Source organism: Lontra canadensis, unplaced genomic scaffold (assembly GCF_010015895.1).
Source record: "Lontra canadensis isolate GAN:19392208 unplaced genomic scaffold, GSC_riverotter_1.0 scaffold23, whole genome shotgun sequence".
Lineage (NCBI taxonomy): Eukaryota > Metazoa > Chordata > Mammalia > Carnivora > Mustelidae > Lontra > Lontra canadensis.
In genome coordinates this window covers 16863048-16935136 of record NW_022631017.1, presented here as the reverse complement: position 1 = coordinate 16935136, position 72089 = coordinate 16863048, and the positions used below count along the sequence as shown (strand labels likewise).

At 35.0% G+C, this 72089-nt stretch overlaps 1 pseudogene; it reads left to right on the top strand.

Moving 5' to 3' along the window:
* Positions 1 to 30715: 30715 nt before the first annotated feature.
* Positions 30716 to 31605, top strand: LOC116870366 (annotated as a pseudogene).
* Positions 31606 to 72089: the final 40484 nt, after the last annotated feature.

Below are 72089 nucleotides of genomic sequence, written 5' to 3'. Positions count from 1 at the left end.
TAAAGGAATACTTTTCTTGATGAGCACTGAGAAATGTATGGAATTGTTAAATATTGTATACCTGAAGCTAATCTAAGACTGTCTGTTAATTATACTTGAAAAAAACCATAAATAAAAAAAATGCCAGGTAAAGTTATCAGAGCAGTGGGCTTCTACCATTTCCTTCTTCCACTGAACACCATGGAGGTCATGAACAAATGGCCAGGACTGCTAGAAAAATGAGTCCTCTTCATATGATGTTTAGCAGCAGATTTGAAGGGAAAGCTCCCTGGGAATTGTTTTACTCTGATTATGTTGTTAGGGAGAGTGGATGGTTGTACAAACCCCGTAACTTCCCTGCTCTCTTTCATGGTCTCAAATTTGTTTGTTCTGACACTAGCACAACCCTGATTAACTATCCAGTTACTCCTAGGTAAGTTAAAGTAATTGAACATTACTAGAAAAGAAATACACAACTTAGGTAACTGGTTTCACTTTAAATTCACAGTATCTTTCAGATGGGCATTCAATACTACCTTACAGATCTATGAAATTCCCTTTTCTTTTAGGGTTTGTAGAATCTGTTGTGATGAATCCTTTTCATCCTTGATTCTGGTAATTTATGTTCTTCCACCTTTTTTGTTGACCACTTGAGCTAGGGGCTTATTAATTCTGTTGACCTTTACAAAGAACTATCTTTCGGCCTTATTAATTTTCCTGCTGTTTGTTTTTATTATCTATATTATTGCCTTATGTCAACCTATTTGGGGTTTACCTTGTTCTTTTTTTTTTTTTTCCTGACTTCTTAAGGAATCTCAGAACATTGATTTTTAGAGAGTCTTAAACCTTTTGGTCTCAAGACTAATTTGCATTTTTTAAAAAAACTATGGAAAACCCCAAAGAATTTTTGTGAATTATAACAATTAATGTTATATATCATATAAAAGTTAAAGCAAATGTTTTATGTCAAATGGCAATAATAAACCTATTACATGTTAACAAGGTAATATTTATGAAAAATAACTTTCAAATCAAAAATATTAATGAGAAGTGGCATTGCTTTAAATTTCTACAAAGCTCTTACATATAGTGTCTAGCTTTATCGAAAACAACTGGATTCTCTTTCCTGTTTTTGTATTCAATCTATTGAAATATACTGTTTTTATTGGAGTTTATGAAGAAAATTCAGCCTCACACAAATGTATAGTTGGAAAAAAAAGGATTTATTTTAAAAGCTTCTTCAGATAAATGTGGTCATTCTCCTTTAATACTATCCCAAAACTCAACAAGTGAAGTTTTTTAGGAGTTAATTGTGTAGAATCTGAAACCATGTCTATTAACTTTTCATATTCTCTCATATTAAAATCTACTGACCTTCCTTGAATTTGAATGGGTATTTAGATCTTTTGTGTGTGTGTGTGTGTGTGTGTGTGTGTGTGTGTGTACATATATAGTATATATATGTATATAGTGGTAACATCATGCTTTGGTAATCAGAAGACTCAATTCATGGAGTTATACAAATCTTCCAAAGATTAATACATTTCATTATATAATGTAAAAAACCCACTTATTAATATTATCACTGATTTCAGATAAGTCTTTCAACATCTGCTAATTGGAATTCATGAAATTCACTGTGGCACACAACTGGTTTCCCAACATTCTCAATTTTGTATGAAAGTTTAAATTCTTTATTACTGGTAATACATGGTGTCAGTTGTTTTCCTTAAAATGACAAGCTCATTTCATTTATATTTGACAACATGCCTTCCAAACACCCAAGTTTGATTAACCATCCCTTGTCTGTCAGTCATTATTTCAAATATGAACAGTCCCATGAAAAATGTGGCTAGGGCTTCTTACAACTCAAACAACTGCACAGGTGCTTTTCCTCTAGACTACCATTATACTTTGGTATGTAGCTGAACTGCCTTATCTGTCACACAGAACAGTGAAAAGCTGTGTGTACCTGGGTTTAGATTTAATAAAATTAATATTTCTACTGCTTTATTAATGATATTCTTAAATGACACTGGCATTTTTTTCCCCTTGGTGTTAGTGATGGTGCAGAATATGATGGCCACTACTGGGGTTTGGTCATGCTAAGACACCAGCAATTTTCCCCACTATTTCTTTTGCACCCTTGGTGCAAATGTCAACAAATTGAAAAAGACAAATAATAGCATAGCATTATTATGGAAGTAGTTTTCTTAAAGTGTCTTGGATGATCCCAGATTTCCATGGACCATACTTTGACAATCTCTGGCCTACAGCAATAAGAATAGGTACATATGTACACATTTAATAATGCCTTTTCTACTAAAAATTAATTCTTTAATAAATAGCATATTATTTTATTTGTTAGATATTACTTTGGGGATACAATATGAGCAAGCAACAAGTATCTAGAGATAATTTAAGAAGCTTTTCTTATAAACCTTAAAGTATAATCTCTGTGTAAACTAACTTTTTGTCTATTGTTGTTTACATATGTATTTTGGACAATAGATCCCTGAAGGTAAGCTTCTTATTAGTTATTTTACACTTATTATAATGACAGTCACTGCCCTACATTACGCTATTAATGTATACCTGCACTCTGCTAAGTATTTTATATTCACTAGTTCATTTGACCCTCACAATAATGTTATGATGTAGGAATTGTTCTCTCTCTCCCATAGATGAATGCATGGTAACTCCTCAGCAAAAATATGCTGAATGCATGAACTCACTTATCTAAGTTTCCTCTCTCCTACAATCACTTCCCTACCACCACTCAATAAACAGAGCCAAGACTCAAATCTGGCTCTCTATGAAGCCTACTCTTGTTACTTATGGAATTCTCTTAGGTATCCTGATTGAACAAATGTTCTATATTTACATCAGTCAACTTAGCTAATTAGTTCTGGAATTTAATTCTTGTTTCGTTTTGGTTAGGTTTACGTGTGTGTGTGTTGTTGTGAAGTTTTGTTGTTATTGTTTCTGTTTTGTTTGTCTGTTTTTGAGGTAGAGAAGCTATCTGAGTAGTTGTCATCTGAAAAATCCTTTCTTCTGTAAGGGTCTCAAACCAATGTAAGCCAATGTATCCATGATATAACCCCAGATAGAAAGAAACTTCCTTTAGTAACTATATCAGCTCACCTTCCAGCTTACTTCTCTAATCATCCCAACTGATTATGTGGCTTAGTAAATATGTTTAATAAAAATGATTAAGGATTTTTAAATTTTTATTTTTATAACTCGAAGTTCATTGCAAAAATTTTTATTAATCTTTCCCTTTTTTTCCCCTTCTATTAGCTTATCGATACTTTGTGCTGGGCATTTTGAAACTTTCCCAGATACTGTCAACACCACTGAAGGACGTTTAGAATAGATTTAGAAAATGTTTTTGTCAGAGGCCTAAACATACTTGCTAGTGTTGGGGGGAAATGCCATTAAAAAATTTTTTTTTAAGATTTTATTTATATATTTGACAGAGAGAGAGAGAGAGAGAGAGAGAGAGAACACAAGTAGGCAGAGAGGCAGGCAGAGAGAGAGGAGGAAGCAGTCTCCCCACTGAGCAGAGTGCCTGATGTGGGGCTAGATCCCAGGACTCTGAGATCATGACCTGAGCCAAAGGCAGAGGCTTAACCCACTGAGCCACCCAGGTGCCCCTAAAATTGTTTTGACAGGACGCCTGGGTGGCTCAGCGGGTTAAAGCCTCTGCCTTTGGCTCAGGTCATGATCTCAGGGTCCTGGGATGGAGCCCACATCAGGCTCTCTGTTCAGCAGGGAGCCTGCTTGCCCTCATCCCCCACCCTGCCTGCCTCTCTGCCTACTTGTGATCTCTGTCTGTTAAATAAATAAATAAACTCTTTGAAAAAATTGAAAAAAAAATTGTTTTGACTTTTGGAGTACTTAAGGTTCATAGGCAGAAATTACTCAAAACATGCTGATAAAAATAAGGTTTTATCCTAAAAACCTGAAAACTCTATAGTAATATATATATATTTTTTCCTCTTCTCCTTTTCCATGTGAGGGGAAAAAAAAAAACACACTGTAATAAGTACTTTATCTTTTCTTCTTTCTTCTGATCAAAGTCCAAGACAGTTACAAAGAAATACTCCTCCCCAAATAAAAAAGCACAATTCTCAAAGAAGAGAGCATAAAGCTTGAAATCCTTATATCTCTCAGTAGTCTGAAATTTATTTGAAATATAATATGATAATGTGATTGAAAATTCAAACTACTAAAACTAGTGATACTCCAACATTCCTGAATACCTAACTTTGGCATTTGGCTGGTTCCTATTTCAATTAAAAAAAAAATACTAGTTCAATTTCCTTGACCGAGGCTTCACAGAGACTTAAGGTTTAAGTGTTTTTCCAGCACATCTTTACTATGATATTTAACAAGCTAAAAATGTAGTTCATTGTTGGGAAATAAACTAGGAAGAAGTCACATAAAAGTTGTTTGAAGTCTGAAAAATGTGGTACTTTTGAGCCCATCAGAGAAAAAGTGACATTTTTTTACTGCCCCATGAAAGCTTCTGGTAGCTTAAGTCTGTTTCTTGTTATTTTGACCCCATTATTTTTTAAGGTATTTTCCTTTACTCTTCTTTCCCCTTCTGAAATGGATTACTACAGACATTACCTGTCTTAAAACAGTTTTACAGTCCTCATGCGTGGGGGTATTAAAGGCTGACAAAATTCTGAAGTTTATGGCATAGCTTATCCCAAGTATTCTTCACCAAGAAGGCATTAAAATCCTTAGCACTTTGAATATAAAGAATTGTATTTCCTTCCTTGTGATTGATCACATTCCTATTTGCCATTGAAGAGTATATTGTTTTCACGTGTCAGCCAAAAAAAAAGAAAAAGTCCCTGATGTATATAAGATTTATCTTATAGTTGTCATCCTTTTGGAAAATTTAGAGCTTATAAGTAAAATCAATGTGAACATAAATCAAACCCAAGCATTTTAAACAGGTTTGCTTTTTCAGGATTATTAGTTTTTTAAAGGAAAATTGGCTTAATGATGAATTAAGACAACTCTAATTTACAGATTTTCAATCTGTTTATCAAAGTTGCTCATGCTGATCCTACACTCCCTACTGGTCACTATTTAATTTCTTCTAAGGTCATCAGTGGGCCTTTGTGGGAGAGGCTCTATTTTTATATTTTATAATATGTTTTTATTTTCTACAGGAACTGTTTTCTCAAAAGATTTCCATGTTTGACACATATACTTCCTAGAGTTTTATAATTGTGTTAAGATTTTTCCCTTTATGTGCTTCAGTATATATATTTTTTAATCAGAAGGTTAAAATACATGGCCAGAATTTAAAAGTCTATAACCATTTAATTGACCCTATCCAAGTCAACTTTTCTCTACTGTGTAAATAAAGTAAACACCCTCATTCTGCATTTCACTTTGATATTAGGCATAAGGAGTCAGTATGGCTAGTGTAGTGTGAAAGCAAGTATGTTCAAAATAAATGAAAAAAATTCTTAGTTAGCCTGGAGAATATTTGTTTATCAACATTCATCAAGATGTGTAATGCAACTCAACTTAAATATAACCCAAGTTATTTTAGTAGCATCTTTTTGTCTGAACTTAAACAGCCATCAGGGCACAGATAGTCCTCCAATCTCTAGTTAGTGAATCAGAATCATTAAGATACAGAGCTTTCACTTGCCTTAGAAAATGCATCAAAGATTCATTCCACCGTACAGGAAGACCTCTGGACTTTTACCAAAAATATAATATGCATAGCTATTCTAAACAGGAATTAAATTAATCCAAAATGGAAGAAATGTTTTAATTTTATGCTTTAAAGTTACATGAGGACTAAGGAAATAAATGGGAAAAGACAAAAGAGTTATTCTTTATTCTGACTTCTATACCTTACTTACTATTGCCAGTAAAACTACACCAAAAACATACTTACTCGGAATCTGGGACTATATAAATGAAATTAGTTTTGTATTAGTTAGAGATCAGACTAATCTGATATAACAAATATGCAAATAATATAGTGGCTCAGACACAAGGGAGATTTAGTTTATCCTCACTTAATCGTTCAAAGCTAGGTGGAAGAAACAATAGGTAGTTGGTTCTGCCCCAGTGGATCATCCAGGAACCCAGTTTTGTTTTGTTTTGTTTTTTATCTTGCTCTATCACTTTCTATCATGTTGGCCTTGCCCATGTGGTAGAAGCTGGCTCATGTCTAAGTGTGTTCTAGACAGAGTGTGTGGTCTAAGAGAACGAACACTTGGAGGTGAGAATGGGAATAGAGACTGGGACAATATGATATAGGAGTATATGGATATAAAGGGATGTATGAATAGGAAGAGAAAGGGAAGTGAGAGATTATGAACCACTTTAGAAAAAGGTTTTAGAGCAGAATTCTAAAAATAGGGTGATCTCATTAAATAATGGACAAAGAAGACACTTTGGCACTTATCTTGAAGATTGAGTCAGGATGTAATAGTATGGAAGGTGAGATGTCTAGAAAGGAAGATAGTGACAGTTTAATGGTAACTTTGTACATCGTGAATCACTAACTCAGTATTAATGATGTGCAGTGACATAAGGATGAATAGCTACTTTCTAATCACCAGGGTGCCATGTGGAATTCCACTGAGAAGAAAAGAGCAGTGTGGACATGGATATAGTTACATTGCTTATTGTGGAATTTCTGAGGGACATGTTATTTTCTAGGGATCTAGAAGAAGAAAGGGCTGGGAAAGGAAGTACTCAGGCCCTCACAATTAATAAGACTGAGTAGACAATGATCCTATAGAGCAGAGATTACCAAACTTTTTTTCTGTGAAGGGCCAGATAATGAATATTTTAGGATTTGTGTGCCACACAGTTTCTGTCACAACCACTTGGTTCTGCCAGTCAGAGCAAAAGTAGCCATGGGCAAAATAGAAAGAAATGAGCATAGTTGTGTTCCAGTAAAACTTTATTTACAAATAAAAAGTGGAGGTCTGGATTAGATCCCCAGGCAATACTTTATTGGCCTCTGTTCTAAAGCAATAAAATGGGAGTAATTAGGTAAATTAGGCAAAGTTCTTTTGAATTGTAAGTTTGTAAAAGATTATAAGTGTTATACTCTACTAGATACAAACTGAAGAGATGGAAATAATGTAGGAATAGAATGAACAATAATATTTACCAGGCAAAGAAGATATGATGCCCTTAGAAGGTGCAGATACTTTGGAGTAAAAGATGATAAATGTTATTTTCATTATATATAAATATTACTTCCTCTCTAAATATTTCAATCCTCAAACAGTGCTGATAAACCACTGTAAGTTGTATCCAAAAAACTACAAAATATTAAAAGTATATTTAAAATAATTTTAAAAAACATGAACAAATGAACAGCTATTGAATATTTCTTTCCTTTTTAAAAAGATTTTATTTATTCATTTGACACAGAGAGAGAAAATGATAGATCACAAGCAGGGTGAGAGTCAGGGGGAGAGAAGAGACTCCCCACCAAGCAGGGAGCCAGACTGGGGACTTGATCCCAGGACCCTGGGATCATGACCTGAGCCAAAGGTAGACACTTAACCATATAAGCCACCTAGGTGCCCCTGAAAACTTCATTCTAAGAGTTTCTTGTCTTCTTCCTTCCTTCCTTCCTTCCTTCTTCCCTCCTTCCCTCCCTTCCTTCCTTCCTTCTTTTCTTTCTTTCTATAATTAATCTGTCGCTCCAAAAAGAACTCATCTGGCATAGAAAAACTGAATCTAAATCTCATACCAGACTTTGAAAATACCTTCATTAATATAAAAAGTTTATCAAGAAAAGGTATAGAATTTGAAGTAGAATAACAACTGAAAATTATTATTCCTTTCAAAGGATTTTAAAAACTAAATATTATCATTGTTTAGACAAAATTATAGAGCTTGTAAAGAGTATAAAATAAATGCTATTTTAAAATATTGCATTAGGGGTGCCTGGGTGGCTCAGTCGTTAAGTGTCTGTCTTAGGCTCAGGTCATGATCCCAGGGTCCTGGATCCAGCCCTGCATCTGGCTCCCTGCTGGAGGAGGGGAGACTGCTTTTCCCTCTCCCACTCCCCCTGCTTGTGTTCTCTCTCTCGCTATGTCTCTCTCTGTCAAATAAATAAATAAAATCTTTAAAAAAATAATAAAATAAAACATTACATTATAAAAGTGTTACTTTTTTGGGCTTCAGGCCCAAATAATATTTTATAGTATAAGATGTAACACCACCTCTTTTTCTTTCAGGTAATGAAGGTCGCCAGAAATAATGCCTTCACTATTTTGGAAATTGATGGTCAAGTGAATAATAGCAGTTATCTCAATCGATCCTTCACTTTAGGCTGAAAAGGGCAAAAAGTTCCACATTTGTAAAAGAATATGCTTGCATGAAGGTCCTGCCTGGGTGTGTTAACCATTTGGATTCTGCAACTCCTGGGCAGTACAGCACTTTGGGTCAAATTTGCTTCTTCTAACCAGTGGCTTCATGGTAAGCCTCTATCTAGTGTTATTATATCTAATCAATTAAGAGCCAGTTTGGAGATCTTCAAAAAGCTGAATGGCATTCTGTGATGATGCCTTACACTTGAGGCACTTTATAGTTTACAAATGTTTTAATTGAAATGATTGATTTTCAGGTTTCTGACCACCCATTAAGGTAGACAAGGCAAAGATTGTGGTTCTTACTTTTAAAACGAGAAAATAGACTCCAAGAGGTGAAGCAAACTGCAGTCCACAACTATTAAGAAGGAGCTGAAAGAAGGACAAAATCTCCAAGCTTTTTGAGACTGCTTATTTAGTCCACTTCTGTTTTAAGCCTGTCGACATTTGCACTCTAATATTTCCAAAGCCCATGTCCTCTTTTTACTTCCCACCGAGAACATTGAGATGAACTTTATGTAGTTACCAGGGAAAGAATATCACAACTAAACACATCATAAAGCAAAACAACAACTACGCAAAGGCTACCATTACAGACACATATTAGCCAAGAAACCAGAGTTCTTGGCCTTCTAACTCTGCATATTAACTATGTGTCCTTGGACAAATCAGACAACCCATTGGCACACAGCTCCCTTATCAGGTGAAATGATTGTGTAAGATCCTTCCTACACATACAACTCTGAACTATTAATAAAGGAATCCACATTCTTAAAAAAAATCTTGCTATGTTGCTCTCTCTTAAAATTGCTGGAATGAACTTCAGACTGCAGTATTACATACAGCTGCCAATTTTTTTTAACAGTTTGGACTGCGTAGCACTAACTTAAGTTCACCTGTGGGAATAGAGTTGGAGGCAATACACCATCTCAGCTTGCTCTGTTTGCATTTTCAAAACCACTAAGGGAAGTGAGGCTGAAACTGGTTTTGGAAAAATATAGAAACTCGTTATCAATCTTGACAAGAAAGATAACTATATGCCATATTAATGACTTTTGATCATATTAGCAATTTCCTATTGCATTGTTTTGAGATTCAGTTATGTTGGCACAAAATAAAAAACAATATGGTTACAATTTAATCTATTAAGATTCTCTAACATGGGACACAGGTGCATGCTATTTGAATGTATTTAACTAATACACTTTAAAATTTACATACTTGACAAATTACAGGCTTGATTAGACTGACATCAATAGGAGTGTCTGGCTAATCTGTGTTTCTGAATCTCTCCTGAGAGCCATCTTGCCTCTCTTCTCTTCATTTATTACCAGGCCCTCATTGTAGCTTGATGAATTTCCAAAGATAAAATCATCATTCTCACAATTGACAACATCAATCCATGCCTTTTATTTCTTCTCTCCTCTTCTCCTATTTTCAGAACTTTAAAAAGATGATTATAAAGGACACATATTTCTCAAGAGTATCCAGCACTGTTGCCCACAAACATATCTTTGGACCCAGCAGACAGGCCTGTGGTCAGTGCCTTTTTTGCCTTTCCTTTATAAGGTAAGGTCATCCAGTTCAATTCAGAGGCTACATGCTGAACTGCTATTTCTCTAATTCCAGAAAGTAGCTTGCCATCCAAACACATAATTAAAGAGGGCAAAAGCATGTGTTCCAGAATGGTGATGCAATGTTTCAGGGAAGAGTCTGTTGGTAAAATCAGTAGCACACCCACCTAGCCACTACCATATTTGTCTAACAGACGCTATTTTTCTTACTTTGTGAACATTTAAGGTCAAGTCTATTAATTGTTTCTATAAATATAGTTTGAGTCCAAGATTTGTCCATATCGAAATTAATCATACATACTCTAATGAAAACAAAATGTGTCAGTTTCCATGGTGTAAAGAACTTGCCAACGACCTTTATCAGTTTATTAAATCTCTCTTTGCTTTAGAATTCTGGACTGTAACCTGTAAAATAGAATGCACAACTCCTACTTTCTTTACAGGGAATCATAATTTTAAAATTTTTTAAAAATCTTAAGCATCTTAGGAAAAGTTCTCTACAAATGTATGGTATCTTCCCACTAAATCATTATAGTTTGTCAATTCTAGCAGTTAACTTTTTTCTGTTTAAATTAGATCTTTAGAAATTTAAGTTTCTAAAGTGCTTCATTTAAAAAAATGTGTTGATAATTTCCACTACTAATCACTTTTCTTCTTAAAATATATCTGTTGAATTTATAAAAGAGCAATAGAGATCAGTAATCAGAAATGTGCAAGAAAATTTTGTCTTCTTTGTAGTTTAATAGGGTATATTTTAATTCCTTAGCATAATTTTATTTATTGTGGAAACCAAAAATAATTTTTTACCAAGGAACTTTTAAAACCAATTACTGATGCACACATGAAATACTGTCTATCTTCCCTTTGCCCCCACATACAAATGCTATGTCTCTTTCCTGGAAAGTAAAGCATAAAGAGGGAAAATAGAAATATAGAAAAAATGTAAATGGAAATATTTAATGCACTTCATAATTACAGGGTTACATTAGTTTTACTAGTAAACTCTTTTTCAGTTCTGACCCCAAAGGAAAGCAAACTCAGGACCAGATGAGTAATAATTAAGGTCCAATTGGAAACTTCTGTGTTTGTTACTTTTTAAGAAAGTTTGAAATATTTTTCTTTACTGGTAGAGGAGACCTGAGAGAAGACAGGAATGTGATGTGCTGATTTCTCACACCATCTGTAGCAATACACACCCCCACCCTTCGAGAATAACTCTGAGAAGCACAGTTTGAATCGTACCACCTCCTTCTGTGTCTGTAGTGATTCAAGAAATTAAAGTCGTTTTTAAACAAATCTTGGGAGAATTAAGACCATCTAAGCTTATTTTTCTAGACTTTTCTAACATATACCAGGATGAACTCCAAACAGACTAGTCTTTTCTGAAAAGAATAGAACTTGTCATCTGCTGACAGAAGCTGAAGGACGGGGTTTCACACCCTTTCTCTGAGTCTATATAGAGAAATTATAGTTGGGAATTAATAACATTCATGTGATTCTGTTCAAGTTTCTTTGGAAACTGTAAAAATGGATATTGGGCATGTCTGCATGAAAATCACCTTTGACATGTCACTGACATGAAAGAGATGACTATAAAGGAAAAAAGGACCCTGGGGGTAGGGTGGAGAGGGGAGGAAGGAATTGCATGGCTGCTGTACCATTTCAGAGAAACCAGTTTCTCCAGAGAGTATTTTAACTTTTTTTTTATGTTAAAAGCTTTAATTGGGGGTTATACATAATATCTCTTGGCTATATATTTTATTATTTTTTAAATCATTTTTTTAATTTATTTTCAGCATAACAGTATTCATTGTTTTTGTACCACACCCCGTGCTCCATGCAGTCCGTGCCCTCTCTAATACCCACCACCTGGTTCCCCCAACCTCCCACCCCCCCACCTCCTCAATCCCTTCAGATTGTTTTTCAGAGTCCATAGTCTCTCATTGTTCACCTCTCCTTCCAATTTCCCCCAACTGCCTTCTCCTAACTCCCCATGTCCTCCATGCTATTTGTTATGCTCCACAAGTAAGTGAAACCATATGATAATTGACTCTCTCTGCTTGACTTATTTCACTCAGCATAATCTCTTCCAGTCCCGTCCATGTTGCTACAAAAGTTGGGTATTTATCCTTTCTGATGGAGGCATAATACTCCATAGTGTATATGGAAAAGGAAGATGTGGTCCATATACACTATGGAGTATTTTAACTTTCTAATTTATTTTGCCTTTGGAAATATAGCCTCAGCAAGCTTTTCTTCTTCTCCTTTCTCCTCTTTCTCCCCTCTGGAATGAAATGGAATAGAATGAAATTTTCATTTTTCTGTAGCTGCATTTCTGAATGTAGCAATTTGAAATTTTATTTTACGTTGAATTTACTCAACTTATTACATAGGTCTTACATTTTTTAAAGATTTTATTTATTTATTTGAGAGAGAGAGAGAGCATGAGCAGGGGTGGGACAGATAGAAAGAGGGAGAAGCAGACCCCCGCTAAAGAAGGAACCTTATGCAAAGACTAATTCCAGCACCCTGGGATCATGGCCTGAGCCAAACTCAGTTGCTTGACCAACTAAGCTACCCAGGCACCCTACATAGGTCTTATTTACCTATATTTTTATTTTGGTAAGTGTGGAGTAAACCATATTAAGATTCAAGGACAGGTATAATGGAGGGGCAAGTTATCAACATTTAACCATCTTCCAAAAAGAGAACCTCCTAAAAGTGTTCCTTTCATGGCCCTTCATCTGGCATGTTTCTTTTTGTCAGGAACAAAGATATGACAGAGATGAAAGACCCCCAGCTTTACACAGAAATATATATCAACTAGGAAGACCTCTTTAAGTGGAAACATTCTTACAACAGCTTCCTTTATTTCCATTTTTTTTTTTTTTGGTCTAATAAATTCTCAGACACCTTAAAAATGGAATGGAAGAAAGGAAATATTCTTTGTAGGATGGCTACATTCAACAAACAGACTGAGAAAATCTAATCAACCCAGCTACTTTTTAAAAATCTGCAAGTTTGTGTCATGTAGACCAAAGATTCAGATGGCTAAGAAATACTCCATTATTATTAATATATTTGGCATCATATTGAAATAAAATTGGGACATAACTTATTGTTCAGACAATTGGGTAGAAAGGTAAAATGGAAAGATCCTTTAGGTTTCTTTCATATTCCCAGAGAAATTTCTATACAACTGAGGACAAGTCATGTCTATATTTCCAATTCTTATCCAAACAGAAAATACATCTTTTATTTCTTTCAGACATATGGGTGGTTTTGTGTCATATAGAGTAAAACATGCATATTATTTGTATCTTATTTGAAGGGAATACTTACAAATTCATATTTGCTTTGTCTTTCTTATAATTAATTTTATTTTTATCATAAAAATTCAGCACATAGAGAAGAAGATTGTAAAAATCACTTATAAGCCCCTTTTTTCCACTATTCAGAGATAGTCACGTGCTATTGCCCTGGAGTGGTGAGAGATTCCACTGATACGGGGATTGTATTAAATGTCCATGGGAGGATTGGAGATCAGGCTTTGAATCTTAGGAAACAAGATATTTGAATAAAAATCTACTAAAGCATAGATTATATACATCAAACTAAAAAAAATTTCTGCACAGCAAAGGAAACAATGAACAAAATGAAAAGGCAAACCATAGAATGGGAGAAAATATTTGCAAATCACATATCTAATAGGGATTAATATCCAAATATATAAAGGACTCATTCAACTCAGTAGTAAAAACCAAATGACCTGATTAAAAAGTGGGCAAAAGACTTGAATAGATTTTTTTTCCAAGGAAGACATAGTGAAAAGTTGCTCAACAACGCAAATCATGAGGGAAATGCAAATCAAAGCCACCATGAAATATTCACCTCAAGTGTGTTAGGATGGCTGTTATCAAAAAGTAAAAAAACAGCAGGTGTTGGCAAAGATATGAAGAAATGGGAATTTTTTTTATACTGTTGGTGGGAATGTAAATGAGTACAGTCATTATGGAAAATAGCATAGAGCTTCCTCAAGAAAGCAAAACTACCATATGATCCAATAAGTCCATTTCTGGGTGTATATCAAAAGGAAATAAAATGATTATCTCAGAGTTCATTGAAGCATTATTCAAATCTTAGCCAAGATTCAGAAACAACCTAAATGTTGATGGATGAGTGGTTAAAGAAAATGGTCAGAGTGTGTGTGTGTGTGTGTGTGTGTGTGTAATGAAATATCATTCAGCCTTTAAAAAAGAGGATATCATGTCATTTGCAAGAACATGGACGAACTTGGAGGAAATACGTCAAGTGAAAAAAGCTAGACAAGAAAGACATATACCATAAGATTTCACTTACATCTAGAATCTAAAAAAAGCCAAACTCAACCAGAGTAGAATTCTGGTTACAGGGGTTGGAGTGGGCCAATTAGAGAGATGTTGGTCAAAGAGTACATACTTTTAATATAAGATGAGTAAGTTCTGGAGACCCAACGTACAGCATATTAGCTATAATTAATAGTAGTGTGTTGTACGCTTGAAATTTGCTAAGAGAGTTCCCATCATGCCGGTGGGGTGGAGGGAAGCATAACTATGTGAGGAGATGGGTATATGACTATGTTAATTATATTGTTTGTGGTAATCATTTTTCAATGTATACACATATCAGAACTTTATGTTGTTCACCTTAAATGTATATAATTTATGTCAATCATGCCTCAATAAAACTGAGGAGAAAAGCCTAGTTTCTCCAAAGGTTTTATGTTAACAGATAAAATTCAAAAATAAAACAATTTCACAGGAGACTTGTATGTCTCTGTCTGGGCTCAGGAACCTTCCCTGAGGAAAATAAAAATCCTGGACTATTTTACCCATGAATTTGAGGTTTGAGATCCCCCAAAAGAGAAATCAACTTAAAAAAAAAATTTGTTTGGACCATTTGGCAGAAGCAAATATCTTACCCATTTTGGAAGGACTCTGTCATTGTAGAGCTGCTTAGCTCTACTATTTTCAGGAACTTTTGATATTAGGAAAATGAGGTGCAAGATAATATAAAAATATATTTTTAGAGTGACTAAATATCAGAATATAAGGATCAAAACATAAAGAGTGAACAACAGCAAGCATGAAGAAGAATAGACTCATTTGACAAAGAATAAAATAGAAATTCTAGAAATGTTTCCTTTGTTTCCCAGAGATGTCTTAATATTAGAGACCCTCAAGGCTTAGCCCTTAGTTCTCTTCTGTATTCCCTCATGCTCTTTTTAAGAAATTATTTTTATAGTTTACATGCAATGTTATATTAGTTTCAGGTGTATAACAGAGTGATTCAAGAATTCTATACATTAAAAAGTACTTATCACAATAAGTGTCTGTCACCATATAATGTTACTAAAGTATTATTGACTATATTCCCTATGCTGTACTTTTTATCTCCATGACTTACTTATTTTATAACTGGAATTTTATATCTTTCTAGTCCCTTTACCAATTTTGCTCATCCTCCATTCCCCCCTCCTCTGGTAACCACCAGTCTGTTCTCTCTATTTATGAGTCTTTCTGGTTTTGTTTGCTCATTTGAATTTTTTTTTAATTCTACATATGAGTGAAATCACACGGTAATTGTCTTTCTCCAACTTATCGTACTTAGTACATAACCCTCTAGGTATATCCATGTTGTCATAAATGACAAGACTTCATTCTTTTTTATGGCTGAGTAATAGCCTATTGTACATATTATATACCACATCTTTATTCATTTGTATATTGATACACACTTAGGTTGCTTCTATATCTTGACTACTGTAAATAATGTTGAAGTAAACATAGGGTGCATATATCTTTTCAAATTAGTGTTTTCATTTTCTTTAGGTAAATACCCAGTGGTGGAATTACTAGCTCATATGGTATTTCTATTTTATTATTTTTTGAGGAAACTCCATATGTTTTCCCTAGTGGCTGTGCCAGTTTACATTCTCACCAACAGTGCACAAGTGTTCCCTTTTCTCCACATCCTCTCCAATATTTGTTGTTTCATGTCTTTTTGGTACTAGCCACTCTGACAGGTGTGAGGTGATATCTCACTATCGTTTTGATTTGCATTTCCCTGATGCTGAGTGATGTTGAACACCTTTCCATGTGTCTTGTTTTTCATCTGCGTGTCTTTGTAAAAATGTCTGTTCAGGTCCTCTGCCCATCTTTAATCAGATTATTTAGTTTTTTTTTGTTTGTTTGTTTGTTTTGTGTTGTGTTGTTTGGTGTTGAGTTGTGTAAGTTCTTTATATACTTTGGATATTGACTCCTTATTATATATGTGGCTTGCAAATATCTTCTCCCATTCAGTAGTTTGACCTTTTGTTTTTTTGATGGTTTCCTTTGCTGTGGAAACCTTTTTTATTTTGATGTATTTCCAATTTGTTTTTGTTTCTCTTGCCTGAAGAGACATATCTAGGAAAATTTTGTTAAGCTCAATGTCCAAGAGTTTACTGCCTGTGTTTTCTGTTAGTTTTACTGTTTCAGATCTGACATCTCATGGTCTTAATGACCTCTCTAACCTAAACCTCAGATTCCTTCAACACCTGAATTTAAATAATTAATAGAAATCTCAAATTTAATATGTCCACATCTGAACCAGATCTTATTCCTTTCTGTTGTACTCTCAAATGTCCCCATCTCAGTTAGTGGTTCTACCCTTCCTCTTTTTGTCACATCCATGTCATCTATTAGTGTTAAATCCTGTTGGCTCTACTCTCAGGATGGATCTAAAATTTCTCCATTTCTCACCACCTTTATTGCTCTCATTATATTCTGAGCCCTTATCATCATCCCTCTCCTAGATTACTGGTCTCCTGGCTTGCATCCTTGAGCCATATTCAACATAGTGGCCAGAAGTAAACCAGAACTTGTCATTCTTTGGTGAGAATCTTCCATGCCCGTCCATCTCCCTCAGAGTAAAATCCAAAATTCTTAAAAGTTCCCACAAGGTTTGGCTAGTTCTGCACCCCCACCCCTTCCCCCTGGCCCATTACTTTCTTATCTCATCCTTAGTTTCTTACTCACTCGGCTTGTAGCCATGCTGGTCTCTTCTCTGTTGTTCAGAAGTCTGGGTCTTTGGATTAGCTATTTCTTTTACCTGGAATTTCCTCCCCCAGGTATCCTCACAGCTTCTCTCTCACCTTTTTCAGACCTTAGCTGACATATCAAACCCTCTAAGAGCCACCTTGTTTAAAATTTCTTCCCTTCCCCAACACTCAGTAGCCCTTGCTCTTTATTTTTCTTTTCAGAAGTTAGTACTTCTAATCTACTATAATTTTCTGAGGTGTTTCTTGTCTCTCCAAACAGAATACAAGCTTCATGTAGGTGTGGCTTTTGTATGTTTTGTTTACTGCTAATAGGATAAAAAAAAAAAAGAAAAAATTTAATGAGCTTGTCCATTGGTATTAATGACATGGTTCTCTAGGATTCTTGAAAAGAAAGCACAGTATTTTATTTATTTTTTTAGATTTTATTTCTTTGAGTGAGAGAGAGCATGAAGGAGCCAGATGTGGGAGCCTGATGTGGAGTGGATTCTGGGACTCCAGGATCATGACCTGAGCCAAAGGCAGTTGCCTGACCAACTCAGCTACCCAGGCTCTGGAGAACACAGTATTTTAAATAGAGTTTCATATGCAGAGTTACACTGTGAAAAAATATTTTCAAAATATATTGTTTGCTTAGATAAAGGATGATGAAAAAAGGTTGACTATTTTAATAAATATTTTAAACTAGAGCCTGGAGCAGAGGGGTTTATTGATAAAGCTGGAAATACTGGCAATAGTTGTTACTCTGAGGTAGAAGATGGCAAATTTGTTCTTTATTGTGGAAAAATTGTCTTTTTACATATTTAAAGCAAAATGTCTTGTAAGCAATTAGATTTTAGAGATGCAGTTTGGTCTTAGATTGAAAAACTTTTCTCTTTTGGTTATTCTCAGATTAGCTATAAAAAATTCTGAAGTTTAATGGTAGCATTTAATTTTTTTAAATTTTATGCATCTTATAAAAACCTTTGGACACTAGTGACTTGAGGAAAAATGAGTCTCTCCTAATTTCTTCAAAACTAAGTTTTAAATACTTTCAGTTTGGCTTTTCTCTTGTCTGTTGTGAAATGCTTTCTATCATAGGACAAAGTGATAAAAGTCTGGTAGATATTTAGTGGGAGTAATAATTATTCTTAATTATAAAAGAGGAAAAGTTAAAGAAACAATAAAATTTCTTTTGAGGGAGGTTTTAAGCTGGGAATTTAAAATGCAAAGACTTTATTCTTCTGTTGATCTTTTTTATTTCAAAATATGGTCTTTGATTTTGTGCCAAAGATTTCTATTTTTGCTTTACCAAGAAGCTGCTTGATGGATGATGATAGTGTCCATACTCTGGCTAGTGATCCATCTTGACATTGTCCTGGTGAATTTTATACAAATAATTTTACAAAGGTTTACTTTGTTTCTTACCACCTCCCATGGGAACTTGGTTTTGGCAGCCCTCTATTAGTGATTAGAATGTTTAGCTTGAGTTGAGTCAGCACACAGGCTGTGATGTATTCTATTTAAAAATTCATTTGTGAGACATTAGCAGAAAGTTTATGAGAGTATTGTAATACTGTTTAATGGAAGGTAGGAGTTCCTTTAGCTGTGTGAGTAAATAGAATTTGATTAGATTTCAAAAAGTGGTTTAAGATTTACCATTTTCTTCTGTATTTGAGAAGTCAACCAATATTTTACTATTAAAAAAAACTCAACTATTAACTTTTAAAAACAAGTTAGAGGAATATTCTTATGAGTTAAACCTATACAAGGCAGAAATTTATCCTGAAATGAGTCAAAGTTCTTCCTGCATTCTTTATTTCTTGGCTCATATCCATGCTTCTGTCTTCTAAATATCAGTGGCTCAAGACTCAGTCTCCAGTGGTCTCTTTTCTTACCTAGTCTCAAGACATAAAATAGTATTAATGTGCTGATGACACCAACATTTTTATCTCCTATCCAGATCTCTCTTCTGAACCCAGAAACATAAGTCCAGTGACCTATATACAATTGCTCCTTAAGCTATCTCATAGGTCTATTAAACTCAATATATCCAGAACTTAGTTCCTAATATTCAACACTCCTCATCCCTAATTCAGCTCCTCCTATAGTCTTCCAACTCATTATATCCAGATACCCCTGTTTTCCTTTTCTCAGAATAATTATTAATAGCATTCTCTTTAACTTTCAAAATACCTTCTTTAAGTCTCCCAAGGGATGTCTATACTGCCTTTCTTTCTTCCGAATCTTACCTGTAGTTTATCAGCAAATCCCATGGACCTCACTGTAAAAAATATACAGAATCAAACCACTCTTCACATATCTGTTGTTACCATACTGATTCAAGACAGCATCATCTGTTATCTGGGTGATTGTAATAGCCTCCTAACTGACCTTGTCAGCATCTGGAGTTCCCTCTTAAAATATGTGTCAGATGTTGTTACTACCTTGCTCTAGAACCTCAGCTAAGTGGACTAAGTTCTCATTACCATTTGTCAGACTTCCTGATGTCACTGTTTTACATCCTGCTTGGACTTAGGAGATGTAATCCTCTGTCTCAATTAAATTCCCTATTGTTATTACCTCTTACCTGTTTAGAACAACTGAACTTCTATCTTGCCCACTTGTCAAAACAAAACCTATTACTTAATTCCTGGTCACCAACACTATCACATTGGACTTTGGTTCCTTACATTGCATCTGTGGCTGTGTCTACCCTCTTTCTTTGCTCTTGCTTGCCCCAGCCATGTTAAGTAGGCCTTGTACAGCCCTGATAGTTCCCAGTATGTTCCATTTTATGTTAAGTAACTGGGCCAGATCCATTTTGTTGCTTAATTAAGAACATCAACACATTCAAGTAAAGGAAGAAGCCAAGTTCATTAGAAGGGTGAATTAGTTTGATTACCAGTAGTAGGAATGTTAATGATATTTTTCTCAAAGGTATCTATTGCCAAATTACTTGTCCTTTGAAGAACAGATTTATACTTAAATTTAGTATTTGCATTATAATTTTACTATTTCAAACACCAAGATTCCCTTTTAGGTAAATATTTCTTGAGATGGTTGAATTTCCAGACTTAAAAGAAATTTAAGAAGTTAACTTGAGAAGAAATACACAAATATTTCATCAGAATAGTCCAAGAGACATATAGTCCTTTAAAGATGATAGTAAGTATATTAACACCTGAAATTTATTCAAGCCCCTTACTCAGTAAAACTTTTATAATGGCTTTTGCAAGAGTTGGTATCACATGCCTTTCTTCTTAACTATGTCCAATTCTTGTTCTAATACTTAAAATGAAACAAGAAGTGGAAAAATTTTGATATGCCTTTGTTTCTAAACAATTACTAGAAAGCAAGTGTCTCAGTCACTGACATTTTTGTTTTATATCTTGCTGAATATCTTCAAATAAATTGCATATTAAAATCTACTTGATAGATTATTTACACGTAAGGTTTCTAAATATGAGTTCATGGAGAGATCTGACTAAACTTAGATTTCTTCAAAATCACAGTGCCAAAATACTTTTTTACTCTCCTTTGGTAAGTACTGAAGTGAATATTTTGTTCTATCATATGAATTAACATGCATGGAAATACAAAATTACACTAATTGACTTTAAATTTAGCTGAAATAATAATCACTCTCTTAACCTTTTGTTAAAGTGAGCAATTTGTAAAGGTTTAAAAGTTTATCTAAAAGATATTTGCAAATGACACTGCAAAGGGCTAATATCCAATCTCTAAAGAGCTCCTCAAACTCAACACACACAAAACAGATAATCATGTCAAAAAACGGGCAGAAGATGTAAACAGACACTTCTCCAAGGAAGACATACAAATGACTAACAGACACATGAAAAAATGTTCATCATCATTAGCCATCAGGGAGATTCAAATTAAAACCACATTGAGATACCACTTTACACCAGTTAGAATGGCCAAAATTAACAAGACAGTAGACAACATGAGTTGGAGAAGATGTGGAGAAAGGGCAACCCTCTTACATTTTTGGTGGGAATGCAAGCTGGTGCAGCCTCTTTGGAGAACAGTGTGGAGATTCCTCAAAAAGTTAAAAATAGAGCATCCCTATGACCCTGCAATTGCACTACTGGGTATTTAGCACAAAGATACAGATGTAGTGAAAAGAAGGGCCATCTGTACCCCAGTTTCATAGCAACAATGGTCACAGTCGCCAAACTGGAAAGAACCAAGATGCCCTTCAATGGATGAATGTATAAAGAAGATAAGCTCCATATATACAATGGAGTATTATGCCTCCATCAGAAATGATGAATACCCAACTTGTGTATCAACATGGACAAGACTGAAGGAGATTATGCTGAGTGAAATAAGTCAAGCAGAGAGAGTCAATTATCATATGGTTTCACTTACTAATGGAGCATGAGGACATTAGGAGAAGGAAAGGAAAAGTGAATTGGGGGAAATTGGAGGGGAGATGAGACATGAGAGACTGTGGACTCTGAGAAACAAACTGAGGGTTTTGAATGGGAGGGGGTGGGGGGTAGGTGAGCCTCATGGTGGATGCTAAGGAAGGCACGTATTTAATGGAGCACTGGGTGTGGTATATAAACAACGAATCTTGGAACACTGAAAAAATAAAAGAAAATTTAAAAATACATATATACAATAAAAAAGAGTGTATCTAGAAAATCTCACAACACAATGACAGGTCATAATCATCATTCTTGCATTATTTCAAACTGAAATTTAAACTATGCTTCTGTTTAAGTATAGAATCTGCCCTTGGAACTTATTGAGTCATTACTCAGGATCTTTTGTTTTTAACCCAAGTAGTTTAGTGCAATTCAGCTTTCTCTTTTTCATTTATTTTTCAGTTTTAAAATTCTATTTTTAGTTTACCTTTGGGTAAAAAATTGATATTTCCTACATCACTTCTTGTCACAAACACTTCTTTGTGGACCAGATTTAAAAATATATATATACACATATATATTATAGATAATAAAATAATATATATAAATATATAACATATAAAATACATATTTATAGATATGTATTATATTTTGTATTTAATATGTATTTTGTATTTAATATATATTTAATATAGTGAATGTGTATGTGCACCATTATGTGATCCCTTTCAAACTCTGAAATTAAGTCATTTTGATTTTGGTTATTACCCTATTAGATTTTAGTTTTAATTTGTTTGCATATAAACTCCTAAAGTCTTTCCCACACAAAGCCTATGGACCCTGGAGAGTCTACATATTACCCCTAAAAATGTTATGTTTGTGTTTTAATATTTGAACATTTTGTATTTTCATATGTATATTAGGCACATTCTGGATCATTAGGATCATCTGGATCTGATTAAAACCAGGCACTGCCAGATTTCAGCACTTATTTTATTGATAAAAGAGAACTATAAGTATGCAAACCTAATCCATAGTTATGTGTTTGTATACAATAAAGTAGTATTAGAGAGATATTTTAAGTCAATGTTTAAGGTCCATGAAAAATCACATAATCAATGAAGTACACAATTGTAAGTGTTTTGAAAAGGACAGTGTCTTCAAAGTTCATAGTTAATATTTGAAAATATTCAGTTGAATAAATAAATGAAGTACATTTATTTATTCTTGAACAAAACAAGAATGAATGACACTTCCTTAAATGCTTTTAATAAATTAATGAAAAAATAATTTTAAATTGTTTCTGGTCCAATTTCTTTAAGGATGAATTTATACTTTATTTTATTTAATTATTTCTCTCTGTAGTTCATTAAGTTTACTTCAATCTTCAAATATTTTTAATTTAACTGTTGGTTTTGAGATAATTATAGATGCATATACAGTTATAAGAAATTATACAAAGAGATCCCATGGGGGCGCCTAGTGGCTCAGTCAGTTAAGCTTCTGACTCTTGATTTTGGCTCAGGTCATAATTTCAGGGTCCTGGGATGGAGCCCCATGTCAGGCTCCCTGCTCAGTGGAGAGTCTGCTTCTCCTTCTGCCCTTCCCCCTGCTCTCTCTTTCTCCATTTCTCTCTCTCTCTTAAATACATCAGTAAATCTTAAAAATAAAGAGAGATCCCATGTACTCTTTACTGTTTTTTCCAGTAGTAACATACTACAAAACTATAGTACCATTTCATAACCAAGATATTGATATTAATACAGTCAAGATACAAAACATGGCATCAAAAAGATTCCTTATGTTGCCCTTTTATAGCCACACTCACTTCTCTTTTTGTTCCTTAACCCCTGTACCCACTAATCCCTCTCTAAATCTACAATTTTGTCATTTTATGACTGTCGCATTTTTGAAATTGGCTTTTCCTATTCATTAAGTTCTCTGAATATTCATCTAGGTTCTTGTGTTTATCAAAAGTTCTTTTTGTGCAAATCAAAACTGCAATGAGATATCACTTACACCTTTTGGAATGGCTAAAATCCAAAACAAAAGAAACAGTATGTGTTGGTGAGGATGTGGAGAAAAAGGAACCCTCATGCACTGTTGGTAGGAATGCAAACTGGTGTAGGCACTGTGGAAAATGGTATGAAGTTTCCTCAAAGATTTAAAAATAGAACTACCATATGATGCAGTAATTCCACTACTAGACATTTACCCAAAGAATATGAAAGCACTAATTCAAAAAATATATGCACCCTTATGGTTATTGCAGCATTATTACATTAGCCAAGTTATGGAAGCAGCTCAAGTGTTCATCAATAGATGAATGGGTAAAGAAGATGTGGTATATATGTATAATGGAATGTTACTCAGCCATTAAAAAAAAAGGGTGAAGTCTTGTCATTTGCAACAACATGGATGGATTTAGAAAGTATAATGCTATGTGAAATAAAATGTGAAATAAATCAGAGAAATACCATATTATTTCACTCATATATGAAATTTAAGAAACAAAACAGAAAAAATACATAAAACAAACAAACAAACAAAAAAAAATGGCCTCTTAACTATACAGAACAAACTGTTACCAGAGGTGATGGGTGAAATAGGTGAAGAAGGGTTTAAGGAGTACACCTATTTTGATAAGCACTGAGTAATGTATGGAATTGGTGAATCAGTATATTGTACACCTGAAACTAATATAACACTGTATGTTAACTCTTCTGGCATTTTAAAAGAAAGTTTTTTTTATAGCTGAGTAGTATTCTATGTTTCATGTACCATAACTCCTTTAACCATTAATCTTTAACCATTAACCCTTAATTTAACCAAACCATATTTGGACAATTTCTAGTTGTTGGTTATTACATATTAAGCTTCTAGGAACATTCTAGGAACATGAACCTGAGTTTTCATTTTTCTAAGATAAATAACCAGGATTACAATTGCTAAGTTGACTGGTAGTTGCATATTTAGTTCTTAAAACCTTTTCAAAAAAACCTTTCAAGCTTCTTTTCAGAATAGTTATACTGTTTTACATTTCTAACAGCAATGTACACTCATTCAGTTTCTCCACATATTTGTCAACACTTGGTGTTACCATTATTTTAAAATTTTAGCCATTTTGATAAGTATGTAGTGATATCTCTTTTTGGTTTTAATTTGCATTTCCCTAAAGGGTAATGATACTGAACATCTTTTAATGTATTTATTCATTAACTATATTTTTTAGTGAAATGTCTGTTTAATTTTTTTGGTCCAGTTTCTATTTTGATTATTTACATTTTATCTGCTGGATTTTGAAGGCTTTTTGTGTATTACAGATACTAGTCTTGTTAGATATGTGGTTTGCAAATATTTTGTCGCACTCTATAGCTAGCTTTTTATAATATTAACAGGGTATTTCACAGATCAAATATCTTTGAATTTGATGAAGGCCAATTTATCACTTTTTGCTTTTTGGAATTAGTGTGACACTTAGGTAGAGGATTTTTTTTTTTTTCTGCTTGTTTGGCACCATTTATTGAAAAGTTGTCCTTTTATTGATGGGTGAAATGGATGACGGTGATCAATCAAAAGATATAAACTTCTTTGATTTTATTTCATCATTGGTTTTAGTTTTCAGCGTATACATCCTATATTTTTTGTTAGATTTATACTTAAGCATTTAAATTTTTGAATGATTATTAGTGGTATTGCATTTAAAATTTTAGTGTCCATATGTTTATTACTACTATGTAGAAATTTCTACTATGTAGAAATACAATTGATTTTTGTGTGCTTATATTGTATCTCGAAATCTTACACAACTCATTTGTTAGTTCTAGAAGGTGTTTTGTGTGTTCTTGGAATTTTCTGTGTAAACAGTGATGTCATCAGCCTATGTGGTCTATTTTATTTCTTTCTTTCCAAGTTGTCTTATTTTTATTTCCTTTTCTGTGTTATTGAATAGCTACAACTTCCAGCACTATGTAGAATAAAAACTATGAGAGCAGATGTATTTTATTAAATTTAATCTATTTTTCTTTTTAGTTTACTGAGTTCACCTCAAACTTTGAATTGCTTTTAATCTACATGAGTTCTGAGCAGTGATCTCTATTACATTTGTGTTAACATGCATACAAGGCTGCCCACTTGTAAAGTGAACAAACATGTCTTCTGTTCCTATCTTTGAGTTCCTAAAGATAATATTAAGCATTATTAAAACAATATGACTTGAGAATCACCAATTGTAAATATCTTTGCATTGGCATAGACAATACTAAATCTTCTGTTGATACATCTGTAATTAAATAGTCAAACAAGAAAATTCCATTGGAACTACAAGCAATTGTTTGTACCTCAACTACTTTATAAGATGAGGCAGGAGAAGAGACTAGGAAGAAATGTGATAGTACAAAGCGGAGAATAACCACAGAGCAAAGGTCTCGCTAGTAATGACAGGAATTTTTTTTAGGTTCCCTGGAGTATAGAAACGTAATATAAAACAGACTGAGGCCCAGAGATTATTTGTATTTGGGTTTATCAGTAACTAGTGTATGACCTGGGCATGTATCTTTGGCCCCTGAAGTCTTTCTTGATATCTTTAATTTTAATTTAAGTATAAAAATGTCTACCTTAAGGAGTTAAGAATTAGATCAGAGAAGGTATAATATTTATATGGTATAGCAAACAGTCTGGCGTGTGGTGGATATTCAATAATGGTTTTATTTTCCTTTTTCTCCATTGTTCTGCTTACCCAAAGTGTTCCACAAAACCTATTCTCATATTAAGGAACAGAGAAGACAGCATTTTATAAAAAGTGAAATGAGGACAATAATACTACATGATGCTACTATAATTAACGATCATTTGTTCAGTAGAAAGTACAAACACTAACAGCTACTGATGTGGACATGTTTGTTTGAGACATTGTATTGTATTTTAACGTATGTATACCTAACATCTGCAGAGGCTGGTATGTCTCACAGAGTGTGGAAACAATCTAACATGGAGGGTGAGGAACCATGGGACAAGAGAAGGACCTACTGGTAACTAAATGAGCAAAAACAGGAGACAACAGAAAAACAACAAGGCATATTTCCTGGTGACTTCTATCAAAGGTTTACTCTAATGAAGAAAAATTGGTACTTTAGAACTGCAGAAATTATGCTTAATTAAATCTGTAGGTGCCTATTCTTTGTGAGGGTGTAGCCTTATCATTCATGGATCTTGATAAATTGCAGTTACTGATAAAGGAGATATGCTTTGTTTATTTTATTTTTATTTTGGAAAACTTTATTAGTTGTTCTTTCTGTGAAGAGGACCTGTACCCTTTTGGGTGTGCCACTGATTACACAATGGTGTAAGAGTTGGGTTTATTAAAAACTATGCCATACAAGAAAAGACTCAGAATTATTGCAAATGTCAAAGATTATAGCTCAAATTTACCCTTGAGTAGTAACAGTTTGTCATTAAAAAAAAGTTTTCATATTTGATGGCTGAAGTTACTGCTTCAAATCAAGGCTGAAAGAGTACATTTTTCGGAGTGGTTTAATAACTGATCTTTGATGCTTACCTCTTAAATTTAATAAAATATTTTGAACATTCCTGTTAAAGAACTGCATGGCAAATCAAGATGCTCCACCTGGCTGTTGCCCTTTTAGTTGGCAGGAGCTGATGAGCTGTGTAATTAGATAAGCATTCCCACCAACACCAGTGATGCAGTAATGTTTTTCATCTTTTCCATTATCCTATACTTAACTATGAAGCTCACACTCATTGGTATTCTAAGCACTTTTGATTGATACACAGTGTCAGTCAAATTTACAGATTATGCATTCCAAAAAAATAAGAGGGAATTAATGTTTTAGGAAAAGTTTTTAGCATAGCTCGTCTTGCCAACTTTTTTTTTTTTTAGTGTTAGTGTGTCTAAGTGTACAGAAGCAAGTAAACAAGGACAAATGTAATCCAAATTAAATTGCTGAGAATATTATTTTCCATTTCATTTGCTCTGGTTTATGAGTAGTAGTTCTTGGTGTATACTTTCAAATATGTCCTAAGTTTTATTAGAGATGTCAAAATAATGTTCAAACTGCGCATCACATGTTGTTGTATATTCCTTTGGACATACCGTTTTCTTTCCCTCAGAAACATATGTACATTTAAACCAAATGTAAATACATACAAGCAATAAAAGAAGTATAAAATGAATTTTGAAGATGGAATATTAAAGCACCTCTTGGTATTTCATAAATTTTACATTGTCTATGAAGAAATAATCTAAGATTTTTCACAATCTATTTTACCTTTACTTACAAATTTTATGTACCTCATTATAAATTATAGGTTATTCAAACAACTGAGAAAGTGTATCTAAAATCTAGTTGACTGAGAGATTTGACAGCTATGTAAAATTCTTCCTACTGTTCCTTAAATCACAATGTGGATATACCATTAGAGAAAATAAGTATTATTTAGAATGGTTATATATTATTAAAAGTAAAAAAAAATCAGTATTTTAAAGTCTGGGTTTAAATAAGTTCCACAACACTTAGTTTTACAAAATAATTACACTTAGGTGTTAGACCATTCTTTAATTTATGATTTATAAAAGGCAAATCTACTATTTTAGGGATTAGGTGACTTTGTAAAATAAATATTTAGAATCTCCAAAAGGCATTTTAGCAGTTAGGAAAGGAATCAGATTTTTAACTAACAGAAGAATCTATTTATAATCAAGTCCTGAATAGTTTCTTGTTCAGGTCACATTCTGAGTAAATGCAGACAGAATTGTTTCATGGAAATTTAGTGTGAAGTATGGGTGTGTGTCTGATTCAGAGACACATAACTAGGCTTCTGAAGAAAAAGAATATCCACATGGAATTATGATACAAACATTCCTAGTGACAGAGTCAGTGAGCAGAGATTATTCAGGGACATGTGATTATGCCAATCAAAGGTGATTTTTCTCTTTGGGTATATAGCTGGTTATTTACATGACTCCTAAGAAGTCTGGATGAGAAGAGAATTTTCTTGGTTTTAGTTGTTATTTTGATTTTGATTTATTTTGATCATGCAGAGTGCATTTTTCATCACATCTTGAGAAATCTTTTTGTGCTATCATATGGCTCCTGATTTTAGAATCTATAGATTGAATTATTCATATTTTTCCTTTATAAAAGCCCAAAGAGAAGGGCCATTAAAACACTGGTTAATTAAGAAGCCACAAAGACTTCCATTTACAAAGAATTATTCAGGTACATAATGAGACTAAACTCATGTTTAAGTGTTCCAATAAACCTCAGGGCATTCATAGAACTTCTCCAGTGATTCTTGTGGTGGAGGGGTATTTGGGTTAAGAGGTGGAGACACAGTGGGCATTCATGATATGGATCCTCTGCTTCAACTGGAACAATTCCACCTTTATCCCTTACCTATTTATTTTTCATATAAGCTTTCATTTAAAAAAAGTTCAAATGAAATTTAACTACTACTGACTGAACTCAAATTTGCATGCTTTTTAAGAGACATTATCTAGAATTTAATTCAGCACAACTCATTAACAAATCTATCAATTTTTATGTGTCTTCCATGTGTTTAGCATTTTTTGTGTGTATTTTAAATTATTCAAAGAAATAGAACCATACAGTATCTTCTATGGTTTAATTTTTAATTAAAATATGATTAACATGTAACATGACATTAATTTCAGGTGTACAACACAAGTCAATATTTGTATATATTTAGAAAAGCTTATCACAGTAAGTCTAGTTAACAATGTTCACCATATTAATTTTTTTATTGTGATGAGAACATTTGAGAACTACTCTCTTAGCAACTCTCAAATGTATAATATAGTATTATTAACTATATACACCATATATACATTTCATCCCCATGACATTTATTTTATAGCTGGAAGTTTGTACCTTTTGTACCTCATGCATCTGGCCCACTTCCTACCCCATGCTTCTGACAACCACCAGTCTGTTCTCTGTATCTATGAGCTTCATAGTTTGTTTGTTTTCAGGTTTTACATGTGCTTTACATACTTTTCATAATACCATATGAAATCATATGATATTTGTCTTTCTCTGACTTACTTCACTTAATATAATGCCTTCAAAGTCCATCCATGTCACAGATGACAAATTTTCTTCTTTTTGTGGCTGAATATTCTGTTGTATTTACATACCATGTTGTCTTTATCCATTCAAGCATTGTAGACACTTGCTTCTTCCATGTCTTGGTTATTGTTAAAAATGCTCCATAGAAAATGAGAATACATAAATCTTTTTGAGTTAGTGTTTTTGTCTTCCTTTGGATTTGGATAAATATCTAGAAGTGAAATTGCTGAATCATATGACAGCTCTATTTTAATTTTTTAAGGAATCTCCATAACCGTTTTCTATACTGGATGCACCAGTTTACAGCCCTTACCTTGCATGGCAGGAGAGCACAAAGTTTTCCTTGTCTTTACTTCTTTGCCAACACTAGTTATTTCTTTCTTTTATTTATCCCCTTGTCTTTTGATAATAACTATTCTGACAGCTATGAAGTGATATCTCATTACGGTTTTGATTTACGTTCAGTGATGATTAGTGATGTCGAGTAACTTTTCATGTACCTGTTTGCCGTTTGTATGTCTTCTTTGGAAAAATACCTATTCGAATCCTCTGCCCATCTCTTAATGGAATTGCTTATTTTTTTGTTTTTTAGTTTTTGTTAAAAATAAAAACTCATGAATTGTATGAATTCTTTGGATATTATGGATATTAACCCTTATTGTATATATGATTTGCAAATATTTTCTCCTATTCAGAATGTTGCATTTTCATTTTGTTGATGTTTGCTGTGCAGAAGCCTTTTAGTTTGATGTAGTCTCACTTGTTTACTTTTGCTTTTATTTCCTTTGATTTTGGAGTCAGATCCAAAAAATCATCACCAACATTGATGTCAAGAAACTCACTTCCTGATTTCTGCTTTGAGTTTTATGATTCTAGATCCTATGTTCAAGTCTTTAATCCATTTTGAGTTGGTTTTTGTGTAAGATCTGCTTTCTTATTTCTTTCTTTTCTTTTCATTTTTGTTTGTTTGTTTTGCATAGGCTGTCCAGTTTTCCCAGCACCATTTATGAAGAGATTGTCTTAACCTCCCTTGTATATTCTTGGCTGTTTTGTCATAAATTAATTGATCATATATGCATGGCTTTATTTCTGGGTTCTCTTCTGTTCCATTCATCTACATGTCTGTTTTTATGCCAATAAAATAATGTTTTAATTTTTAAATTAATTAATTTAATTTTTAATTACTATAGCTTTGTAATATAGCTTGAAGTCAGGATGCATGATGCCTCCACCTTTGTTCTTTCTCAAGGTTGCTTTGGCTGTTTGTGGTCTTTAATAATTTTGCTTTAAAAGAAATGAAACAAGGAAAAAAGATAATTGTAGAGTTGTCCACTGAATTCTCCTCAAATAGAGAAAAACCTTTGTTTAGAAATGAACTCAAATGGGCACATATGTTAAATAATATAAAGCTGTTGTTCATTTGCCTCTTATATGGTATGGGACAAATAAATAGCTAAACTACCCTAAGAAATAAACCGGGATTTAGAATTAGATGGGTAGGTAGATTGGAGGATAAGAGAAGTACCCTAGGTTATAATCCAGCAAAAGGAAAAAATATAATCCAGCAAACAAATCTAAAAGAGAAAAATATGGAAGAAATAAGAAGCTGTGCTAAGCAAAGGGATCAGTAGAATGTGTCAAGTTAAAATGTGTAAAGGTGGTTTCTTCCTTTCTGCTGTAGACTCTAGTGGCTGATGTTGAGATAGGCAAGTTCACAGAACCTGGGAAGGTGGTGCTGGTCCTGGCCAGACACTGCTCCAGATGCAAAGTGGTCATTGTGAAGAACATTGATGATGGCATTTCAGACCATCCCTACAGCTATGCTGTGGTGGCTGGAATTGATCACTATCCCTGCAAAGTGACAACTGCCATGGGCAAGAAGAAAATTGCCAAGAGGTCAAAGATCAAGTTTTTTGTGAAAATTTATAACTGTAATCACCTCATGCCCACAAGGTACTCTGTGAATAATCCCTTGGACAAAACTGTCATCAACAAGGATGTCTTCAGAGAACTTGCTCTTAAATCCAAGGCCTGACAAGAAAAGTTCAAGTTCAAGGAGAGTACAAGACTGGCAAGAGCAAATGCTTCTTCCAGAAGCTGTGGTTTCAGTAATTAAAAAATACCAAAAATATAAAAATTTTTAAAAATAAAATGAATAATGGTACATAATAAAAAAATTACTGTGTAAATTTAAAGAGAAAATTAATATATATGATCACAAGGAGGGTGGTAGGGGACAAGTCTGAAGAGGTAAGTTCTCCTTTTGGAAAAAAAACAAAATCTTAGATTGGATTTAAAAATATTCAATAAAGGGGGCTCCTGCATGGCTCAGGTGGTTAAGCTTCTGGCTCTTGATTTCAGCTCAAGTATTGATCTCAGGGTTGTGAGTTCATGCCCCATATTGGGAGAACATTAAAAAATATATCCAATAAAGACACACTAAAGAGACTAAATAATAAATAAAAAACAAAACTAGAAAATACTGCATAGTACACTTAAGGAGCTTGATGTAATATACTGTATATATGTAAATATATACATAAGTAGTAAATGTACTTTTTTTTTCAAAGACACATAGAATAGTCTTTGAGAGTATTAGACTGAAAAGATAATTTAAGAAGTTTTAAGGAGAAAAAGTAAGATTTTATACAGATCACATTCTCTGACAACAATGCAATAAAAAATGATATATAAAAGTAGGGAAATTTTTCTAGGTATGGCCTCTAAGGTAAGGGAAATCTGTGTCTGCTGACTGACTCTTAGGAAACTGGACTACCTTCTAACACCATACACAGAAATAAACTCAAAATGGATTAAACACCTAAACATGAGACCTGAAACCATAAAAATCCTAGAAGACAGCACAGGCAGTGAATTCTCTGACATCAGCTATAGCAGTATTGTTCTAGATATGGCTCCTAAGCCAAAGGAAATGAAAGCAAAAATAAACTATTGGAACTACCTCAAAATAAAAAGCTTTTGCACATCAAAGGAAATCATCAACAAAACAAACAAAAAAACCCTACTAAATGGGAGAAGATATTTGCAAATGATACATCCAATAAGGGGTTAATATAAAAATATGTAAAAAACTTATACAACACCAAAAAACCCCAACAATTCAATTAAAAAATGGGTGGAGGACCTGAATAGACATTTTTCCAAAGACATCCAGATGGCCAGCAGACACATGAAAAGATGCTCAACATCACTCATTATCAGGGAAATGCAAGTCAAAACCACAAAGATATATCATCTTACACCAGTTAGAAATACTAAATTCAAAATGACAAGAACTAACAAGTGTTGACAAGGATGTGGAGAAAAGGGAATCCTCATGCACTGTTGGTGGGAATGTAAATTGGTATAGACACTGTGGAATACAGTATGGAGTTTCCTCAAAAAGTTAAAAATAGAAATATCACATTAATAATTCCACTACTGGGTATTTTCCCAAAGAAAGTGAAAACAGTAATTTGAAAAGATATATATACCACTATGTTTATTCATCAATATATGAATGAATAAAAAAGATGTAATATGTATACATACATGCATAATAGAATATTATGCAGCCATAAACAGAATGAGATTCTGACATTTGAGAACAGCATGGAGGGTAGAGAGTATTATGCTAAGTGAAATAAATGAGACTGAGAAAGACAAATACCATATGATTCCACTCATAAGTGGAATCTAAAAAATATGAATAAACAAAAAGCAGAATCTAACCTATAAATACAGAGAAAAAACTGGTTGTTGCCATTGGGGAGAGAAGTAGGGTCTTGAGCAAAACAAGTAAAGGGGGAAGGGAGAAAGAAGTCTTCAGTTATGGAATGAATAAGTCATGGGAATAAAAGGTACAGAATAAGCAATACAGTGAATGATACTGAGGCGGCAGATGGTAGCTACCTTTGTGGTGAACATAGCATAATGTATAAACCTGTCAAATCACCAAGCTGGTCACTGAAACTAATGTAACATTTCATGTCAACTATACTCATAAAAAAATAAAAGTTCAAACCTGCCATAAGCAATTTAAAAATTAAAAAAAACCTACAAACTTTATTTAAAAATAAATAAAAATGAATATGCCAAAAATGGTTCTCAATTAAAATGTTACAACTCTAACTGCTCAAAGGTAAAGAATTTAATTGACTAGAAAAATAACAGTTAAATATATATAATAGTAAATTAAAAGTAAAATGGTCATTAATAAATAAGTAAATATTCATTATAACTTAGAAAATCAGGGAAATTACATTTACTCAATAACCAATATGTGCTTTCAAAAGGACGAATGAAATAGAAAAAAGGAATCACTTTTGTATGCCTATTTAATCAAAGAAAGGAGACTGTGGAAATTAACATAAATGAGAATATCATAGTAATATGAGGAATATTAAAAGTATCATCTGACTCCTTGCTTTCCATAATAAAAAGCTAGATGGACAGAAAATAAATGTAACAAACACACAATTTAATATAAAGGTGCCAAGTCTTGTAAATTAAAAGAAAAATTAAAACTGGTTTCTTTTTCTCAGCGTCTTCAGATAGTGAATGATTCCAAAATTAGGAAATGAGCTTCTGTTCAAAGATCAAATTCAAAGCACCAAACAGAAAACATGTTGTAAAGACAACGAGATTTGAGATACCATCTCACAGATCCTTCCAAATAAGTACAAGGTCCTGTAAGTGTCTTAAGGAAACACCTTGCACATTAGGTGTAAACATTAGGTAAACATTAGGTAAACATTAGGGCTTCTGAGAGTGTTAGAGATGTTCTTCCTGCAAGCTCACAGAGATCTCTGAAAGAGATTATTTATTCAAAGAGACTGTGAGATAATGAGTGGATTATAATGGAGTCCATTACAAATGCACGCACAAAAACCCGTGAAGTTTTTTTTTGTTTTGTTTGTTTTGTTTTTAAGAATTATGCCAGCTTAGACTGAAAGAACAGGGAGAGTACAAAAGGGGAAAGCTTTGGGTTCCTTAACTTCCATGGGTAGGAAATGGACCTAAAACCCCAAAACCCAAAACCTTATTCTACTGCATATATGGGCTAAATTTTAAATTTAAATTTAAATTTAAATTTAGAAAAGAAAGGGTAAATACAAAAGCCTTGATGGCAAAGCCAAGAGCCACAGTAAATACCTCCCAGACAGTGGACTGAGCTCCAGTCAGGGAGCTGGCAATATGTGCAGGCTCAATTTCAGAATTGCTGTGGATCATTGATTCCTGTGAGTCTCAGGCTTCTATCCTTTTTGATGGGAAATGTGACTAATGATTATCCTATACCTATCTAACCATTACATGTTGGATATGAGGGTAAGGTAGATAATTTGTCTCTTTATTTCAAAAATCCTTATTTGAGTAGAAGTGTATTCAAGGAGTTGTACAAGGAAGTGTATTCAAGGAGGAATTGTATCTGAGCATCCTTCATACTTCAGCTTGATTTACCTTGACAAGCCCCTGGATTTTGAGCTTGTTGTAATGAGATGAGGTTTCTGGGTCTTGGGAAAAGGGATGAGTATTTTTCCATGTGAGAGAGATGTAGACTGTTGCTAGAGAGTGTACTGTGGCAAGCTGTAGTTTCTCTGAATGGACACATTTTGTATTATATGTCATATATTGTATTATATTATAATGCACTACATTGTGATGAGATGCAATATTACATTATATTGTGTTATGCTGTGATGTGATGTTATATCCTAATACACAAGACCTTCTCATGGAGTGATATTGATATTCTTCTCATCAATATTGAGGAGGAAGCATCTACATTATTACCCCTTTAATCTGGGTAGGTCTGTGACTATGGTTGAAATGACACTTTGGGACTTCCATGGTTATGTCATAAAGTCTGATAAGGCCTCTTCATAGTTCCTGTTGGAATACTTATTCTTGTATTACCATGCTGTGAGCAAGCCCAGACCACAGGAGAGAAAGGAGAAAGAATGTCCTAATGATTTGAAAAATGAATTGTTTTTGTGAAGAAAGTTTAGAAAGTAGAACAAGCACAGAATATTTAGGGCACAATGTCATAAAGAGAGAATATATAGTACATGACATTTTCAATGTATGTGAATGCTTTATTATATGAGTAGTATAGGATTTTAGTATCAGGAATAGGAATAATGGGTCAATAAATATACTTGAAATCAATTATTCATGGTAATTCAAATTACACAGCCCAAGATCAGAGGCTTACAGTTCTCTTCCAGGGTAGGTAACAGAATAATTTTCCTCTCCCTCTAAACTGAGCCTCTATTTTGAGCCTCCTCAGCACCTTTTTTTTCCCAGTTTATATCATTTATTTTTTCCTTAGCACGGACACAACCTCCCAATAAGCACACAAACAAACAAAGGTTGATGGAAGGATGAATGAACCTCTCTAGAATATTGACAGGTGCTCTCCTAGGTGCTAGGATAATATCCTTGAATAGCCAATGATTATTATCCATGAGAAACTGCATTTCAGTTGGCTATGTCGAAGTATCCTATGCTTTTCCTTGAATCTCTTTTGAGTATTTTGTCTTTTTCCGGACTGATTCTTTTTATCTCTTTCAATACTTTTCTTAACATTATTTCAACAATTCATAACAACACAGTTTTATTACCAAAAAACAAAACAAAACAAAACAAAAAAAACAAAAATACAAACAAACCCCAAAAAACCCACAACCCTCATAAGAGGGACACACAAAGATTTCTTCTAAATCAATTTTGTAAATTTATGCACAGATTATTCACTTCCCTCCACACAAATATACTTAACTGTTGGATGATAAATACTTTATATACATAAATGAAATCTCTTTTTAAAAAATATCTATTTCAATAAATAAATCTTGGGAAAAAAGTGGGGGGAGGACTGCTCCCTGCGTGGCTGTCAGTTAGGTGACAGACTGGTGATTTGGTTCAGGTCACAATCTCATGGGTCCTGGGGTCAAGCCCCACCTCAGGCTTCATGCTCAGCAGGGAGTCTGCTTGGGATTCTCTCTCTCCCTCTCCCCCATCTCCCACATGCACACACATTCTCTCTCTTTCTCGGTCTAAAATAAATAAATAAATTCATATTAAAAAATAAAGTACTTCATTTTATAGCTAAAAATAAGTAAATGAATGACATAATCATTAAGGCTTATTAAAAATAATTCTTTATGACATACCATAAGAAGTAAAAATGTCACCACAAAAAGCTTAGATTATGAGATTTTAGCCTTATGCTAATTAAGCTCTGATTATTAGTGAAATACTTTTATTTTAATCCATACCATATTAAAAGTGTCAAGAAATGGAAAATCCAAATATAAGGGAAATGCTTTATTTTTATGACTTTTAAAGCTTTCTTTGAAGCAATTCTAGAATATAATAATTTATCTTCATATGAAGCATAATTTAGAAAGTTATGGAAGTGAAAACTCTTTCAAAATAACAAAATAAATGGGCTCTGTATAACTATAATATGGACATAATCTCCTGAGTGGGTGGGCTTTAAGCATGTACTTACCCCATGGCAAAATACCATGGCTTTGTTTTTTGCAGAAAACACAAAATAAAAAATTTCCAATAAAATGTTTTAAAATGTATTTTCATGTTGCAGAATGACAAAACAGATTAATACTTTCACTAGAATAGAGTAATAGCCTGTGTTATGAATTTAATCATAAACAGAGTCAGTACAGTCTAGTGGCTAAGGCCCAGGTGCTGGAGCCAGGCTTCTTGGGTCCTAGTTCTGGTTCTGCCAGGTATCAGCTGAGGATTTGGGACAGTTATTAAACCTCTCTATACATGAGATAACCACCTGGCTTACACTAGAAGGTAGTCATGAAGATTAAATGAGTTAATACATATAAAACCCTTAAAACAGTATGTAACATACTAGAAGTGCTATTAAGAATAGAATTTGTTTTTGCTTATGCTTATTATAATACATTGAAACAAAATGTAAGTACCATTCATTTGGCACATAGAAATCTCATTTTTATTTATATCCTCCAGAAAGATGTTGAGTTTCGTATATAAGGGTTTTTCTTTTTAAATTTGTAATGCTTTTTCCCAGCCATAGCTACAGCTATCCCTGTCTTTGTCTCTTTCTCTTTCTGTCTCTGTCTTTGTCTCTGTATTTCTTTCTCTCTGTCTCTATCAACAGGAAGATGTGCTTTAATACCCATTTTGTCTTTTAATTTATTATGATGCTCTATAGTCTAACATCTCGATATTAGTAGATGACCTTTAACTTGTTCTACAATATTTTTGGAAATGTTTTCTTAATTTTTTTTTACTACTTTATAATACTTTTGACATACTGATATTTTACAACTATGAGTTTCCTTTCCCTACAGCCCCTAACAACAACAAACTTGCTTTCTGTCTTCATAATTTTGACTATTTTAGGTAACTCATATAAGTGGAATCATACAGTATTCATCTTTTTGTAATGGTTTATTTCAATTTCCTTTCTTTCTAAGGCTAAAGAATATTCCGTTGTGTGTATATATCACATTTTGCTTACCTATTCTGTCAATGGACACTTGGCATTGTTTCTATGTTTTAGTTATTGTGAATAATGCTGCTATGAACACAGGATTACAAATATCTCTTTAAGATTCTGCTTGTAGTTCTTTTGGATATATATACTCAGAAGTAGAATTGCTGGATCATATGGTTATTTTGTTTTTAATTTTTTGAAGAACCACCATACTCTTTTCCACAGTGGCTGTATCATTTTACATTCCCACAACAGTGCACAGGATAATTGAAAATATACTGCTCAAAGATCATTTCTCATTGCTCCTTGAAACCTCTACTCCCACAAACCTGTTCTTTCTCTGGTTTTGTATATTGTCCTTGACACACAAACAAGAAATCTAAGAACTGGGGCACCTGGGTGGTTCAGTGGGTTAAAGCCTCTGCTTTCAGCTCAGGACATGATCCCAGGATCCTGGGATCGAGCCCCACATTGGGTTCTCCACTCAGTTGGGGAGACTTCTTCCCCCCACCCCCACCTGCCTCTTTGCCTACTTGTGATCTCTGTCAAATAAATAAATAAAATCTTTAAAAAAAAAGAAATCTAAGGACCACATATATAACTTCTTAACTTTTCATCATACTTGCCAAGACATCATCTCCATTTCTTCTCCTGCCTTGGTTCAGGACCTCATTATCTCTCATTTGAATTTCTTCAGTGGACTCCTTACAGGTCTCCTAACTTTAGTTTCTTCTTTATTTAATCCTTCTATGGTAGAGTAAGCAACAGGATATATCAACTTAATGCCCTCCCTTTCTAATCCTACAATATAATTTCCCAATTATAACATCTTTCTACCATGTTCTTAGAGCACCTAGAATGGAAGCAGCAGCCCCGTGATGAACTGATAGTCTCTATTACCTGGCTCATGTTGTATAAGAATTCAGTACAAGATTGTGTCAGCCATGAAATGGTGGATAAAAAGCATTCATATTCGTTATTTTAATCTTGAAGGCAATTTATGATGACTAAAAATTTTTCAGTGCAAAAGAATGTGAAGGAAAATGATATTTAAAAATCAGTCCCATGGATATGATTGGAATACATTTCAGATAATTTGGGGGAGAGAGGGATATTTGTAACCTGGAATGTTCACTATGGTTCCCTTCCTGTCTGCACGCCATGGGAAACCCTACTAGCTTTTAAAGTAGTCTTCCCAATATGCAAATTTAATAATGCTACTCATTTGCTTTGAAATCTTTCAATGGCTTCCCACTGTCCATAGGACAAGATTACAACTGCATATGCCAACAAGGAAAGCTCTTCAGGACCAGGTCCACACTTCTCACTACACTCTCATTTCTTCCATTTTACTCTGTTAAGTGAGCACTAACTCCTTTACAGCTTTTTGCAAATCTTTGAATGAGTCACATACGTATATTTAACTCTGCTCAGCTCTGCCTTATCACTTGTAGTAGTGATTTTTTTTCTTGATTACTTGTCTTTTAATATTACCCAGAGAGTCCCTTCTTCTACAAGTACCTCCTGAGTGTCCCACAGGCTGGAATTGGTGTAGTAGATGAAGATAGTCAGTTTGGGGATTAAATACCATTTCAACTATTAACACAGGATGTTAGCTTTCTGATCTCTTAAAGTTGTATGTAACTGTCCAATTCAGGTCACTGGAACCCTAGGCAAAGACATGCTTTTAGCAAATAATAGGTCCTTTTGCAAAGAATGTGTGAATCAAGAGGTTCCGTGTAAAGTTGGAGATTTTGGGGTATTCTTTTAGCATTTATTTCATTCTCCCCCTCAAGTTTTGAAAATTTGTGAAAAACCCTAAAAACTCCCAAGAAAGGCATTGACATCATATTCTAGGGAACAAATCCTCTTCTCTTATATGGAAACGATCTCCTCCTGACCTCTTTATTTACTGAAACCTAATGAGGCTACATCAAATCTGAGGCTGCTCTTTGTAAACAGGCTGATGATAACCCATTTGGCTGCAGAGTACAACCTAAAGTGTTTTTATGGCTCACAGTGAGAATGTTTTAACTGAGGTTTTATGCAGCACAAACTATATAATCGGTACTATCATTTTATCAAGTGGTTGCTGCTACATTCATGTTCTTGTTGTTATTATCATTATTATTGTTTTTTTGGTGCACGCCATGGATGAGTTCTATATATGAACTGTAATTCTTTACTCCTGGACATTTAAAAAAATAATGCTTAGTGTGATGGAGTTCAGGCTGCAGAGGGTCAAAATTAGTTCTGCCACTTACTAGCTTTTGACTGTGCACAAATCACTTGTATTTTTCTAAGAATCCTTTTCCTTATAAAGTAGAGATCATAACAGGATGGTTGGGAAGATTAAATAGTATGGTTTATATTAAATATTTAGTCTAGTGCAAATTATGGAATCATCAGAAATTAATATCAAGTTATTGTTTTATTATTAAATATAAAGTCATTTCCCTCCATTTAACTTACCTTTACATAATTAATGCACAACATCAAAAGTGAGAATTCAGTGACAGGGTTATCTCCATTTTTCTTACAATCCAGATATCACCATCTAAATAAAGGTTATTTTGATTATTATTGTTATTTTTTATATATACTTTATTTATTTGACAGAGAGAGAGAGTACATGAGCACAAGCCTCCTTCCTGTCTTCTGATTCTGCTTTAATGCCCTTGTTTCCAACCACCTCTGGGACCTACACATCATTCACCTTCACTTTTGCCTCCTCCATGGTATAGATTATCTCAGGCACAGTCCTTGCTAGATCTGTGAATGTACTAACATCTCTCACATTTCTTCACTTTGCCTTCTGCTCAATTACCTTCATCATTCTCTTCCATTTTGATTTAAATACCTTGGTAAAGTGGTGCATAAACTCTGTCTCCATTTTTTTACTTCTTATTTATACTTCATGCCATTCTTACTGAAATTGTTCTCTCAGAGGTCAGTAAGATATCCTACATATAATAATTTAGTTAACTCATTAGAATATAGTTAATAGGTGCATTCATCTCAGTGGCCAGTTGTGAACTGCTTGAGTCGGGAACTATGCCTTTTCTTAGTTTTGCAGCTCAGACACCTAGAACAGTATTTGGTAAGTGATAAACACTTAACAAATATTTATTGAATTAAATATTCAAACTTCTTGGTAAAAATTTTCTGACACTCTGGAAAGTAAAACAAAACTAAAATGATCTTTTTAAAATCCTCAACAGGTCCTGTGGAGTAAGGACCATTATTTCCATTAATTAGGGAGTGAAGAAACTTATTAAGAATAAATTAATATTTCTTGAGTGCATTTTTGCAGGCATTACATTATGGGATTAACATGCACTGTTTCATTTATCCTCTGAACAATCCTAGGTATTCAGAATTATGATTTTCATTTTTACCATTAGAAACTCAAGATACAGTTTAATGTGCTTAAGATTGTACAAGTTGTGAGCAGCCACAGTAAGATTCAAGCCCACATTTGACTGATTCTAAAGTCGGTGTTCTTTTTACTCCTTTTTTCATCATGTTTAATATCATATGTCAGCAGCCTTCCAACTTGGGAATGAGTACTCCTGAGGTCTCCAAAGACTTTCCAAGGAATTCACTGGCATAGAGAGTTTTAGGTACTCATTTTCTTGTCCGGATATTATATGGGTTCTACTTTCTACCTTTCACATCTACCATTCTTCCACTTTAAAAAGAAAGATATCCTAATCCCTAATGTTGCCATGGAAGATTGTCCCAGAGAGCTAAAGAAGAAAAAAAAAAAAAAAGGCAACTTTATGGTGACCAAAAAATAGTTCAAAATATCAGTGTCTGGGAAGTGTTCTTTACCAGGGTACCATCTGTATCTCAGTTATATATATTTCATGGAAGAGAATTAAAAAGTTTCAAATTTAGGATGCCTGGGTGGCTCAGTGGGTTAAAGCCTCTGCCTTCGGTTCAGGTCATGATCTCAGGGTCCTGGGATTGAGCCCCACATCGGGCTCTCTGCTCAGCGGAGAGCCTGCTTCCTCCTCTCTCTCTGCCTGCCTCTCTGCTTACTTGTGATCTCTGTCTGTCAAATAAATAAAATCTTAAAAAAGAAGTTTCAAATTTAATTCTGATGTACCAGTGTTAAATCTATAAGTAAAAGAAAAACTAGTTAAATTAATAATTTATAAAAGTTAAAATTTGTAACATAGAATAATATTCTATATTTTCTTTAATATTTTTTCCACTTATAGGCAAAACTGTTTCTTTACCATTTTTTCTCAACAGGGCAAAATTCTTCTGTCACTATCACTCCTCACCACTTTTTTTGTTTATTCATATTACATTTTGATTAATTTAATACAGTGTGTGCCATGTAAGGCGCAGTAATAGTGACTAACACCTTTGGTAAGCCACACTCTGAGGTGGTTGAATACTTTATCTTCTTTTTGCTATTTTCACAAAGTCTTTACCCATTCCACCACCAAGTATTATCTATGCATAAGTGCATCAACCAGTTGGGAAAAAGCTCCATCCACATTACTAAACAATGTATTTCTCAAAATATAATTTTATTGTAGTAAGTATCAACATTTGGATTACATTTATATTGTTTTGGTCAATTATATACAAATACTGTTTGAAGAAACTGTTTTTATGTTTAGACCCTACAGTGACAGAAAGTTAAAATAGAAAAAAAAAGTTAAATAGAAAGCATTCAAATAGATTTATAGATATTTGATATAGCTAAGTACATTAAGGTGATATTAAGGATAACAATTTATCAAAATAGGACATAATTATGTAGGGGAAATAGAATGGAAATATAAATTCAAAGAGAAAAGGAAAGAAGTCAAACTAAATGAAAACAATTTGCTCGTGTATTTTATTTATTTATTTATTTTAGAGAAAGGGAGAGAGAGAGAGTATATGAATGAGCTGGGGGGAGGGGCAAAGGGAGTTGAGAGCAGAAGATCTCAAGCTGATTCCACAGTGAGCAGAGCCTGACACAGGACTCCATCTCACGACCCTCAGATCACGACTAGAGCCAACACCAAGACACTTAACCCCCTGAGCCACCCAGACACTCCTGCTCATGTTTTTTAAAAAATGTATAAAGATGAGTATTAAAACACTACAATATATGTTACATTGGATAAATTAAAGTGATGGTGTTTTATTTTCAAATCTCTAATTTAAACTGCATCAAAAATCACCACATTTATGACCACTTAAACTTTGGAAACTTTGTTCACTTATAAATGTTCCAGGGGGTAGAAGCTTTTTCAGAATTCCTTTAGGAGAAATGTGAGCCAAAATTTTGAAGACAGCTTTGTAAAAGTTGTAGGATGTGGTAGGGAGTGCCCTAAATATAAACAGAAAACTCCGATGTCCCTGGCAGTTTCTACCTTCCCGGAGGACTCACTCATCCTGTGAATTTGGGCAAGTTACTTAACTTTTCTGGGTCTCCCTTGCCTCACCTACAAAGTGGGTATAATTACATCCACCATACAGGTGGCTGGAAGAAGAAGGGAGTGTATGTAATGCAGTCAGCACAGTCTTGGCTCACAGAAACCTCGCAATAAAAAAACCATAGCTAGTATTTTTTGTTGACATTATTGCTATTGTTATGTTTTAATGACCAGGCACTAATGGCCCTGATATCAGTTTGCTGTGGATTTACCAGCCAGCACTAGGAAGGGTGGATCTGTGTCAGCTCTCATATCCAAATTTCCTTCACTTAGTAAGGGCACAAATGTTCACATTTTGCTTTAATATGAATCTGTTTCTTGTTTAAAAATTTTCTGGCCTTTCCTGTAACTGCCTCTGCAGTGCTCTTCCTTCCCTTCCCCAAATATTGGCCCCAGGCCCACTCAAAGATTTCTCTCTTCACTTTTGTCCAAAACTGCTGGTCTCAGCATGAACTCCTCTACCTTGTTGACTTCCTTCACCCTGCCGCATGCCCTGTCCGCTGCCCACCAACACAATTTAGCCTTCTTCCAACTCTCCCCCTGAGGCCATTAGAGCCCCCATTCCATCTTAAGCAAACTCCTAATTCCTCTAGAGAAACTCTATGCAAAATTATTTTGAGATTAGATGTTATGCATATCATTTTAATTAGTTAACGTGTTAAAATTATCAAAAGGAAATGCTAATAGGCCGAGTTTAAGTTGTTTCCCAACAAAAATGCATTATGTCAGTGAAACAGCAGGAAACCAGAAGAGAGTATTGTGCATTGAAGTAACTTTCTCGGCAACTTTAGTTGTGAATTACATGTTACACTTAGTCATGTGGTAAAGAATAATGTCCAGAAATACTCTAAGGAGTTGGTTAAGAGGGTATCTTGAATTTCTAAGATGAAGGAAATTATAGAAAATATAGCAATACCCTTCTTTTGCAGCTTTATTAATAACCTATTTGAAAATAAATGTATGCTACCTTTTAAGTCCACCAAGACAGTTGCAAAATATTATTAGAGCAATAGAGGAGATAGCAATATCAGAAACATGAAATAAGAATTCTTTCTTCAAATCAAACATAAATTTAAGCATCTTCCATGTGGCGGATTTACAGTCTTTCCTCTCCAGCCCTTGACCACTTATGTTAATATTTAATATATAGAAATGGGGTCTCTTGGATGGCTCAATTGGCTAAGCATCTGGGTCTTTGTTTTGGCTCAGGTCATGATCTCTGGGTTGTGAGATCGAGCCATGTATCAGGATCTGTGCTCAGTGTGGAGTCTGCTTGAGATTCTCTCTCTCCCTCTTCCTCTGCCCTCCCCTTGAGTCACATACGCATGTGTTCTCTCTCAAATAAATAAATTTTTAAAAAATATTTAATATAAAAAATAAATACACATACCATAATGTAAGTTATAAAGCATAATAATAATGATAATGATAAAAATACACTGAATCTACCACCTAACTTTAAATGATAGAGTGTTGTTAATTCTGTATTAGGTCCCAGTACTCCACACGAGCTTTCCTGCCTTTTCCACCTTATTTCTTGGCACTCTCCATTTGTTTGAGGCACAAATGATTTGTGTAGTTTCATCCAAATGCTTCTACTCATCTTATTTTTTTAATCCCTTCTCTTTCTTGTTCTTTATCTGTTTAAATTGATCCTATTCATCAAGGGCCACATCAAATCCTACCTCTTCCACTACAATATCCCATCCCACACTTACTCAGAGCAGTAGTCCTTCCCTTTAGCAAATGTAAAACTTATGTCTGTACCATTTACCTGCTACTCTCCTTCCTAAAATAGTAGCTTATCTTAGCTAATTGTTGGATGATTTCTGTTCTTTGTTCAGTAACTCATGGAGAACCACCAGGTCTGACATCGGTCTAGCCAGTGAGGCAAGAGCTGAGCCGCACTCCTTAGAGGCATCATCTCAAACATTCCTCCCAGTCATCTGTGTGCTAACACTGGTGTTATCCACAGCTTCCAAATGAGGACACTGTGGCTTGGAGAGGCTAAGCAACTTGCTTTAAGGTCACACTCTGACTGGCTTCAGAGCCCAAGCACTGCTAATCTGTTGTCCCATTGCCAAACTCTTCATTGCCGCGGTGACCCTGCTGGCTGAATAGAGAGTCACATGCTTAGTGTACACATAGGTGTCCCTTGATCTGCAGATAATTCCTAAGCCTCCTAGGTACAATCTGTTCTTGGTCAGAGTTCTCTTGAATCTTTTTTTTTTCTTTTCTTCTTTATAGGCAGTACTTTTCTTCCCATTTTGCTAGTTCCAATCTTTTGCTGAATGACTGCTTTAAAACTCTCACATATTCTTTGATCCCTGTGGTCCAAAGGGCTGCATTTTATAGGCTCAGGCATTTAATGTCTGTTAAGGAAAAGGGGAATAATCTCCAAATCCCTATTGCCTTTCCCAAATTATTTACAGATTTCAGTTACTAACTGAACAGAGGCCTTCATTCAAATATGAATAAAGGGAGCAATATGGCATTTACTCAACATTTCATTTTTTCTTCTTGGTTCTTTTTGCTTCCCAGCTGTTCAGTGTCCTTTCTCTTATATCCAGACCATGCCAGCCTTATCAATCTTGGCAGTGAAGGGATGTCTGTCCCAAGAGGAAAACTGAGCTCTCTCTTGTCATTTGTTTTAAATATGCCTATCCTAGGCTTTGTTTCCTGGGATATTGGCCCTTCCATACTGAATTGATGGGGTTAGAGGGTTCAGGCATTTTCTTTTTGAGATACATCTGTATGTTAAAACACGTTACATTTATAACTTAATTCTAATTTTAAGAATAATACATGTTAACTAAAGAAAGTTTGGAAAATTGGGGAAGTATAATTTCCTTACATCTTATCTTTCTGCTTATTTTATTTTTATAAAATTGAGATCCAAATTGTATATATAGTGTTAAACTTAATATTTGCTACTTAATATTTTTATTAAGCATGTTAAAAGAATATAAAAGGAAGAGCCCTATAGGAAAATATTAATAAGATTGGCTGTATAAAATTAAAATTCTTCAAATAGAAAAAATGTTATATAAAAACAAATATCAGAAAACATCTGAAATCTATGATAGATAAAAGAACTGTAAACCAAATAGATAAAGAGCTCCCACAAAAAAGATGAATGACCTAATTAAAAACCATCACAGAACATAAGCAATCAATTCATAATCAAACAACACTCTAACAACATTACATATTTTCAATCTTTTAAATCACTGTGTATTAGGCTTAAAAAAAGATGCATTATTATTTCATTTATAATTCTCTAATAATTAGTATTAATTCACTTTTAATATAACCTTTACAATAAGGGTTGCAGTAATGATTGGAATTCCAGAGCAAATTCAGAGAAACTATGTTTTGGTGATAATTTTCAGTTATACCATGTGTGTAGTTTATGCTGCCTCCTAGTCTGCAAGTTTCTTGATGTCAGGAACCATTTCTTTTTGTCTTCAGAATCTGGTTCAGAGCATGGGGATAGTATATGTCTCATTAATATTTTTGAAAGAAAGCCTAATGTCATCAAGGTTTTTAGAATCCCTCTTTTTATTGGAATTAAGTCAATTAAAATGTGCATTTGGTAAAATTATTATGTAACGGTATCACCACGGAAATAGTTGCTGTTTTGCTCTTTGCTCAAGGGAATTTAGTATCTCAGCTCCAGCTTATGAGATAGGGGTGGGATTAGCAATATGTGGGACTAAAGCTCAGTCAACATGATGCTGCATAAGTTTATCAGATTAAATTTTTTGCCGGGTCATTATAAATGACCTGTAGAAGGAGATTTGGCAAGAAGACAATTATGAAATAAGGCAGAGTAAGAAAAGAATGGTGGAAAGAGGGAGAATGACCAGAACTTAATTTAAAAGTGGGGGGAAATTTAGCAAACTAAGCAAAAGGAAAGCATCTATTATTATGTTTTATGGATTCATTCAGCACATTCATGTCTCTTTGGACCCAGATCCTGAGGTCACAGCTGTTCTTGGAAGCCATGTGAGGGGATTTGGGAGAGTACTCAAATATGACAGTGTTGGCGGACGTGTTGTTACCTCTGTGTCAAAGGTCATGGCTAGTGCTGAGGTGCTACCATTTTGCTGCTACAGCTTCCTGGGAAATTTGTGATGAGGTTTTTAAGATGATTTGGACAACAAAGCATAACTCCTCACTCCATTAAGGGTGGGCTGCACACAGCGACGTCTTTTCAAAACAATATAAGGAGGGAGGGGAAGAGTAACTTTACAATGGATAATCTTGACAGACTATCTCAGCTATATAATTAAGGTTAACATCAAAGGTTGATAGTAATACCCTTGATACGGTATGGTAAAAATTGCACTTTACCTCTGTGTTCTTCCTCCTAACCTTGATCTAACCGTGGGAAAAAAAACATCTCAGTTGAAGGACTCTCTAAAAAATACCTGACTAGAACCTCCTCAAAATGGTCAAAGTCATCAAAAACAAGGAAACAGGTGGTGGGATCTCCCACGGTTAGGACCTGGCAGTCTTGCTGCTGAACAGAGGGCTACCAGGGCACTGTTAAAAATCAAATTTTAAAAAATGAAATTTTAAAACAAAAAAATCAAACTTGGAGTCATTCCTATATATAGGAAATTCCTAGCAATTTCAGAGTTGTGTTTGCCTTTTTTTGATAACTAATATGATCTGATCTTTTTATTTGTCCATAGAAGATGTCTCTAAATATCACAAGTGTTGTCAGTAGCACTTTTATTTTCTAGCAAAATTGTATTTTCTGGTGCTCTATGTTTCTTGAAGACAATACAAATTTTAAGCTGGCAATTTTTTCTTTATAAATAAAACACAAGTAGAAGTCTAGTTTTCTTAGCGTATGTTTTCTGTTAGTAAATATTAAATCCAATGTAGTCAACAATTTTTTTAAAGAAAAAAACTTCTTAAACATGTTCTTCCTCTGACTGTGCCTCTGGGTATACTAAAGACACTCCCCAATGAAAACTTGCAAAGTTTTCTTTTCATGCTGCAATGTTATGTGGAGGAGCCATTAATCAGGCTATGTTGATTTAGTTACATGCACTGGCCGCAGTGTAATTTATCACTACAAGCCTGTGCTGTGGTCCCCTTTCCTGTTGTTTCCTGGATGTTTCCTTTCCTGTGTCAGCATGGTGATTGATTTTTTTTTTTTACTTTCTCTTGTGTAAAAGTAGTAGACACATGTTTTTGTTGTCTATTTTATTTTATGAACCATATTGAGAATGAATGTAAAACTAACAATTGAAGAAAACATTGTTTTGTTAAAAATGTTAAGAAATCAGAATAACAATTTGTGATATAAACTATTAATATATGTCATCATTGTCCTTGAAATTAAAGTCATCAATTAGTAAGCCAAATCACCATTTCTATAGTTGTACTGTTATGTGTGTGTTTAACATAGAAGGAATATGAGATACAGATTTATCCCAAAGCACATATACTTGTAGTTAATAATCTTTATCTTCTTCTGGGATTTCTATTTTAAGATGAAAATTCTGGAACTCATTTTAAATTTGGTAAGATATGCTATTGGAACTAAAAATAAAATCAATGCGATCTGATCAAAACATGTAATGATAATGTATTTAAATAAAATAATGGGACAAAAGCAGTTAGAAAAACTCCTCCATATGGTCTTGTCACAGAAGAATAATAAAAAGCTTCAAAAGTACATAGTGGTGGTATTTTTTAGAAAATAGAACAGACATGAAGGTAACAAAATACAGAGATGATTTGCCCATCATATTAAATAATCAGTGTATTGATATGTCACTAAAGCATAGGCTTCCAAGATCTCTAGGACTGGAAAGAAACCCCAAGGTCAATCACTGTGTCAGCTCATGCAGGGCTTTAAGATATGGTCATACAGTTTTTGCTTGAATTCTTCCAGTGATAAAGTTCGTTACTTGCTTAGAGCAGTTCTTTCGTCTTGAACAACATGATAGATGGAAATTCATTATGTCAAATAAAAAAATCTATCTTCTTGCAATTTCCATCAGTTTTTCCTGATTCTGCCTCAAGTGACTAAATCTCACAGCCACAACACAGTGAGGATCTCATGGACTATTGCACAAATTCTTGGGTGTTTGTTTCTCTTTTCTTTCTTTCTTGAAGCATAGCTTTGATTACATCGTTCCCCAGTACGAACATTTCCAATGGCTGCCACACTGCCAACAGAATGAAGTCCAACTTCTTTGATTTCTCCAAGTGATAGTGACCAATATTTATCCCAAACATCTGCATTACTTTTTATTGCTATCTTCACTGAGGCATTTATCTCTTTCTCCCTTGTATGTTAGTTATTTATATATATGTCAGCTTCCTCCTACTCCACTGTGACATCCTTAAGAGGAGGATCTCTGTTTGATATAATTTTGTATTCCTGCAATCTCAAGCTTACATGACACATTGTAGCTCTTCAGTAATAAAAGAATAAATCATGTCCTCAAAAAATGGACATGCTCCAGATGGTTTTGATAGAACACAATAGAACTATCCCTTCTCTTATCCTTGACACTCAACTTCTATTAATGTAGCCTAAAGTTGCCTCTACTATTTTAACAGCTAAGTCATGCTACAAGTTCATTCTGACCTTGCAGTCAACTCCAACTGCCAAATCCTTTCACATGAATTGCTGCTAATCCTGTAAATATGAGGTTAATTTTTTTTCCAGAAATGTAGAACTTCATGTTTTTAGCTCTTAAATTTCATCTTGTTTTTTTTTTCTGGCTGATGCTGTCAGCCTGTTGAGAATATTTTGAGCCCTAATTCCAACATCACTCCTATTAACTCTCTCGTCTAGTCTTAAATCATCTAAAACATTGGTAATCATGCCTTCTCTTTCTTCACCCAACTGTTAACCAAATGTTGAACACTTGCCTGGCCAGGGTGGAAGCATGGGCATGCTAGCAGACAGAGATATCCTTCCAGATGGCAGCTGTCCAGTAATCAGTCCTTGTTTGGTAGAGTCAGTCAATCAGATAGGACCACATTTAATTACTATCACCAGGTTTAGGAATTTTTCACTTTTTCACCAAATTTCAGAAGAGATATTATTAAATGTCTTACAGAAGTCACAGTGCACTCCATAATAAATTGTAGTTTTTTGAATCCTGTCTATTAAAATTCTTGAAAGTAATATATTTATTAAACACCTATTAAGTTTGAAGCTCTCTCCTAGACATGGAACAAAACTTAACCTTTTCTAATACTATCAGTACAAGACATTATTATTCTGATTTTAAAGATGAGAAACAAAGTCTCAGAATGGTAAAATACTTACCAAAGACTTCACAACTGGCAAGTGTCAGGACCAGGCTTCTAACCTAGGATCCAGCTAATGCAATATCAAGTCTATACTTAATTCTTCTCTTTGCTTTAGCTTTTACATCCAGTTCATTAGCAGCAAGTCTTGCCAGTCCCATCTCCAATATCTATTTCCCAAATTCAATCTTTCCTTTTGTCTCCATAATATTCTGGTCCTGGGGACCATCATCTCTTCCCTGATCCTATAGTAGTAGTATCCTATCTGATCTTTCTGTTTGCACCATTGCCCCTTATAGTCAATTATTTACAGAACAATCAGAAAGATCTTTTAATCCTAAATGAGATTATGCCATTTTCCCCCTTAAATACTGTCCAATGGCCTCTCATTGCACCAACAAAAATTTTAAATGCATGCTATGGCCTATAAACCCTTAAAAAATTAGGAGTCTGTTTATCCCTCAACTGTTTACTGCATTGTTTTCCATTTCTCATATTGTGGCTACAGTGGGTTTTCTTGACATCCCCTATGTATCACCAAGCTTACTTCTTCTTCCTAGAAAGTTCTTCTAGCATTTCCACGTACATCTAGTTCTATCTTAGATCAAGGGCTCAGTTCAAATATTCTCTCTTCAGAGAGGATTTCTTTCCCTCCCACCTAACTTATTTGTCTTTTCCTAGTTCTTTGTTATTTTGATGTGTTCTTTTATTTACTTCTCATGTATTTAGTTAAAATTATTATAATTTATTGATATCTTATTTATAAAAAACATTTTCCCCTCTTAAATGGAAGCTCTATGAGGGCAGAGACTTCTACTGTATTATTCAGTATTATATCCACCAAATCTAGCTGATAGGAGACTTGGGAAATACTGGTTGAATTAATGAATAATTCTCTGATTTCATAATAAACTGAAGTAAGAAGTCTTTCTTCTAAAAAAGCAGACATTTTCCTAGTCATCTTTATACCAACTTAGACTAGAAAGAAAGGGAAAAACTGAATAAGGTGGAATTAAAAAAAAAAAAGAGCACATTTTATGCAAATAACTTAAGGATACAAATGAAAGTAAAACCACATTGAGAAGGAATGTACTTTCACACACCCTGACAGTATTTTTCAATTTAAGATGTATCATATTTGGCACACTAATTATAGGAAAAAAAATTGAAGGGACAGTGATGGGTATGAGTAGAAATATAGGCAAAGGTATAGGGGGATACTGCTTTATTTCTTGTAAGAGAACAGTTAAAATCTTTCTTCAATAGTCAATGCAAATTATCTATAAAACTAAGGTTGTATAACTTAATAGGTGCATTAATATCAGTAATAATGTGTCTTGAGTTTTTTTTTAATTTAAGCTAACTAAATAAAATCTCAACACTTACAAAATCATGTTCCATAATTTCAGGAATTAAGGAGAAAATTATGTTTATTATACATCAAAAAGGCTTAAGTGTATGTAAATATACATAAATCTTAAACATAATTTTATAGCAAATTATTTGTTAAGCTTCTACACATTACTCAATATAATATTGCAGCTAGGAATTTATGTTGATAAAATAATTTTATTTTCTTTGGAAGAATTTTAGGGGAAAATTTGAACACTTTCTCTCAAATAGGTCTTTCATTATTCAAAATCAAGCATAAGTATGTTTGCTTCCCAACATTTGCTTAGGGTATTGTCATTTTGGTAGGGGTGGTGGGGGGAATGTCCTACACCTTTTGGCAAAACTACAGAAATATCCCAATATCCAATACCGTTGTCACCTTCTTTATGGAGATTTTTCTGATTCTCCTCCACAAATATATATAAAGTGATGATTATTTGTTCCATCTCTGATATTTCCAGAGTCCTTTCTTATATCTCTATTATAGTGCTTAATTTTCATTCTCATAGGTTTTGTAATCTAATGTGAAATGACAAATACACAGATTATATTACTCATGGACTCTTCAGGACTTCTAACAGTCTCTGGAACATAGATTTTCAAGATTCCTTCCTTCCTTCCTTCCTTCCTTCTTTCCTTCCCTCCTTCCTTCTTTCTTCATATATTTATCCAACAAATACTTATCAGTTGTCTACTATTTACTAGGTACTATTTTGAGTGATTAAAACATAGCTGTGATTAAGACAAACCCTCCTACATTCTAGTGAAGGAGAGACTACAAATGTTAAAAACCAATGTCAGCTAGTGATAAGTGTTGAGCACAAATAAATAAATAAAATGGGCTAAAGGAGGGGGAAAAAAATGACTGGGACAGAGGTTCCTAGTTTTAGGGTCAAGGAAACCTCTCTGGGCAGGTGCCCTTTGAGCTTAAACCTCAAGGGCAAGAAGAAACCAATTATATCAACTTCCTGGAGAAAAGTCTTTCAGCCAGAGGACCAACAAGAGAAAAATCTTAATGGGAGAATAAACTTGATTTGCTTTAGGGATAAAAGGAAAAATGAATGGTTTCTTTTTTTTTTTTTTTTTTTTTAAGTAGGCTCCACAGCCAATGTGGGGTTTGAACTCATGACCCTGAGATCAAGAGTTACATGCTCCACCAACTGAGCTAGCTAGGCACTGCTGAAGGGATTCTTTTGATATCAGTCAATATAAATTTCTGAGCAAAAAATATTTATAAGATAAAGTCATTTCACAGTAACAAAGGGTCATTCATCAAGAGGAAATCAACAATCCTAAATGTATAGGCACCTAATAGGAAACATTCAAAATAAGGTTAAAAAAATAATAATACAACTAAAAGGAGAAAAAGGTAAATCCACAGTTGCAGTGTGAAATTCTAATTCCTCCTTCTTACTAACAGATGAACACATAGAAAGTCAGCAAGGTTAGAGAACATGTGAAAAACACTACTAATTTTACCTACTTGGTATAATCCACTCAACAACAGCAAGATATACTTTTTTTTTTTCAATGCAGTTGGGGCATTTACCAAGGTAAACCATAATCTGGACCATAAAACAGGTCTCAATAGACTCTAAAGGATTCAAGTCATATAAACAGTGTTCGCTGACCACCACGACTTAAATAAAAAAATCAATAACAAGTATATATGGTAAATTCCTTAATATTTGTAAACTAAACAACACATTTCTAAATAATCCATAAGTCAAGGCATATATCACAAAGGAAATCTGAAAACATTCTGAATTAAATGAAAATTTCTAAAAATGTGAGATATATCTAAGTGTTTGGGAAGGAATTTTATAGCTTTAAACTTTATATTTGAGATTAAGGATGATTAATCAATGACCTTAGCTTCTTCCTAAAGAAAGTAGAAAAATGAGAAAATCCAATGCAAATTAAACAGAAAGGAGGAGATAGAAAGATAATAGCAAAGATCACTAAAATAAAATTTAAGGGACAGTAAAACACTAAAAATTAATGAGACAAAATGTGGTTCTTTGAAATGATCAATAAAATTGATACATCTCAGGCCAAACTAATCAGGAAAAGAGAGATAGAGAGAAAGAAGATAATGAAGTACCAATATCAGGAATCAGAGAATGAACATCATTTCAGATTTACAGACATTAAGAGGTTAGTAAGGTAATATTACTGTCAAGTTTATGACCATAGATGTGACAAATTAGATGAAATAGGAAATTTCCATAAAAGATAAAAGCTACCAAAGCTGACTCAAATGTACTCTTTGGTTCTGGCTTTATTTTCTCCTATTGCAGAAGGACATCCATTACAGGGTGATGAGGCTGAGTATTTGTGTTTCTCTCTTCTCCCTTTCCTAAAGTGAAACACAGCTTTCTTTGTATATCTATACCAAAAGAAAAGAAAAGAAAGAATTCCTAGAAAAAAATTTCTGCTTAAATATTCTCAGGTCAGGTACCTAACTTTTGGCAATTACAGTGGCCATTCCTCAGCTGCATGTTCACTCTTTTGGCCAGCAGGCTAGATATAGTGACTGGCAGACTCTCAGAGGCACAAGGAGTAGGGGAGGGCATCCCCCCACCCAACCCACCCTGCCCTACAAAAGGACTGGTGTTATCGAAGGAAAGGGGTGAGCCATATTTGGTTGGCAAAACTGACAAACCAACATATGGAGAAGTAAAGATGGTGGAGAAGTAGCTGGCTAGGAATACATCAGGTAACAGGAGATCAGCTAGACAGCTTATCAAACCATTCCAAACACCTACAAATCCAACAGGAGATCGAAAAGAAGAAGATCTAGAAACAGAATTCTAGAAATTCTAGAAACAGAAAATCGACCACTTTCTGAAAGGTAGGTAGGACCAGCTGAGAAGTGAATCCAACATGATGGGAAGATAGACCACGGGGGGAGGGGATGGCTCCCAGCAAGCGGCAGAGAAACGGAGCACAAAATCAGAACTTTTAAAAGTCTGCTCCACTGAGGGACATCATTCCAGAGGCTAAACAGGGGTGAAGCCCATGGGGGACAGCGTGGTCTCAGGTCCTGTGTGGTCACAGAAGGATTGGGGGGGTCTGAGTGTCACAGAGCTCACAGGTATTAGAGCAGGGAAGCCGGCTATAGAGATGGAGCCAAGAAGTGAGGTTTCAACTCAGGGTTACTTAAATTGTGATCTGTGGCTCAGGCCACTGCTCTGTGAGCAGAAACCCCACAAGATCCGGGGAGAACCCCCTGGAAGAGCACAGGGATCTTCAGGGCTTGGAGACTCCAGGCGGGGCTGTATGTCAGAGACAGAGATGCTTGGTCACAGGCTGGGTGAGCTTGGAGGGCAGCCAGAGGCCAGGGAGACGGGAATGATTGAGTGCTTTTCTCCAAGGACACACTAAGGAGTGGGGCCCTGAGCTCTCGGCTCCTCCAGGCCAGAGATTGGGAGTCCTCCATTTTCATTCCCATCCTCCAGAACTCTACAGAAAGCATTCAGGGAACAAAAGCTCCTGAAAGTGAACCGAGTGGATTCCTTAGCCTGGCCCCTGGTAAGGGTGGTGCAATTCCGCCTTGGGCAAAGATACTTGAGAATCACTACAACAGGCCCCTCCCCAAGCAGATCAGCAAGAAATCCAGCCATGACCAAGTTCACTTATCAAGGAGAACAGCAGAATTCCAGAGGAGGAGAAAGCATAGCATGGAATTCATGGCTTTCTCCCCATGATTCTTTAGTCTTGCGAAGTTAATTAATTTTTTTTAATTTTATTTTTTTCTTCTGCTATTTTTTTTTAACTTTTACCCTATCCTCTTTTAACGTCTTTTAACTAGTTTATCTTAACAATACCTTTAAAAAAGAATCTTTTTTGAACCTTCATTATTATTATTTTTTGAACCTTCATTCTATCTGTTTTCTTTCTTTTTTTTTTTTTTTTTGTATACATGTAGGGTTTTTTCTTCTAAAAAATTTGGGATACAACTTCCTCTAATAGATCAAAATATACCCTAAATCTAGCATAGGACTTTGTTCTAATCTCCAGCCTGAGAAAATTCTCTCCATTTTCTTTTTCTTTATTCTCCCGACCAACTTATCTTATCAACTCCTTTTTTAGAAATTAAAAAAAAATTTTTTTTCAACTTTATAGTCATATTCTGTCCTTCCATTGTGTTTACCCCTATATATGTTTTTCATTCTTTAAAATTTTGGGAGGTAGTTTCTTCTAAGAGACAAAAAAAAACTCCCAAAATTAAGTGGGTGACCCTGTTCTATTCACCAGTCTAATATATATATATATATATATATATATATTTTTTTTTTTTTCTTTTTTGTATTTTTTCTTTATTTTTTAATTTTTTTAAATTTTTTTTCTGAACTTCTTTTTACCCCCTTTCTTCCCCCCATGATTTGGGGTCTCTTCTGATTTGGTTAAAGCACATTGTCCTGGGGTCTTTGCCACAATTTTAGTATTTTATTCGCTCCTTCATATATTGTTATCTGAACAAAATGACAAGGTGGAAAAACTCACCACACAAAAAAAGAACAAGAGGCAGTATCAAAGGCTAGGGACCTAATCAATACAGACATTGGTAATATGTCAAATCTAGAGTTCAGAATGATGATTCTCAAGGTGCTAGCCAGGCTCGAAAAAGGCATGGAAGATATTAGAGAAACCCTGTCTGGAGAAATAAAAGTCCTTTCTGGAGAAATAAAGGAACTAAAATCTAACCAAGTTGAAAAAAAAAAAAAAAGCTATTAATGAGGTACAATGAAAAATGGAGGTTCTTACTGCTAGGATAAATGAGGCAGAAGAGACAATTAGTGATATAGAAGACCAAATGACAAAGAATAAAGAAGTTGAGTAAAAGAGAGACAAACAACTACTGGACCACGAGGGGAGAATTAGAGAAATAAGTGATACCATAAGATGAAATAACATTAGAATAATCGGGATTCCAGAAGAAAAAGAGAGAGAGGAGCAAAAGGTAAATTGGAGAGATTTATTGTAGAGAATTTCCCTAATATGGCAAAGGGAACAAGAACCAAAATCCAGGAGGTGCAGAGAACCCCCCTCAAAATCAACAAGAATAGGTCCACACCCCGTCATCTAATAGTAAACTTTACAAGTCTTAGCAACAAAGAGAAAATCCAAAAGCAGCCTGGGACAAGAACTGTGTAACATACAATGGTAAAAATATTAGATTGGCATCAGACTTATCCACAGAGACCTGGCAGGCCAGAAAGAACTGGCGTGATATATTCAGAGCATTAAAAGAGAAAAACATGCAGCCAAGAATACTATATCCAGCTAGGCTATCATTGAAAATAGAAGGAGAGATAAAAAGCTTCCAGGACAAACAAAAACTAAAAGAATTTGTAAACACCAAACCAGCTCTACAGGAAATACTGAAAGGGGTCCTCTAAGCAGAGAGAGAGAGAGCCTAAAAGTAGTAGACCAGAAAAGAACAGAGACAATATATAGTAGTAGTCACCTTACAGGCAATACAATGGCACTAAATTCATATCTCTCAATAGTTACCCTGAATGTAAATGGGCTAAATGCCCCAATCAAAAGACAAGGGTATCAGAATGGATAAAAGAACAAACTCCATCAATATGCTGTCTATAAGAAACTCATTTTAGACCCAAAGACACAGATTCAAAGTGAGGGGGTGGAAAACAATTTACCATGCTAATGGACATCAAAAGAAAGCTGGGGTGGCAATCCTTATATCAGATCAATTAGATTAGCATGGTAAGATACAAAGAAATGGAAAAATGTTCCATGCTCATGGATTGGAAGAGCAAATATTGTGAAAATGTCTATGCTACCTAAAGCAATCTACACATTTAATGCAATCCCTATCAAAATCCCACCCATTTTTTTCAAAGAAATGGAACAAATAATCCTACAATTTATATGGAACCAGAAGAAACCTCAAATAGACAGAGTAATATTGAAAAAGAAAGCCAAAGTTGTGGCATCCCAATTCCAGACTTCAAGCTCTATTACAAAGCTGTCATCATCAAGACAGTATGGTACTGGCACAAAAGCAGACACGTAGATCAATGGAACAAAATGGAAAGCCCAGAAATAGACCCGCAACTCTATGGTCAATTATGTTTGACAAAGCAGGAAAGAATATCCAATGGAATAACCACAGTCTCTTTAACAAATGGTGTTGAGAAAATTGGACAGCTACATGCAGAAAAATGAAACTGGACCATTTCCTTACACCACACACAAAAATTGACTCAAAATGGATGAAGCACCTCCATGTGAGAAAGGAATCCATCAAAATCCTTGAGGAGAACACAGGCAGCAACCTCTTCGACCTCAGCCTCAGCAACTTCTTCCTAGGAACATCGCCAAAGGCAAGGGAAGCAAGGGCAAAAATGAACTATTGGGACTTCATCAAGATCAAAAGCTTTTGCACAGCAAAGGAAACAGTTAACAAAACCAAAAGACAACTGACAGAATGGGAGAAGATATTTGCAAATGACATATCAGATAAAGGGCTACTATCCAAAATCTACAAAGAACTTACCAAGCTCAACACCCAAAGAACAAATAATCCAATCAAGAAATGGGCAGAGGACATGAACAGACATTTCTGCAAAGAAGACATCCAGATGGCCAACAGACTCATGAAAAAGTGCTCCACATCCCTCAGCATTAGGGAAATACAAATCAAAATCACAATGAGATACCACCTCACGCCAGTCAGAATGGCTAAAATTAACAAGTCCGGAAATGACAGATACTGGGAAGGATGCGGAGAAGGGAGAACCCTCCTACACTGTTGGTGGGAATGCAAGCTGGTGCAACCACTCTGGAAAACAGCATGGAGGTTCCTCAAAAAGTTGAAAATAGAACTACCCTATGACCCAGCAATTGCACTACTGGGTATTTACCCTAAAGATACAAATGTAGTGATCCAAAGGGGCATGTGCACCCAAATGTTTATAGCAGCAATGTCTACAATAGCCAAACTATGGAAAGAACCTAGATGTCCATCAACAGATGAATGGATAAAGAAGACATGGTATATATATACAATGGAATACTATGCAGCCATCAAAAGAAATGAAATCTTGCCATTTACAACAACGTGGATGGAACTAGAGGGTATTATGCTTAGCAAAATAAGTCAGTCGGAGAAAGACAACTATCATATGATCTCCCTGATATGAGGAAGTGGAGATGCAATGTGGGGGGCTTGGAGGGTAGGAAAAGAATAAATGAAACAAGATGGGATCTGGAGGGAGACAAACCATAAGAGACTCTTAATCTCACAAAACAAACTGAGGGTTGCCCGGGAGCGGGGGGAAGGGAGAGGTGATGGGGTTATAAATGTTGGGGAGGGTATGTGCTATGGTAAGTGCTGTGAAGTGTGTAAACCTGGCAATTCACAGACCTGTACTCCTGGGGCTAATAATACATTTTATGTTAATAATAATAATAAAAAAATATGGTCCAAGATCTATAATTAAGGAACTTCTGTGGGAAAGTATAGAAGACTAAAAACATCAAGTTTGAGCAGTATCAGTTTGAAATTAAGTGGTTTATTCAGGAGTCAGACAAAAAAGCATCTTGTTTCTCTAGGGAATAGAACTGAAAAAAGAAGCTTACTTCCCTTATCCATTATTGAGGTAGGTGAGGGTGAACCATAATAAAATAAATCTCTGTTTTATTTATCATAGTATATGACTGGGGATACAAACACACAAGCAAGCAAATTTACATGGACCTCAAAATAGATAAATGGCTATTAAGACATAATGATTTTATTGTATATAAGTAGAATAATGATTATAATACCACCACCCTTAATCATTTGCACCATCTGCTAATGCCTGGATCAGTTGCCATTGGTTTTTAGTCCTTGATTCATTGCTACTTTCCCTAAATACTATTACTATCTTATTTTAATTTTTTTTTACATTTCATTTATTTATTTGGGGGAGAGAGAGAGAGAGAGAGAGAGCAAGCACTAGTGGTTAGGTGGTGGGCAGAGGGAGAAGCAGACTTCCCTGTGAGCAGGGAGCCTGATGCGGGGCTCAGTCCCAGAACCCGGGGATCATAACCTGAGCCAAAGGCAGATGCTTAACTAACTGAGCCACCAAAGTGTCTCATTATTACTATTTTAATTCTTGGTCATTTTAACAAATATGACAATAATCCCATCAGCACTTCACCTTGTGGATCTGAGCCAGGATTTGATGCAGCATCATTTGAACTGCAGCATCCACAAAATGTGTTTCCTCAACATCACTTTAAAAAACTCTCTTGCATCCAGATAGGGGATAAAATGTTCTGCTAACAACCCAATGAAAGCAATGTTGCGATATCCGTGAGATGGTTTTCTGTGTTTCTGAGGTCTCAAAAGTTGTGCTTCTTTAAAGATGTTGAGGAATTTCCAATGTGATCTATAGTCCACAAGTCTTAACATAGGCAAAAAAATATATATACATGCATTTGTGTGGCATAAATAGCTTACAAGAAATTTTCATAACAATCTCTATTTCAGAAGTGATGACATGGAGGCAGGTGACTTTGTCTAGAAGAGTTCTTCTCAATTTCAGCACTATTGACATTTGGTGCCAGATGATTTTTTGTTTGGGGGAGTTTTCCAGAGCACTGCAGGCTGTTTAGAGATTCCCTGGCCTGTGTCCACTACTGGAACCCTATCTTCTATCTGTGACAAGCAAAAATGTGTTGGCCATTGCTAAATATCTTCTGGGGGGTTAAATTGCCCCCAGTTGAGAACCACTGGCCTAGAAGTTGATGTAGCAATAACTAAAACAATCTTTATTTATTAGTAGGAAATGTGTCTTATAAAAATTATTTCCTGGGACACCTTGGTGGCTCAGTGGGTTAAAGCCTCTGCCTTCAGCTCAGGTCATGATCCCAGGGTCCTGGGATCAAGCCCCACATCGGGCTCTCTGCTCAGCGGCTCTCTGCTCTCTCTCTCTTCCTACTGTGATCTCTGTCTGTCAAATAAATGAATACAATCTTAAAAAAAAAATTCCCTGAAAATGAAAGAAATTTGATGTATGTAAACATATGGATACAGAGACTGAGTATTTCTTAGCAACATTCCAGTGAGGTAGGCCTCTGAAAACAATGGCATGGTTCTATGACCCGAAGGCCAATGCTCAATAACTTTGCTGAAGTCCTGGTTCCAAAAACGTGTGTGTTGACTAAACAACAGAATGGCATCTTTAAACAAATTATTTAAAGCTTTGTACACTCAACCCAATGACAAGTTCGATTCTCCCCAAGAATTAAACATGTATTTCCTGTCTGCAGTGAAGTGTAAAATGAAGAATCCCCAGAGATAATGTAATGACTGAACCATTTAGCTCAGCCCAAATAAACACTTTTATTTCCTCTCCTTTTCTAAAAGAAACAGAACTCAACCAAAAGTTTATCTTTTCTTTATTTGGAATTCTGTTGTGCTGCTCACATCACACAGAAAAAGTGAAATGTTAGTGAACAAGCATGCCTCAGTAGATCAACATAAGGCATTTATTACAAATGAATTCCAAATAATTAGTGGTGGAGATCATGAAATGTTCAGAGGGAAAAAAGGGACTGAATTTCAAACAGGAGGGGGTCTGAGCTATTAATGGGTAATCTGCACGACTTTTGTTAATCCCCTGGGGCTCCTGTTACAGGTGGTTCATATTTCTAAGCAGTGAAGTATGTGAGATGAATGGAAAATTTCTCCTTAACATTTTCCACTACCCAACCTTCCCATGAAAAGCCCTATACCAGATCAGGCAGCTGGTTTATTATAACTTCTTATTCAGAAACATATCACTATTCAGTACTCCCACCCTTTGCTACTCACCAGAGATTTTCCTTTCTACATTTTCCTGGTATAGAATTTCTTTTGGAGAAAGTCTGTAGTTAACTTATAATATAGACGAGAAGTATTATTTAGTTTTAAAAAGACTGGAGCACTTGAGTCAATGTTCTTATTTATTAGGTCTGAGAAGGGGAATTCATGTTTTAGAAAAGTTTCATATGTTGTACATATGAAATGGCTCTAACCGCTACCAATAGCTGTAGGAGAGATGAATTAGAAAAATATAGATTACTTTTCTTATATATATCATTTGAGTTTAAAAAGTACTGAAAAAGTATGTAATGAAATGAGTCCTTAATTTTATCCAAAAAAATGTAAAAAACTTATTGATGATGATAAATGAGATAAATGTGCAAATATACAGAGAACCAAAAACTAAAACATGCCCTAACAAGTGGGGCATTGCCTGCCCCTGAACTAAGGAAAGAAAACATTACACTGACACCTTTATTTTTCATATTTAAATTATTCTTTTATTTATTCCTGTGAGCCCCTGTCATAGTCTCTGATTCTAGTGAAGTTGTTCTTTCATTAAGATGCCAGGTTTCTCTCCTCATGCCTTCTTACTTTTTCTTTCCAGAGGCATTCCACTTACCCTCTGCAACTTGTCTTATACAACTCTCCTGGTATTAATTAATCAAAATCTATTTCTGTCAGTTTCTAAATATATTTAGATCTACAGCTTTGCTCAGTTCTCTGCAGATTTTAATGAGGTACAGCCCTGGCCTTGGGCCTGGAACCATTAGAAGGGACCTCAAGGAGGTGGGATGCAAATAGAATTTTAAAAATATGTGGGCTATTTTATAGGAGAGGAAGACTATATAAGGCATTGATGTGTCTGTTTCTTATGTTGTTTGTCCTCTCCTCCCCCACTTGTATTGGTGACATCAATATTGAACCTCTTAAGCTTTTCATTAAAAACTTGGAAAGTGCAGGGGCACCGGGGTGGCTCAGTTGGTTAAGCGTCCTACCTACCCCTGATTTGGGCTCAGGTCATGATCTCAGGGTTGTGAAATTGAGCCCCATTTCAGGCTCCATGCTCAGCACAGAGTCCTTTCCCTCTGCTTCTCCCCTGTTCCCTTTCTCTTTCTTTCTTTTTCAAGTAAATAATGAATAAAATTAAAAAAAAAAAACTTGGAAAATGGGGTCAGGGCTTTCTAGGTGCTGTTCATATATGACTGTTATAGCAATTTATTTGTGAACTATTATCCCCACTGCCGGTTTCTTTCCTTCTAATGATTCATTCTCCATTGCTACTGAAATTCTTTTGCTGATATGCAGATTATATTACATCACTCCTCTACCTTAAAGATTTTATCAGCTCCCCTTTGCCTATAGCACAAAGTCCAAACGCCTTATCATGGCATGTAATTAAGCTTGTTCATGATTTTACCTCCACTCTCTTTATAGCCACATTCTGCATCTCCCCCTGCTCTTTCTCTGCACACAAGGACCCAGATACTTACAGGTCCTCAAATACATCCTGAAATGGTGTACCTCAGATATATTGCAGGTTTGTTTCCAGACCCCTTCAATAACGTGAGTACCACAAGAAAGCTAGTCAAATAAATTTGTTGGTTTCTCATGCACATAAAAGTTATGGTTATACTGTATTGTAGTCTATTAAGTTTGTAATAGCATTATGTCCTAAAAAAAGTACATATTTTAATAAAACATACGTTATTGCTAAAGAATTCTATCATCTGAGCTGTCAGTGAGTTATAATCACCGATCACAGATCACTGTAACAAATGTAATAACAATGAAAAAGTTTGAACTATTGCGAGAATTACCTAAATGTGACACAGAGACACAAAATGAGCAATGGTGTTGGAAAAATGATGCCAGTGGGTTTGCTTGATGCAAACTTTGAATTCCTAAGAAGCACAATGTCCGCAAAGTGCAATGAAGTGAAGCGCAACAAAATACTACAAAATACAACAAGACACATTTCCTATATCTTTATAAAAATAGCTTTCTAAGCACTACATGCAGATCAGTCATTTTAATCCCCAAGCAACTCTTTGAAGTAAATACTGTTATTTCCATTTTGTAGAAATGAGAAAACCGAGGCACAGAGTACTGAGTACCTAACTGATGGCCACTCAGTATGTGTCAAGCTAGAGTCAGGATTTGAACCCAGCCATTCTAGTCACAGAGTTAGTGTTTTTTTTCCTCTTCTTTCCACCTACATTTGCCTGACACAGTTCAATTCATTCTCCAAGGTCTAGCTTTTAGTTTCATTGGCTTCTTAAATTGTATTTGACCCCTCTACCCCAGAGTGAATTATTATCCTCTGGGCTACTACTGTTCTTTAAATATTCTTCAAAAATACAGTTATAAGGTTATAATACATATGTTATAATTAATTACTTACATGATTCCTCTTAATTCAGATAGGGTTCTAAATCTTATGTTTTTTTTTTAACTCAGTGTGAAACACTGTGTTTTATTTGTGAATAAATGAATGAATAAGTAGTTAAATGAACATCTTTTTTGAAAAGTTTGTTTACTTAAGCAATCTCTACATCCAACATGGGGCTCGAACTCATGACTTTGAGATTAAGAGCTGCATGCTCTCTCAACTGAGATGGCCAGGACCCAGAACATCTTTTAATTTAACCAATGGTAGGTACATAGCCCTTTGCTGAATTCAGTACCGTTGTAAACATTCTAGGATAGCTGGGTGATAGAATGGGGGTGATTTCTTTCTTTCTTTCTCTCTTTTTCTTTCTTTCTCTCTTTCCCTTCTTTCTCTTTCCCTTTCTCTCTCTCTCTCTCTTTCTTTTTTTTTTGAAGATTTTGTTTATTTATTTAACAGACAGAGATCACAAGTAGGCAGAGAGGCAGGCAGAGAGAGAAAGAGGAGGAAGCAGACTCCCTGCTAAGCAGAGATCCCGATGTGGGGCTTGATCCCAGGACCCTGAGACCTGACCTGAGACGAAGGCAGAGGCTTTAACCCACTGAGCCACCCAGGTGCCCCTCTTTCTTGTCTTTCTTTCCCCTTCCTTCCTCCCTCCCTTCCTTCCTTTTCCTTCCTTTCTCTCTTTGTTTCTCTTATCTGCATGCAATCACACTTTTTCTAAATAAAAAGAAAACAAGGATAATTTAGATTAATTTTTAAAATTTGGGGGAACTAAGACAACAACAATAAAATCTTGCATGTGTAAAAACAATATCCTGAATTAAGAAAGATGTTCTGTTTCGTCTTTAAAAAATGACATACCTTGGGCACCTGGGTGGCTCAGTGGGTTAAAGCCTCTGCCTTCGGCTCAGGTCATGATCCCAGGGTCCTGGGATCGAGCCCCACATCGGGATCTCTGCTCAGCAGGGAGCCTACTTCCTCCTCTCTCTCTGCCTTCTTAAAAAACAAAATGACATACCTTCATCAAGATATGTAAGATATTAAAATACAGTAAAAATACCAAATATCTCACTTTATTTTAGATTATATGAAGTGTTAGGGAAGAGTTTTGTCTTTATTTTCTACATTAGGCCACATAGTCTAGAGTGGACTAAAGTTCAGCTGCATTTCTCAGGTAGAGGCGATGTGGTGGACTTGACCCGGAAAGGTGCTGGCTTGAGTTATGATGCAGCTTCCACAGTGGTTCCCCATTTCATCTTGCCCACGAGGGGTGGTTTTAGGATAAGTAGTTTCTGGCTTAGAATGTATACAGCTTCATAGATCAAAGGCAACCCCTTTGAGCTGCGTCCAGAAACACCCTGGTAGCCAGTGCGAGCTGTGGTGCATGGATGTTAATACGATCCATCTGGCCGGGACCCTTAAGCAAGCAAGCTGCTGCTGCGTTTTATAGTACCAGCAACGATACCGGGGCTTTCACGGCAGCCTCTGCTCTATCACACGGCTGTAATAGGCTGGAAAACACAAAATTTATGGGTGAGACATTCTGCATAAAAAGGGAAGTTGTAAATCAGTAAAAAAAAAAAAAAAAGGAGTCTGGTTTTTTGTTATTGTATTGATTTGCAGGTATCACAGGATTTAACTTTTAGCAGTGTGATGCATGCTGGTTGTGTGTTAATGCACCAAGAATGGTTCACAGTCCAAGGAGGAAACTGCTTTTTTTTCTTGAGGTTCATTTTTGACATTTGGTATATTAAAGGCAAACAATATGTTCCAGAGGTAGTTGATATTCACCATAGAAATTTAGTTGCACAGTTTAAATATTATGGCATTTCTAAGCTAATACAAAATAAATTATTACTCTTTTAGTAGATACTGCCAGCACACTGTGTGGGTGCTCAGAAATCAATTAAAAATAAAATGCAACCTATTTTAGGATTTCTAGTGCCTCACCACACAATATATTGTTTTCATCAGAACAGAAGAGTCAAGTTTTTCTAAGTTAAAGCACGGTATTTTTAAATGGGAAAGGCAATATGTAAGTAAATACTTTCAAAATACGTTCTTTATTTTTTGTAGAATTTTGTCAAGTAAAAGTTCCTAGAAGGGTATTTGTTTCTTGTTCAGGTGGGATCATGTTTACTGGACAGGAGGTTTTCTCTCATTCTGTTGCTTCTGTCTAGAATGTTACTCCTTTTCTCTTTATCCTATTAAATTTCTGTTTATTCTTTAAAACCTGTCTCACCTGAAGGTACCCCCTTTCTGAAATCTTCCCTTATTCTCCAAGGCCTACATAACCATTTCCTCCATTGAGTTCATATTCATAGATGTGGAAACTCTTAACATTCTGAGATAGTTGTATAGATGTATATCTGTTCTTCTAAAGTACAAGCAATTTGAAAGTAGAACCTGTCTTCAGTACCTGTCTGGGTCAGAGTAGAAGCTCACTTGATAACTTGGTAGTTGTATTTACCCGTATGGAATAAATGTGCCGACCTGCTCTAATCATCTATGTTTATATACAAAATCTTTTGATTTTTCAGAGCTGAATAATCTGGAGGAAGAAGGAGCATTTGTATCATGGGCAATATGGGTCCACTGTGGTGTTGAGTAGATAAACTTGACCCTAGCACTATGTTGTGCCATTTTTAAACCACGTAAATTTCATAGATACATATATGGTTCATATAGAGTACCTACGGGAGACCTACATTTTCATTTCTTCTCTGCCTCTCCTTAGAGCTGTGTATTATAAACCAGCTCCCTGAAGGTAGAAGGCCATTTTCTTTTTCAAACAACACATGAGGACGTTTCCTCCAAGGAAGAGAGTTAGATTGTCAGCTGGAGAAAAACAAGAAAGCCAGTAAAGTAACAAACAGTGCACATTCTTCCTAGACAAGAAGCTGTAGAAGCACAGGAGATTAAAAGAAGGTAAGACTTGGTCCTACCCTCAGATGGCTTTTGGTTTACTTTCCAGACACAAGCCAAGGGTCTTACCTAGAATGAAATTCCTGTGCTGGTGGTGGTCATGCTGGCGGAGGTGGCGATCTTTCTCTGCAGACTGCCTTCCTACCAGTTGCCTAAGCTGTTCTTTTCCAGGGGTATTTTAGTACCTGCTCGCTCTTCCCTTTGTCAAGCAAACGGCACAGGGGTTTCTAGCTCAGAGTCATGCAGTGAAAACGCAGGCAGAAAATCTCCTCACTAGGTTCGTATCACCTTCCCTAAACAGTAAAATGATTATATAGGCTTAGAGATAGGACGAGATTGTTGGGAGGGGGCTACCCAGGGATTTAATTAATCCTATCCTGGATTTCACATGAGTGAAATGTAAAGGGAATAGTGAAGCCAGAACGACTCTAAATCTAAGGCTTTTATTTATCAAATGTGAAAGAGACAAAATGTTCTGTTTAAAGACAAATGGCTCTGGCTGATAGGTAATCCAAATATCCAATCTAAAGTATGAAAAAAATCGCCCTTCTGGCTCATTGCAGCTGTCTTGATGTGGTACCGTCTCGCCTCTCTGTTCCTGACCTTGCCACCAGTGCACTCCATTGACTGTGGCAGCCCTAGGATCTGATGCAGGTGGAAGAGGGAACTCATCTTTCTGGGCCATCGTATAGTTAATTATATGAAATGTTGCTGTGACAGCCTGTAACACGTCTATTTTGGAGGTTAGATTTGTTCTTAAATATTTGAACATTTTTATTTAGAGAACAGAGTTTTATGAATGGAAATAGTTAACAACGGCATCTAGGTCCCTGCATCTGTACCTAGAGGAACCAGAATGAGCTCTTTTGACTGTCACTGATAAAACACTCTGTGTCTCTTCTGTGGGAACTTGCAAACACCCTTCCTGGGTCAGACGCATAGCTCAGAAAGAGTTCTCAGAGTTGGTCCTGCCTGAAGGAGGAGCTGACATGACACAGTGGGCTGGATGAGTGTGAGGATCCATCCCTCAATAATGTCCTGTCTGCTGGGTCCTAAAGAATTTATTCTTAACTAGGAGTTAAGCTATTCAATTTAGACTTGGTCTAGAAAAAGAAGGAGGAAGATGATGATAGTGAGGAGGAGAAGAGAGGAGGAAGGGGGAAGGGAGAGAGAGGAGGAAAAGGTTCTAAAAATTGGTGCTATGCAACAAGGCCAAGTTCAGGACTTCTCAAGGTGAATTCCCATCCTCTGTGTGCTGACGACTGTTGAGGTATGCATCTTAGAGTTATGTTCTATTAGAAGGCAAGCACAGGCCCAACCTTGGGGTATGGAGTGCCTCCAAAATCCTTTGCCATTACCCCCTCATTACCTGATGAAGGCAAGTCCATTCATCTTCTTGAACCTCAGTTTTATTTTAAACCCACAAAGTAGGATAACTACAGAATTGTTGAGATGATCAAGTGCTGTATGATTTATAACAAAGGTTCACAATCCAAAAAACATTGATTACGTGTAATTATAATAATAACATATTAGGAAGAATTCACATTGATGACTTTAATGCATTTGGTTAAAGTACTTTGAGGATATGTCTCAACACCTCAGAAAAATGCAATGACATAATATTGCCTTTCTGTGATGTGCAAACCAAGGGACTTGGAGGCATTCTTCAAAAGAAAGAATAATTTTGCTTTGCCATGAGATTGGACCCCCAGGACAGAAATATAAAGGAACCTCTCCTAAATTACAGCTGATAGGCACTGGAAAGAGAATTTACTCCCATTTTAGATTTATAGCTCCATAATAACAATATTATGACTGAAGTACCAAAAGTTTTGAAGGTAAAATGTCTATGTTCTGAAATGCTTAATGATATTTCCTGTATAAACTGGAAAGGATATCAGTTCAGAGGAAAATAACAAAATGTTCAAAAAGGAATATGTGAAATATTTCTTGCAGGTGCAAGATTTATGATGTTTCCTGTTGTTCATTCAAATATTTCTAATGGAGAAATACTCAGAGAACAATAGATGACAGTGAAGAAAAATCAACGACAATGAGATTCCCGGTCACAGCTGCTTTGCTTTAGCCTGGATTGGGAGGGACTTGAGTCTTTATTATTTAAAATTTACAGATGAAGAAAATAGTATAGGAAATTTTTGAAAGGTGAAACTGGCGCTTCTTTCTTGCAGGACTTCTTGAACAAGCTCAAGACCCAGCGACATTCATGCAGTCCGAAAGTGTTACACTTTTTTTATGCAAATGGCTCAAAATTATTGTCAATACTCTCATTTCCTATCGATGATACTTTTCCGAAGATATCTTAAGAGTATCCGCTAAACTCTTTTCTTGAGAGTTTTCTCTTGCTCTGAAAAAAATCGGTTTGGCCCACTGAAAGCCCCAGCAGTCACTCCATCACTGGTCAGGAGGTCAGGGAGCAGTAGGAACTTGAAGCGCTCCTCCGTCAGTGCGGACGCAGAATGAGGCAAGCTAGTCTCACCTGTCTTTGTAGCTTTCCTTGGTCTTTCCAGAAAAGGTTTTGGTTGATAGTTAATCCAAATATCCAAACTAAAATATGAAAAAAATCCCCTGTCTTGTTTACTGCAGCTATCTTGGTGCAATAGCTCTGCCCCCTCTGCTCCCTACCTTGCTGCCAGCACACTTCATCAACTGTTGTACCCTGGGGATCTTAGCGCATTAAGGATGCATGTGGAAGAGAGAGCTCATCTTGCTGGGCTATCTTCTCCCACACCTTTTAGAACTAATAGCCATATTACTCTGGCTGTCTATCCATCCTACTCTTCCTGTCTTTATCTACCCTGGGAACTGGACTTGCCCTGTCCTCCTCACGAAGTGTTACCCAGACCACCTTCCACCATGATGTGCTCCCTAGCTCAGTAAACAGAAAAATCACTCATTGCTGTTTGGCAATTACCGAAAAAAAAATCGGATAATTTTTTTACAGTTGAACAAAGGAAATATTTGGCAAATTCTCCTTAATATGTAGGAATAAATCTTGCTCAGAAGACTTGCAGGCAGTGTGAGAGTTAAGAGATATTGAGTCCTTGAAATGACACTTTTGGGTGCCCATGAAGGCAGGAAGGGCTGCCGGAGCAGGGGATTGGAGGTTGGCCATGCATGTTGGCTCTTGGATTGTGCATGTTCTGGCCTGTGCCACCTAGGAGCTCTCTCGTGTGGGAAACACTAAAAATGGGCAAGGAAAAAAATCAAATTTAACTTCCTAATTTGTAGTACTAGCTCACATATGATGTGAGAAGTAGTGGCTGATACAAAGACGTCCCACACAGAGGTGTCATGCTCAGAAACCAACCCTCCAGAGGACGGGCTATAATGGTCAAAGGTGGTCCCAGACTAGCAGTAGCAGCAACACCTGGGAAGGTGAGAAATGCAAATTCGTGGGCCTTGACTCAAACCTCTTGTATTGGAAACCCTGGGGATGGGGCCCAGCAGTCTGTGTTTTGACAAGACTTCCAGGTTAGTTTGGTACAGGCTAAAGTATGAGAACCAGTGATGGAGAGGGAAGTACCTGCACTTTGCATAGGAAGATATGATGAAACTCACAGCTGTGCTACAATTTATATCCTAAGTTATTTTAGAAACATTTTAGGTAGCTATCCTCATTTTGAATTACTTTAAGTCACAATCTGAATCTCTTTATTTAGCTATACAGTAGACTCATGGTATCAGATGCAGAGTTGTGAGGAAATGTCAGGTAATATACATGAAGAGACTATTTAATACTGAAAAGAAATATGAAAATATCAGATAAATATTTCCTCCCCAGTTTCTCTCTTTTCTTCCTTCCTTTCCCTGCTTCTTTCTTCCACTTCTCTCTTTTCCTTCCTTTCTCCATTCTTTCATTCCATATTCCCATTTTCCCTTTCTTCCTTCCTTCTGTGTTTTTGCTATACATGTGTGCTGCCTCTAGTTCCTTGGTTTTAAATTAACCCTAAATGCTCCAAGTATTGAATTAATTTATACTCCATTAATTACTGTATTTTTGAAAAAAATAAGAAAAATTATTTGGTCTTCCAAATATGTTTATTCACCATAACCCTTACTAAAGAATTTTTTTTTTATGAGTCTGAGTGTGAGTCAGAAATATTTGGGTTAAATTGCACTATTATCTTTTAAACAAAACATGGTTTTTAAATTATGTGAAAAATTTCTTTGGAAAAATAAATTTCCGATTTGGGAAAAAATGTTGGATGTTCCAATTCCAAACACTGCTGAGTTTATATCACTGTTGATGAAATTTATCAATTTCAGGGTACAGGTAATAATAAAGGAATATCCATGAACTGCTTTTTTTGATTTATGAAATAGATAATGCCATTTGATATTGTAAAATCTAATGTTATGCCTGACCTAAAAGGAATAGACAGAACACCAATAATAAATGAATAATTTATATATATAAATGTGTGTGTTTGTATATATATACATATCTATCTCATATATATACCTATATGAAACAGAATTAGTGTCTCATTTCACAAGTTTGTCTTTTCTTTTAGAAAGACACTGTAATATAATGGAAAGAATATGTGGTTTGGAATTTAATAGGCCTGCATTTGAATAGCAGCCATGCCTGTGGGCAACTAGCTTGTGGGCAAATTATTTTAATTTAATTATTTTAATGATCATCAGTTTTTTCATAAATAATAAGATTAGTAATATGACTCTATAAAACTATAGTAAAAATTAAATTAAAAATCTACAAATTATTGCAGCAGCCCCATATTAATTTATGGTTTCCTTTTATAGTGATGAAAGTCACTCATCCTCCAGATATATTTAAGAGCAGAG